At 43.8% G+C, this 72089-nt stretch overlaps 1 protein-coding gene and 1 pseudogene across 1 annotated transcript in view; both read right to left on the minus strand.

Moving 5' to 3' along the window:
• Positions 1–42107: 42107 nt before the first annotated feature.
• Positions 42108–42246, minus strand: LOC123088963 (uncharacterized; annotated as a pseudogene).
• Positions 42247–65851: 23605 nt separating this feature from the next.
• LOC123084505 (LRR receptor-like serine/threonine-protein kinase EFR) overlaps positions 65852–72089 on the minus strand; it is an 8996-nt gene continuing 2758 nt past the window's right edge. Inside the window, exon 2 of the mRNA XM_044506072.1 lies at positions 65852–67375. Coding sequence (XP_044362007.1) covers positions 65852–67375 — 1524 coding nt within the window. The remainder of the gene's footprint in view (positions 67376–72089) is intronic.

Consider the following 72089-nt stretch of genomic DNA (forward strand, 5'->3'; position numbering starts at 1 on the left):
TTACAATATGGACTGCATACGGATTAAAATGAGTGAATATACACACTAAAACGCATCTAGATGCATACGAATCTGAGATAATAGAGAAAAGCTAAAACATTTTATATTTAGGAAAGGAGGGAGTACAAGCTACTATCCGCACTTATTTGACCTTAATTTTTTGGTTTTTTTCCCTAAAGTAAATGGGGATTTCTTTTGTTATTCTTTTACGGGTACAATAGAAGATCAAGTCAATTTCAAAATATTTTCAGAATTTTTGAATTTTTATTTAATTACTATTTTTTCATCTTGGGTGTATATACACCTAGGAGCCAAATGGTTCATGCCCTTTTCTACACCCTATACTTAGAAAGGTTAACATGATACTAATTTTTTTCTAGAAATATCTATTATATACTTTTTAAATACATGCATCTTTATCCATCTAGATACATATTTGAGGATATTAAAATAGTTGTGAGCACCAAGAAATAAACTATATCATGTCTAAAGATTCATATTAATCCATAGAGTAAATATGTTTTGTCATTATTATTATTCTTTATGGGGAAGGGAGATTTGGTTTGGTCCAAAGGTTTTATGAGTACGTCAAACAAGATTTTAAGAAAAAATAGAACACAACTTTTGCTGCAAATTAACATTTTCAACTCAGCACAAGTGTATTTGCCAATACAACTATCAAAGTTATACAAACATTATATTGAAATATTTAATAGCATTGTAATGCTGCTAATTGACTTTTGACCATGAAATCATAAAGAAGCTCTAGCATGCTGCCAATTGTATTATGTAAAATATATTAATTAAAATCTTATGTTGACTAATAGATCATAAATAAGTATATAGGTTTGGCATACATAAATGAAAATTGTTGTTTAGTGCACTTATTGGAGCGCCTTCCACCTATGGACACTTGTGGTCGATTAGTGAACTCTTTTCTATATTTACCTAATAATAAGGCACAAATTGCTTCTGTCTGCTGACCGTCATGACATTTTTGTAGAACAGTCCTTGTGGTTTTTTATAATTGAACCCGCAGTTCCTATTTAAATTGATCTGGAAAAATGATTCGGTTTTGCAACAAATGCTTCTTTCCTCGATGGTTTATTCTCGCCCGCCTGGGCCTCCGCCCGCTGCCATGCGGCCCGGGCAAATCCATGCAAACCCGGGAAGTGCAAAATGATTCGACCATGAGGAATATGATCCACCAAGCTACACATGAGTATGTATAGAATAGAAAGATTTGTCTCTTTATTATAAATAGTCCCACATCGTGTATTTACATCTAATCTCATTAATCTATATATGTCTGTGATATAAATTGATAAGCCGCCTCAACAATAGAAGGAATAAATTACGCTGGGCCTAAGTAAGAAAGAAATAAAGTTTGTTGTGCCTCGTAAAGGAAAGGAATTGAAAGAGGCTCATAGAAGGAAAATAATTAACACGAATAAATTTCACTGGGCCTAAGGAAGGAAAGAAATGAAGTCTGTTGTACTTCATCAAGAGGAAAAGAAACTAAAAGAGCATCGGAGATGGCAGGAATTAATAAAAGGAATAAAGTACAACTTACCTCAGGAAGAAAAGGATTTAAGAAAGGCCAAGTCTAATGACACAGATTCAGAATTATCGACTAAAGACACGCGTATACGAAGGAAGAGGTGATAAGTATAGGTGCCATACGTCCTCATCACTTGCACTCCAAATCCTATTAGTAAGTGTTACTCACAAATAGTGTTCACACATTTTAAGTCCGTTCATGCTTCTTAAATATTTGTGCACTTTTAAGAAAAGTGTTCATGTATTAAAATAATATTTATTGAACTTAAACCATATTCAGTTTTTCAAAAAATCCTATAATTCAAAAATGTGTTCACGTGCTTCAAAAATATTGGAAATTTAAAAAATATTCATGCTCTTTAAAACGCATCGTGTGATTTAACAAGAGTTTCTGTTTTAAAAAGAATATTGGTGCATTTTGAAAAACAGACATGCAATTTTGAAGTGATTGGGCATATGAGGGATGGTGTATGGTCCAAGTGTAGGCCATAGCTCGGGAAGGACGGCCGGCTCGGGAAGGTAGGCCGTAGCTGGGGAAGCACACCATGACCATGGCTGATGAAGGCGGGAAGGAGGACAAGCAACAACATGGATGATGGACTATGTTCAAATAGATAACATGGACCTATGTGTGACGCCCGGATAATTAAGCTACAGTAATTATCCGCTAATGATGCCACGTCACCACGATTACTGTTGTTAAACTCGCGTCGATTCAAATCCCATTAAAAATCAAATTTAAAACCGGGTCAAACAATAAAAAATTTCAAACCTGAAAGCTAAGATGTTCAAAGTGTGGCAAATAATCCCTGGATATATTTCATGTTGGAACCAACCTCATTTGGATTCCAAAAATTCCCCTGAAAATTATTTAGTGGTCCCACATCATTTGAAATTGGCCTTTTCCATTTCTAAAAATGGTTAGACAACTCCTTTTTAACCCCATACTTTTGTTCCATCTCAATATATTGTGTTAGAATTATGTGCCAAGTTTCGCTCAAAACAAAACTCATTTGTTACTAAAAGAAAATGCAAAACTAAGGCTAAAATAATATCAAAAGTAATTTTAAAAACAAACAAACAAAAGAATCCCCCCCCCAGACTGGGCCAATCGGCCCAGCTGGCCACCAGAACCAGGCCAGCCCAACCCCCTGGCCTATAACCTCTCCCGATTCCCCGACTCGCTCCCCCTCCACGCCTCTCTCCCTTCTTCCCCCGCCTGGATCGGGGCAGAGGGCCCCGACCCCTCGCCGGCGCGCCCGCCTCTCCGTCTCCTTCCGCACGGCGCCATCGACACTGCACCATCTCCGGCGCCCCGCCACCTGCTCCGTCCCGCCGTCACCGCGGCCCACCGCCTCGACGCGCCGGACCCCGTCATCGGATCGCCGCCGCCTCGAGCTGCCCTCACCGGACCGCCCCGCCCCACCTCTCCATCGCCGGCCACCCCGAGCCTCCCTTGAGCTCGCTGCCACCTCCCTACGGCTCCGATGTGAGCCGCGTTCTCCACTCCTCTCCTCTCCCCTGTAGAATGAATGCACCTGCGCCGTCTCCGACCCCCTGTGGTCACTACGTCCATCTCCATTGCTGCCCGCGCGCACCGGCCTCCTCCTGCCTTCCCGTGTGTCGTGCTGCTGAGGCCGCTCTGCCCGCACACGCCTCACCTCGCTCGCTGTTGCGACACGCACGCGTTCTCCCCTGCCGCCCGCAGTTGTTGCGCGCCGCCCCGTCATCCCGCCTCCACACGCCAGCGGCCGCCCTCGTCCGGCCTCCTCGCCACGCCCGGTGCCCTCCCCTGGCCGCGCCATGGCTACAGCCTCGCCTGCGCCCTCTGTCGCCTCCGTGCGGGTGCGCGGACGCCCGCACCCGATAATGCCCGTGATACCTCTCCAACGTATCTATAATTTTTTATTGTTCCGTGCTATTATACTACATGTCTTGGATGTTTATGGGCTTTACTTTACACTTTTATATCATTTTTGGGACTAACCTACTAACCGGAGGCCCAGCCTGAATTGCTGTTTTTTTTTTGCCTATTTCAGTGTTTCGCAGAAAAGGAATATCAAACGGTGTCCAAACGGAACGAAACCTCCGGGAGCGATATTTTTAGAACAAAAGCAATCCAGGAGATTTGGAGTGGACGTCAAGAAGTAGCGGAGGCAGCCACGAGGGTGCTAGGCGTGCCCCTGCCTCGTGGGCCCCTGGCCTACCTCCTTCGCCTATATATATCTTCGTACCCTGAAACCATCCAGGAGCACCATGAAAAACTATTTTCACCGCCGCAACCTTCTGTATCCGCAAGATCCCATCTTGGAGCCTTCGTCGGCGCTCCGCCGGAGGGGGAATCGACCACAGGTTTCAGGATAGAAAAACAGTCTGCATTTGAAATTTGGAACCAAGGAAAAAGAGAGGTGCAGGCCACACAGAGTATACAACTATACAAGGACATGCGCGCCGAGAACAACACAGCGGTAGGCACCAAGTCGGCGATGCAGATCAAGATGGCGGTGGCATGCAACCCGTATGTGCGGGACGTGCACGTGCGGCAGATGAGACTGGTCAGCATGAAGCATGTGCTGGATGACCGGCTACAAGTCCCACCCGGACAACGGCTACAACAAGGCGACCGTGCCGGTGGTGGAGAACATCAGCTATTTACCTACCGGTTGGGAATCGACCGTCCAACGTTGCATTGAGATTGATGTGGCTGGAACACCCCACCATGCTTTTGGTTCTCTTTTTGAGCAATATGAATCAGGGCGACAAGACCTGTAAAACAACACTAATCTTGGATACACTTTGCCTAGTTTGAATTTTACCGTTTCACTCATTTCAAAGAATGCATTTCAGTCGGTTTCACATTTCACTAGTTTCAGAAAACCTTTCAGTCCGTTACACATTTTACTAGATGCAGAAAACACGTCACACTCATTTACAAAAGATAGATTTCACTCATTTCAGAAAAACACATTAAGCTCATTTACAAAAGATAGATTCCACTCATTTCAGAAAACATGTTACACTCATTTACAAAAGATAGATTTCACTCATATAAGAAAACACATTACACTCACTCAATTGAAACGCTATATTCCACTCATTTCAAAAAACTTTTTTCACTCATTACAAAAGATATATTTGAAAACTAATTTCATTGCACACTTGCAAAATTGATATTTCACCCATATAAAAATTGATTTCTTTTTTGCGGGTGATAAAAAATGATTTCAATCATATCAATAAACATATTTCACTCATTCCTGGAATACTATATTTCACTCAAAAACTCTATTGAAATCCTATATTGAATTACTATACTTGTGAAATACTATATTTCACTCATTACAAAACTAATCTCTTTCAAAGTTTTCACTCATTACAAAAGATATGTTTTATTCATTGCAAAAACTCTATTGAAATACTATATTTCACTCGTTTCAAAAAGCAGATTTGCAAAATTGCTTGAAAAATCGACATAACTGATTTGACTCAGTTCAATGTTTCCACTCATTCAAAAAATCCACTCTTCTGAAAAAACTAATTTCACTAAAATAAACTTCCACTCCTTTTCAAAAAACAAGCTTAGCTCATTTCAAAATAATAATTTCACTAAAAACAAAAACAGATTCCTCACACTGAATAAATAGATCGAGCGAAATAAGTGAATTGAAAAGTTGAAATTTAAACATGTTTGAAATATATCCAAGAATGATCTTGTTGTAAAGGTCTTGACCCCAGGAGTTCAAATATACAAAATGTTTCAAAAATCAAACTATAGATTAAAAGATTTGCATGACTAAAATTGAACGGCATCGCCACACGCCCGTCGTAAAGGTCTTGACCCCAACGTCACCGCCGAGATAACCAAAGAGAGGAAGGTGTCAATGGAACTGTGCCGATGTTGAGGGCTTGTCTGCCGGCATCACCTGGGCACCATGTACGCCGCTGCAGGCAGCCACACCGGCTCCTGCCCGTTCCCCACCGACACGCTCACCGTCGACCAGATCGCCGTGCAGCAGTGCTCGTGCTCCCTCGCTGCTCCTAAATCCCCTGCTTCTGCAGCGGCAGGGACGGCCAACTAGCAGCTACTCTGGCTAATCAAGCTCACTAGCGCACTCAGCTTCTTAATTATGTATCGCTGAAGATACTACTCTCAAACGAAATGAAATACAATAGTAATTAATAACAATCTTTGAGGTTAAATTACATGTCAAGCTTGGTTTTTCTACACCTGTTTACATACAAAGTTTACCTCTAGCCCTTTATTCGGACGATTGATTCTACTCCTAGATTGTACTGAAAGTTTTGGCCATTCGCATGGTTTATGTGTTCTGACATTTGGACAGAGTATCAGGAAATTTTCCCACTAAGCTTGTTTGACGAAAGATCTAGGTGGGTGAGTAATGTAAGAGCATGTCTAGTAGAACCCTCAAACCCTCAAACCCTTAAAGCAGTTTTAAGGGTTGAGAAGTGCCAGTTTTGGCACTTTTAAGGGTTGAAAAACAGGGGCAAAGATTAGAACCCTCAAACCCAACCCTTAAACTGCTTTAAGGGTTGGGTTTGAGGGTTCTAGTCTTTGCCTCAACCCCAACCTTTAAATCTATCATTTGACATCTCACAATCTATGACTACAAGAACAGAATCAACCTCAAACAAACTATCAAATGGCAATCATTGATGCATGGTTTAATAGTTTACATCACAAAATCATCATCTTCCCCCTCTCATCGGCACCATCACCAAAAAGTTGCACCTCGGCGCCATGTCCTAGACCACATGCGGGCTCCATCAAACATCTCCATAGGCGCCGGTGGAGTCGTCCACACCGCCATCGCCATAACTACTCATCGGAGTGTCACCTCGAAAAGTAGAGGACGCACCACGGAACATCCTCTTCCTCTCCGCGATGTCCTCCTTGTAGTCCTTCCACCATTGCAATTGGTCTTGATCCATGTCCTTCTTGAACATCATCATGTGCTCCTTCTCTCCCACCATGAGTTCTTTCCATACCTTTGCCTCTTTGAGCTTGATCATCCTCCCCTCCAAGTCGGCCTTGCGCTTTGCTTCAACTTGTGCAAACATTTCTTAATTTTTTTGATCATTTAAGAAATTTTTCTTTTTCTGGGAATTTTAGAGTGTTTTTTAAAAAACTCCGACATTTTCTGAAACACAATATTTTTTGGAATTTTGGAAAACTTTGGAAAAACAAACATTTTTTTAAAAACGGGGAAATTTTTGAAATTCCCAATATCTTTTGTAAACCCATTTTTTTTAATGCAAACATTTTTTGAACGCACAAACATATATGAAATTCTGGAAAAAAATAAACATTAATTTTTTGATTGTTTGTGAAGTTTTCTTGAAAACACAAACTTTCTTGGAAAACGAGAACAATTTTCAAAAAATGCGAGTCTATTAAAAACTGTAGAGCGAACAAAAGAATAAACAAAAATTGGTCAGGAACCTTCTAGAAGGTTCCCAATACCGGGTCCTGTGTAGTATGTACGTTTGCTACCTATAAATGGGCTGGCACATTTACCTTGCTCCCTTCCCTCACTTGTGCATTTCATCGACAGTTTGACGCAGCATGTATCAAATAGGAAACACCTAATGGGGGTCAGTATCAAGGCATCGAGGAGTCTTATGAATGATGCATCGTCAAGCTTATCCTTGTGACTTTGCAGTTGTAGTGATCAAAACACGGACCAAAAGGATGCAAGCCAAGAGCAACAAACCATGAAAAGCGAGAACGAACCACTTCATGATCATGTGCAAATCAAAATAGGAGTAACATTCTCAAATTCATAAAAACAGACAGCGCTACACAGAGGGAGCGGCTTACAACTGTTGGATCTTACGCATCTATGGGATGCCATTAGCAGGATCAAATTGCATCTAGATCACCTTACTACATGAAGAGAGAAGGGTTTAGGAATCCTTTACATGTCACAGCTGTGGACATGATCGCCTGCTCGGTGCAGGCTTGATGCAGGGGTGATGTAGTCGAGGTAGAAGTTCTCCTCGACGTCCTAATTCCTTCAGGACGCCACCGGCACTGGCCTGGGACAGCGGCGGCGGATGGCTTAGGTCTTGCCGTCACTGCAGCGCCCCCCTGATCAGATGGGGTGAGAATATCAGGAGGAGACTAAACCTTACGTGAGTTGTGATCTCGCAGGTGGCTAACTCTCTCCCGTTATCCTTTTAATATAGCGTTGGTAACAGGGGACCCAAAACCTGAGTTAGTTTTTGGGCGCCCCGATCAGGGCACGTTAGTTCTGATCGAGGCTCACGTACGTTGGTGCGTGGACCCCTTCACTTAACGTTATTTGTTTCCTTTTTTTTTGTTAGACTAATAGATTTAACTGGCCTGTTTTAGCCGTCGGATCAAACCAACATTCTCCCCCTTGATCGTTAGGCTTAACTTCATTTCGCCCATTCTACATAGGAATGACGTACCAAAGTGAGGTGTTACAACAGCTCGAAACGCCATAGAACCCCAACACTTATAGCACACCCGCCTATTTCGAAATGGAAAACATTTTACTAATTGGGGAGTGGTTTATTATAATGGTCCTCTTACTCCAGAATCATAAGGCTTCTAGTAGTCCCATGCCGGCAACATGCTCACGAAAAATACTGGGTGGTAAGCCTTTAGTTAGCGGATCGGCAAGCATATGCTTCGTTCTTATAAGTTTAACATCAACTATTTGATCCTGGATTCTATCTTTCACAACACGATACTTGATGCCAATATGTTTGGAAGCTGAAAGTGCGTTATATCGACTAGGGGGGGGGGGGGTTAATAGGCAACTTTTACAAATTCGGCACTGAGAAAATACTAGTTGAGGAATTTCCTGAGCGACGAACTACAAGCAGTGGAATAAGTTCTCGGGTATATGCATAATAAAGCAGTAGCATAGTCGTTATTATGAAATGAAACATACACAGAGCACAGTTAGCGTGAAAACAGGATAAACAGGCTGAAGATAAAATGACTGAAGAAATAAGATTGAGGAAATTGATAAAGTCTTTAGTCAAAGTCTTCAAATAGTAACGATCAAGTTCATCAAGACATGTATGAGGAGATGAAAGGGTTGAGGAAATAGAACCAGTAGCTTGGTGAAGATAATGATTTGGTAGACCACTTCAAACTGTTGTGACAGTTGTACATCTGGTTAGAGCGGCTAGGTATTTAAACCTGAGGACACACAGTCATCACCATATTCTCCTTGAGCTAAGGTCACACAGACCTCGCCCAATCACTCTTGGTAAGTTTTCAGGTGACTTCCAAACCTTCACAGACTATGTCACTCGGTGATCCACAATTCATCTTGGATGCCCTAGACCATGACGCCTAACCGTCTGGAGGATGCACAGTCCTCAATGATAACAACCGTCGGTTCCACACAGAAACAATCTCTTCAATGATGCTCAATCACTTTGGGTTTTAGGTGTTGGGGTTTTGGGTTTTTCCTCACGGATGATTTTCGCTCAAAGTCCTCGAAGGATGGGATGCTCTCAATGACAAGTGTAAGTTTCTATCGGAGCAGCCAACCAGCTAGTGGTTGTAGGGGTGGCTATTTAGAGCCGGGGAGCAGCCTGACATGATAAGACATAAATGGCCTTCAATGATATGACCGTTAGGTGGATAGGATATTTTGGGACAGCTGGCACGTAGCACAACAATGGTCGGAAATTTGAGCTTTCAAATTCCTCAGTGCTATCATATTCCTCACATATAGGCAATCCGCACTGGCGAATTCCTAACTCCTCAGTCAGAACAAATTCCTCATAAAACAGAAGATCTTCGTCTCTGTCGCTGAAGAAATTGACTGAACTGTATGAGATTTCCAATGGCGAAAGGATTGGGTAGGTGTAGGCTTTGAGATGAGCATCAGTTGGAAAGTGTTTTCTTAGTTTTACCTCGACCCCCTTTAATAGTATGGTGTTTCCTATGACTCAAAAAACAGAAAACGAAACTATGAAAACAAAAGTCTTCATGCTTCATAATCCTCGCATCAATATCAAAGTCTTCAAGGTCACACCAATTTCCTCATTTTCAAAGTCTTCAAGAAAACCAAAGTCTTCAACTGAAGACATTCATTTACTAAGTCTACCTAAATTAAATTTATTATACTTCCTTTTCCGGTTTTATTAAGTTATTTACCGTTTATTTTTATTTGAACAACTTTTTATGAACATCATTTTTTGAGCACCAATATAATTTGAGCACATTAATTTGAGCGTCAAGATGGTGTCACACACATTAATTTGAGCACCAATATAATAATTATGAAGATGCGGGACAAATATTAGACACTCATACACACTAATACAGCTGAAGGCAGTAAAAACATTTTGAAATCCATGTATGCTTTCGGCATTTTCATGACCCCGTATGCTTCATCAATGCTGAAAACTGAACAGCGTTTAACACTGATTGGAGCAAACCAAATCTTAGACACTCATAAAGCTCAAGGGAGTAAAAGAATTTCAAATACATAACTATATATACTAACAGCAAGCCTTGATAGCTATAAATGCACATGAAAAAGGAACAGCATATAAAACTGGGTGGAACAAATAAAATATTACACACTCATAAACACTCATAAAGCTCAAGGCAGTAAAACAACTTCAGATATATGTATGATTGCAGCCTTTTCATGAGCATTTATGCTTTATTCATCTCGAGCACACATAACATTTGTAAACCAATGTATCACACGCACTGATGGTGACAAGACATATTTGCTCAATGTTGTAATTAAACTTTACAAAATAAATTTAACATGATCCAGCTCTTCATGAAGCCAATCATTATTTCTGATTCTCATATTACACATGACACGGTACGCTGTGTGACTTGTACATTGTTAGATTACACATAACACAAAATAAATTTATTGAAATGCAGTTATTACTTGAACTGACTAGTGTATACCTCCAACAACCAAGATACCAAATGAAAATATATGTCATAGAACCAAATTACAGCAATTCTTGCCCATCGGAATAGTAAATTGCATATATAAATCCAGCAGGACTATTTAGAACAGACTTCAGCCTATAAGTACTTCCTTGTAGACGATGTTCTTCATTGAGGTCAGCAAGGACACGGTCGGTCTTTTTCGCTTCTTCCGATTGTTATGTTGCTTGTTGGACTTCTCCTTTGGCTTCTCCTTCTGAATTAGTATTTTTATGTTTATCTTTGCGGTGCCTCGAGACAAAGCAACATAGAGTTGACCATGAGAGAACACCGGATTAGGTAGACACACACCAACAATCGGGATCGTCTGCCCCTGAGCCTTGTTAATCGTCATAGCAAAGCTAAGCCTTATAGGAAATTGCTTCCTCTTAAACTTGAATGGAAACATGTCGTTGTCAGATGGGCACAGAGGTATTCGAGGAAGGAAGACCCTCCAACCAGCGTGTTGTCCAATAACGATTTCTGCATCAATGGAGTTCCTCTCAAAACCTCTAACAACAAGCCTAGTCCCGTTACACAGCCCATTAGCTGGATCAATGTTCCTTAGAAGTATCACCGGGCAGTTCAGCTTTAGTTTGAGTGCATGCGGAGGAAGACCATTGGGAGTCAATCCGTTCAGAAACTCAGGAGCGTAGTAGCCATGTGGGTCGTCCTCCACACTGTCAAAGCTATGGTAGATTACTTCAGCTCCGTGGAAACGCTCTATCATGCGGATGTTTATCTTGTCGATGTTGTCATTTGTCGTGGAAAGGATTGCATGAGATGTCATGTAACTCGAATCTGCCATGTTGTCATCTAGACTCGGAAACACGTGGTCGATCAGCTTCTCCAGGTCGTCAACCTCGCCTTTAGATGGCAGACAAATATCATCAGGGAGTAGTATGTGCCTTGATCGTCGGCTTCCTCTATGTCATTACCGACCCTGAGCAAGTAATCTGCAAACCACGTGTCATTATGAGCCCTCATGTTGGTGATGAGTCGAAGCTGCCGCATACTCTTCCATAGATGAGAACTTCGGAGGCTTGCATCAATTATCTGGCCCCATGACCCCCTTCTGACGACTGGAAGCACCTGCCTAAAGTCCCCGCCAAAAACAATAGTCTTTCCTCCAAAGGGTCGGTCGCGTATTCCCATGATGTCGTGCATGCTATTGTCTAATGCCTCAACTGCTTGTCGCTTAGTCATGCTGGCCTCATCCCATAGTATCAATGAGGCCATCCGTAGCAGCTTGGCGGTCCCACTCTGCTTGGTGAAGCTGCACGAGGCTCCATCATCGCAACTTAGTGAGATTTTGAACCTTGAGTGGGCAGTCCTGCCACCAGGCATGATAGAAGCAACGACGCCCGACGTCGCGGTAGCGATAGCAATCTTGCCCTCGCCCCTCACCTTGGTGAGCATTGCCCTATAGAGGAAGGTCTTCCCCGTACCTCCAGGGCCATCAACAAAGAATATACCACCATCACCGCGTTCAACAGCCGCTAGTATCTCGTCGTATGCAGCACTTTCCTCAAAATTCAAGGAAGATGACAATTTAGTGTCACTTTCGACAAACTCAACAGTTGATTCCTCGATGATCTCTCTGGCCTCGCCCTCGGTTGGGTCAAACGCATCATCGATCATTGGAAGAGCGAAATCAATAATATCTTTACCCATAGACTGCAACGTACCCCTAATGTCAAGCAACACCATCTGCTCCACCTCGTTCGGGGACGTGCGTGTCCGACGGTAGTCATCGGACATAGGCTCAAGGTGTCTATCCCATAAACCGCGCACGTCGCCTGGCTCGCAGTGCACCAAGATTGTTGCAAAGAGCCTCCTAAGAGCGCATGGCATAACCCAATGCTCCACCTCAGTAAGACAGTCATCGAGCGTGTTGTCTGCCTCGATGAGTCCCAACCTTTCACCGGCCTCTCTAAAGCTCCCACATACCACGCCGTCAACGGTGAGCGAGTCCTCAAATCCTGTTTTCCCCGGAACATGGTTCAACAACACACGAAGATAGTATCGCTCCACCTTGGTAGGATTGGCAGACACGATACGACCTATTTGAAAACGCTCCACCCGCCTTTTCTAGAACTTCTTTCTCTTCTCCCACGTGAAGCTTCCGGGGAAATCCTTGTACAATATATGCCTTGCCCAAGGGTGTTTTTCGTTTGCCTTGAAATACTCCGTTAACATGGATTTTGAAGCATTCTCGGAGGATACAACGTTCTTCAAGTCAGCCTGTGCATTGAATGCAACCCCGTGCATATTTGGGAGATGAAGAGGCAACTACAAGACAGGCGGGTAATTGGCACACAGTGGGAAGCCAAATATCCTCCACATAGCCTCCGGAGGGGTGACCCATCTTGCGTCAACGTATCTCTTGATCTCATCAATGTTACCATCAGCGTCTGGCTGGTTGATGCTAAAAGAAGCCTTATCATGGCCCTTATAAATGTACTTATAAATGTATTTTACAGCCTTTATGCTAGAGCAGACCTCGACGTTGATGTGACAATTAAACATCCGCAGAAGGTAAGGGTTATATGGCACAACCCATCGATTGACCAACATTTTCCCTCGATCCTTAGCGCGTCTACCATCGTCTCTACGCCGGTAAACTGGGTATGAGTCCTTGCCTTGTACCGTGTTCTCATTGAACGGCCGCGGGTATCTGCACTTGCATTCATTATCTTGCATGCAAACATTCTTCGGGTTGAGAGCACCGCATGGTCTGTGCATCATATGTTTTACCACCATTGCGTACAATTTCGGATACTTCTGCCTGTTTGGGAGCTCTGCGGAAATGAGTCGGTCATACTGCTGTGGGACAAGAAGCTTATATGTTGAATCCATGATCAACAAAAAATGTGCGTGGGGGAGGCCTCTCTTCTGGAACACGACTACATACACATAAGCAACAATAACACCCAGGACCATCTTCTTGAGCAACATATCTTTCATAGCCTCTAGTTTGCCATAGAACACGCGAGCCACAATATCAGGTCGGTCTTGCGCTGTCTGTCCAGGAAGCAACTCATTTGTTATCTCTTCCCATTTAGGGTTGCAAGTCATGGTCAAGAAGATGTCAGGCTTCCCGTATGTATGGACAATTGCCATGGCGTCCATATGTCTCTTCTTCATGTCACGGTCGCCACCAGGGTAAGTTCCAGGGAGCACTATTCTTTTACCAACAGCGCTTGCTCGCGTCTCTCCCGATGTGATCGCATCAACAACTCCTTTGTACAAATCGGCACGGATCTGCTTCTGGTTCTTCCTGTACCACCTCAACCGACAGCTCTCAATCTTGATGTACATGTCAACCGCCCATTGCTGCAGTAGGCGTGCTCCACAGAGTATTGGATTGAAGATCGCATGCCGTGTTTGCAGCATGTAATAGCAGTAGTTTCCCACAGAGATGCATAACCTGCTATTCCCCTCTGCACATGTTTGAGAACCATCACGTGATCGTTATTTCTAGAAACAAGAAATTATTTATAACAAAGTGGGAGACAAATGACACACCTCCATCATCATCATCATATCACAAACAAGGATTTTGTACAACCTCCCAGGAAACATTGCATTTGGGTAGCTTCGGATGCCATCCTAGCTCCCCCATTGGATAGAATAATGGATAAGACAACGGGTCATATGCCCCTGAGGTCACACGTATACTATGCCTCTCGTTGTTGTTACCACAAAGTGTTATCCTGCGATCAAACCTTTTTGCTAGGTCAGTGCCCTCAACCCAAATTGCAGCGACCTCAGATGACACCGGTCTATTATATCTTCTTTGGTCAAGCCACTTATCAGTGTTTAGGTCTATCCGATAATCATCGAGGTTGTCGTTGTGTGCACCCAAACTCCTAAATTGCTGGGAGTATGGGTTCTCTTTTAGTATGTCTACTAGCCTATTCATAACATCCTGGTCTAATTGATTGGTGGCCGCCTTACGATGATGTAGGTTAGGGTCGTTGTCATAGAAATACAACTGCAGATGATCTGTACGGGAGCTAGGACCGAATGAATGGACATTGTGGTAGATGGTGCCGTGTGCTCGGAATGTGTACACCCCAGATTTCATGTTTGTGTAGTTTTCATCGAGGCTGACACCAAGGGTTGTGAAGGCGAAATGCCCGTTGAAGAACCGTATGTTCTCCCGAAAATGTCTAGAATCTGCATCCATGCTGGAACATAGCCTCATAAGCTCTGGGATTGGTTCCGGGTTGCTTAAGCTGGATCTGGCCATTGGGACAGCAAAAGCCGTCAGTCTCAGACTCAAACTTCCTGGCCTTACAGTGTTTGCAATTTTCATCGAGCTTCAGGATGTGAGTGTTGTCTGGAATGTTTGAGTAGACAGTGTCAAATGGATCAATCTCACTGGGTTTAGCGCTAGACATGCTCGCTTCCTCGTCATCATCCAATATGTCATTATCGGATCCTAAGAGGTATTTGTTGGAAAATCACGTTCAAAACAGAAACTATTAATACATCACACAACAATAAAGCTCCAAAGTGTCATAGTGTAGAGTTGGCGATACCTTCGTTGCAAAACACTCATCAATCAAGTCGTGTGTTTCCTGCTCATCGCCCATGGCGGGAGGGGCGCGCCCCCCACCCTCGTGGACAGGGTGTGGGCCCCCTGGTCTTCATCTTTGGCGAGGATTTTTTATTATTTATTCTAAAATATTCCGTGGAGATTCAGGTCATTCTGAGAACTTTTGTTTTCTGCACATAAAAGAACACCATGGCAATTCTGCTGAAAACAGCGTCAGTCCGGGTTAGTTCCATTCAAATCATACAAGTTAGAGTCCAAAACAAGGGCAAAAGTGTTTGGAAAAGTAGATACGACGGAGACGTATCAACTACGGACATGATTTTAAGGTCCCCATGTTTAAGTGCAAATGGGTCAATCTGTCAGGAGGCGGGGTACAGGTAGACCCACAGTACGGAATGACAACAGTGGATCTGAAAAATCTTGGGTACATTGACGAACCGTTCGTCCTAGCCAATGATGTGGCACAGGCTATCTATGTGAAGGACATGTCTACCAGACCGAGAAAAAGAAAAGATAAGGAAGCGAATACATCATACGATGAGCCAAAGCGCCACATAGTTCTTTCAGGAAAAAGGGACATCGTGGGAGTGGAGGGCAAGACAGACATGTCTGAAGATTATGAAAAGTTTCATGAAATTCCTCCCTTCAAAGTCAAGGCTGACCCCAGCATCCTGATAAACGATGAAGATTATCCATGGTTACGGCGCAATAAGCAAATGACACAAGCGAAGAAAGAGTGAGACTTTCACCCGCAACTATTATGATGATACCATGCCAACTTTGTAACAGAAGAGTATGATACCATTGTCCGTTTTGTACATGCACATGCTATGTGGGTGAAATTATGATACCATGCCAACTTTCAACTTTTTCAGAGTTAATTTGAAATGCTTTACTGTCTTATGGTTCGGACCTCATAATACCATTAATCCCGGTTCGCTCCTTGTCAACTATGTTCTCACCAAGAACACTCTCAAGAGGGCAGCCACGTGGGCCATTGGTCCCGGTTCGTCTGGACCTTTTGGTCCCGGTTCCACGCATGAACCGGGACCAATGCGCCCCGCCCCTGGCCCATGACCGTCCCGGTTTAGTCCCACCTTGCCAACCGAAGGGCGCTCACACCGGTTTATAAGCCCGTCCCTCTCTGCCTTGTTGAGCTCCTCTCAAAGTGAAAATAGATGCCCCTATATAGGGAATTTGACCTAAATTCATAGTGAATTTCTCTAAAATTCATAGAAATTTATTATGAATTTAGGTTGAATTTTCTCTATAGGCGCATCTGTGTTCATTTTTTTAGTAAAGTTAATCACAAACTTGTGATTCACACAAATTTCAAAGAATTCAAATTTTAACTATTCAAATTTAAAAACTAATGGCACTAACAGAAAGTTTATAATTGTGCTGACCTAAAAGTAAAAGAATTAAAAATAAAGCAAAAAAAAAGAAAATAAATAATGCAGAAAACAAAACAAAAAAACTGGAAACAAAATAAAAATAGCAACAATAAGTATTTTGTTGTAAGTATAAACAAAATAAAATAAATAAAGCAACAAAGAAAACAAAAAAAACAAAAAAGAGTTTTCAAATTTGAAAACTAATGGCACAAACAAAAAGAATAAAGCATGAAAGAAAACAAAAAAACAAAAAAAGTGTTTTCAAATTTGAAAACTAATGGCACTAACAGAAAGTTTATAATTTTCCTAAAACTAAAAGCAAAAAGAATTAATAGATAAAGCAAAAAACAAAAGAAAATAAATAATGCAGAAAACAAAACAAAAAAACAGGAAAAAATAATAAAAATAGCAACAATAAGTAAAGAAAACAAAAAAAACAAAAAAGTGCCTGCTACTGGGCCCCCACGGCCTGAATACGACTAGAAACCCTACCATGGGCCAGGATTCAGGCCCGGAGAAGGCCCAGCAGGCCCACAGGCAAAGTAGTGTCAGATTAGGCCCATAGGCCTGCAGTTCAGAGGAGTTCGAGAGAGAGGAGGCAGCAGTGCTTATAAGCAGGTGGTCGACGCTCTCAACTAGCGAGGTGGGACTAAACTCCCACCATCACGCCGCTGTGCAAGGCCATTGGTCCCGGTTGGTGCCACGAACCGGGACCAAAGATTGGTCCCGCTTCGTGGCACCAACCGGGACCAATGCCCCCCCTTTAGTCCCGGTGCATGCCACCAACCGGCACCAAAAGCCGCCGCTTCCCGCCCTTTGGGCTTCTGAAAAGAGGCCTTTGGTCCCGGTTGGTGGCACCAACCGGGACTAAAGGGTACATTAGTCCCGGTTGGTGCCACCAACCGGGACTAAAGGCTTTGCTATATGAGCAGCACTTAGCAGTTTTCGACCAAATCACCCACTTCTCCCCCGACGCCCCCTGCTCTTCCTCGTCGCCATCGCCGCCCGACGCCCCTGCTCCACCTTGCCGTCGCCGCCGCCACCGACGCCGTCAGGCTGCTCGCCTTTGCCGTCGCCGCCGCCATCGACACCATCAGGCTGCTCGCCTTCGTCGTCGCCGCCGCCCCCTGTGAGCACAGCCTGCTCCCGCGCCCCTCCCGTCCCGCGCCCCTGCGCCCTGTCCTGCGCGGCCGCCGTGCCGCCGCCCCTGCTCTGCGCGGCCGCCGTGCGCCGCCCCTGTCCTGCGCGGCCGCCGCGCCGCCGCCCCTGCCCTGCACTGGCGCCGCGCGCCGCCCCGCCGCCCCTGCCCTGTTTATATGCCCTTTTTTAGATTTTTTGTTTTTTGCATTTTTATAAAAATGTATATATGTATGTATATATGTTCTGTGTTTATATATATGTTCATGCATATATGCAAAAGATAGATTTTTAGAAAAAATAGTATTTTTTCTGTTCGTAGATTTTTTTGGTGATATTAATTATTGTAAATATGCAAATGTTTGTATATTCATATGAACAATGAATTAGGCAAAACCTTTACTTTTTTTTCTAAAATTTCTATTTGAACATTATTTTAAAAAAACAAGCAATACTTCATATATTTTTAAGAAGGAAGAAGAAGAAAAAGAATGAGAGGAAAAGGAAATAAGAAGTGGAAGAAGAGGAGAAATAAATAAGAAGTAGAAAAAAGAAGAAAAGGAAGAGGAGAATAAGAAAGGAATAGAGGAGAAGAAGAAAAATAGAAATTTTTTCTATTTTTTCTTCTTCTCCTCTATTCCTTTCTTCTTCTCCTCTTTTTTTTTCTTTTTTTCTTCTTTTTTTCTCGATCTTCTCCTCTATTCCTTTCTTCTTCTCCTCTTTTTATTTCTTCTTCGTTTTCTTATGTTTTATCGGGTCTGTTGTCGTCCATATACCCCTCCCGATAACTTCAACAGGAGGGGGGGTCGATATACCCCCTCCCCGATAATATTATTTTCCCATGTATATGTATGTCGCGTCGTTGTCGATATAACCCCCTCCCGGATAACTTCGACATGAGGGGTGGTCGATATATATACCCCCTCTCGACCGTGATAACTTATACCACGACAGCACCCCCTCGGCCCTCTCGCTCGACCAAAACTCTCGATGACACCCAAACCCTAGAGAAAAAATGATGTTGGTCTCCTACCCCCTCCCGCCGCGCCCCTACCCGACAAACTCTCTCGAGGCCACCCAAATTTACCAAGTTAAAAGAGCGTTGTCGTCGAGGCCACCCCAAACCCTTGAAGTGTTGTGTCGAGGCCACCCCAAACCCTTGAAGCGTTGTCTAGGCCATCCCAAACCCTAGAAAAGCAACGTCGAGGCCACTAACATGATTCCTTATTGTGATTAGCTAGCTAGTTCTACGTTTGCCACTAATATATATCCATCTGTACCATGTTTGAATAATAATTGACATGTTGTAAATATTTGCAGAAACTATGGAGCACTCTCGAGTGAAGCAACAGAAGCGATGTTGGGGGAGATAATCGCACAAGGAAGTGATGTCATTGCGTCATTTCTCAACGACACCGATGGTCAGGAAGGACTGGGTGAAGAAGAGGGCTATGTTCATGATGGCTCCGGTCCATTAATGCCGGTACAAGAAGAGGGCTATGTTCATGATGGCTCCGGTGACCCAATGGAGGTACAAGAAGGAGACTGTGCTGACTGCTCCGGTGACCGAACCGAGTCCGGCCAGGTATATATATATTAGTTAAGCCCGTGCCGACTAGTTAATTGATGCATTCATTGTTTTGGTATATGTACACATATTAATTAACTCTCGTCTTTCTTCTTTTTTCTAGCCCACCGGATCGAGCACAACTTCGGTAAGTAGACGAGGCCTGGAGAAAAAGTTGAGCTCGGATGAAAGGTTTGAGATCACAGCAATCGCGCGCGACGGTGAACCGATTGAACCCATCCAGACAAAGAACACATTTGCTACTCAGTGCGGTGTTCTTGTTAGGGACAAGATCCCGATCAGCATCCACCAATGGTATAAGCCTAAGGAGGAAGACCCTGAGGTGTCTTATGTCAATGATATGCAGAAAGATGATCTTTGCACTGAGCTGAAGGCAAATTTCACCCTACCGCCAGAGGAGGATCCAGAGAAGCCAGTTAAAGAGCAATTAATCAGGTCTTGTGCTCTTAAGAAGATGGCAGGCCTATTCAGGAGGTGGAGGAAAGAGCTGAACAAGGTTGTTGACAAAGAAGAGACACCAGAATTCATCGGCAAATATGAGAAGATCAGAGATCACTGGCCCGCATTTGTGGCCCACAAGACATCGGAAAAGACTAAGAAGATGTCGGCGACAAACAAGCAAAATGATGCGAAGAAGAAGTTTCACCATCGCACGGGGTCAGGTGGCTACCTCAAAGCCCGGCCTAAGTGGTCCAAGGCTGAGAAAGATCTGCTTGATAAAGGGATCGAACCAGAGACAATGAACTGGCCAGACCGTTACCGGACTTGGTTCTTCGGGGCTGACGGAACCTTGGACCCTGTATCAGGGAAGTGCCGTTGGACGGACGAGCAACTGAAAATACCAGTCAACAGGCTTCAGCACTATATTGATGCAGCGCAGCAAGGGACGTTCGTTCCAGACAGGGAGAAGGACGAGCTCACAATGGCCATCGGGAATCCTGAGCTCCCTGGACGGACACGAGGCACGCCAGGCTCCATTCCGTGGAAGGTTGGTTTTCCGGACGCAGGGGGTTACAAAACCCAGGAGAGGAGGAAGAAACTGGAGCAGAGCCAACTGCAGGCGCTGCACGAAAGGGTACAAGGGCTAGAGGAACGAGAAGCAAATCGCAGCAAATGACCTGCCGAAGCTTCCCCCGAAGCTACCCCGCCATCTCAGCGGAGAAGCAGCATGGCTTCCATCGAGCTGCTTCAGTCGGAGCATGTCTTGACGGTTCTGCTAGTTACCCTGTGGATTTTATCACGGAGTCTCAAAATTGCCACCTTATGACGCAATGGCAGAACTTCAAAGTCAAGGCGGCTGTCGGCCAGGTTCGACCTTCTGAACCCGGCACAACTTTTCACTGTCGTCCGATTCCAGAAGGATATGCTAGGGTGACGGTGGACGAAATAATGGAGGTATTTGAGGACCTCCAGCTTGACCATCCTACCAGTGAAGGGGAGACTCGGCTGGGTTCTGCTCTGAAGACTCCATGCCTATGGCGGAAGGAGTTCATCAAGCTTCCGAACTGGAGCCTCCTCCTCCTCCTCCGGCGAGTCAGGGCACTCCGCCTCCTCCTCCGACGAGTGATGATCAGGGCACTCAGCCTCCTTCTCCGGCACGTGGCGGCACTCCGCCTCCTTCTTCGCCTACGCCGGCGCGCCCGAGCAGCCAGCATCCTCCTCCTTCTCCGCCTCACCAGCAAGGGCGGAAGAGACCCGCCGCCGCCCCGGCTGCTCCGGCGCGTCGTAGTCCTTCTCCTCCTCCTCGTAAGCAAGCACGAAAGAAGACAGACGCCGCAGCCGCTTCGTCTGCTCCGGTGTCTAGCAGTACAGCCAGCAGAGGCGGGAGGCAATACAGATATGGTCCTTCTCTCAAGCCTCTAGAGAAGTTACCGTACAAGAGGACCAAGGAGGAAAACGCGAAGATCATGCGGGCCGAAGTGGACGACTTCTTTGAAGGGTTGAAAGCAAATAGACATCCACCTCCAGAGGAGAAGGTAGATCCGGTGAAAGCAAAGCGCACTACCGATGCCCTGAGGAAACCACCAAAGTCTCCGCCGAGAACCAACTATGAGCGCATTACTGAACAAACATATCTCAAAGCGGAGCGGTCGGGAAGTACTGTCAGACATCAAAGGTCAACAGAACAAGCAGCTGCGAAAAAAAATTCCCAGCTCGGCGAACAAGCAAATCAATCGTGCCCCCCGCTCAATGTGTCTAGCGACGACATCATCGCTAATACTCCGGGGACGGTGGCCGGTTATGGCAATCTTGCAGATTACCTGCCTGACGATCAACTTCCTGATTTCATGGAGGTGGACGAACACATATACGAGTACGGGAAGCCTCTCGTCAAAGATGAAAAATCTCTAACAACGATGATGCGAAGATTCCATAATTGGTACATGAAAACCTGCAGAGAGTCTGGGGGGACGAATACTTTGTATCTGAACATTAAAGAGGAGCACGACCTGTTGGAACTGATATGTTGCCTGTTCCATTTGAGGAGTTCTTCGAGTTCTTCAATTAAAAGGCCCTCGATAAATTAACGGTCTTTTGCTACTGTCTGTAAGTACTATTTCTGTCATTAAGTCTCTATATATAGCTCAGCTCTTTCATTGCATGTATTTATAATTAATTATCCTCACTACATTATGCAGATTGAAGATCGTTGAGTGTAGAAAACAAGAAATATATGATATTGGGTTCATTAACAAAATATCATAGATGAAATTCAGGTTAAAAAGCACGCCGAAGAGGCCGAGGCCAACTTGCTACAATCGTTGATCAAAAGTCAAAACAAAGATACCATACTCTTTCCTTACAACTTCGAGTGAGTGTTACTGTCGTGTGCATATTCGGTTTCCCTTATTACTCGAGCGAGGTTATAGTAATGTAATTGATGAGTTATGCATGCATGCGCAACTTCCACTATGTTCTTATGGAGATTAAGCTTGAGTGGGGACTAGTAACCGTCTTAGACTCGAGACGAAAAGATCCCGAAACCTATGCGGACATGACTAAAATGCTCAACAAGTAAGTTCAATCGATCATTATCGCACCATATCAGCAACTTTTTGTTCATTTCCTGATATCTCAAGTAATAATAATTATTTTCTTTGTCTTGCAGGATTTGGAAACAGTTCACCGCAGAAGCTCCGGGACTGCCGAAGGAGCTGCGATATACATACCCGAAAGTAAGTACTACTGGCTAGCTAGTTGCGCGCATCTCCCGTTGATTCTATAGCTATACTTTCATCAATGCCATTTATAATGCTTCATTATCAGTTTGATTGACCTCTATTTCTCGTAAAGTGCTTGTGGCAGGAACAAGGGAATAATTACTGTGGATACTACGTGTGCGAGTTCATCTACAACGCGACTTTGAAAAATAAGCGGGGCTACTCTAAAAGACAATATGAAGTGCGTAAGCAATAATATTCACAATTTCATTTTATTACACCATCATTTCTGTTGAGTTTCATTCATATATATGTATTAATTAACCCCCTTCTTCAAATTAGACGTGGCAGATGCGGAATGAACTCCTAGAACAAGATCGCATGAAAGCAATTCAAGAGGAATTGGCGGGATTCTTTCTTGACCACGTCATCAATAAAGCCGAAGAATACCATGTGGAAGTTGATTTCAATTGCTAGGGGATTGTAAGAGATCTTACATATTGTATATGTATGTAGCCAGTAGCGTGGGATAGATAATACGAAAACTTGTTGTTCGACCAATCTCTCGGAGAAGGAGAGGTCGATCGATCACTTCTCTCGATATGCATGACGAACTTCTGTACTTAATGGTTCCCTTCATTTTCTTACTAGCTAGCGTGTCGAGGGCCTCTCTATGTATAGTAGGTAGCATCAACCAAGCACGAACATAAGAGAGGACACTTCTCTCTATTAATTAGCTAGCTAACACAATATATGAAAAACCTAAATTAACCCCCCAAAACCCCCACCCCCTTTAAAAAAAACAAAAACCCCAGCCACTAAAATGCTGATGTGTGGATGCCTTTTGGTCCGGGTTGGTGCCACCAACCGGGACCAAAGGCCCTCCTGCCTGGGCTCGGCGCACCGGCCATGTGGAGTCCCATCTGTCCCGGTTCGTGTTAGAACCGGGACTAAAGGTCTAGGGCATTAGTAACGACCCTTTAGTCCCTGTTCAAGAACCGGGACGAAAGGCCCTCACCAACCGGGACTAATAGGGGTTTTTCTACTAGTGCTGGTCGGCTCCGGTCCCTTGGGCGGTGGGGTTGGAGTGCGGGAGAAATCCTTGCCGGTTCTTCGGCTCCGATGCGATGACACCTGCGGGTGCCACCATTCCTTCCTGGATGGTGTCGGTGATATCCACCCCCCACCTCGCACCTTCCTCCTTGTGCCGGGGGAAACCCTAGAATAAGTCCGGGCAGCAGCGTTGTCGGCGTCGCATTCCTTCTTGGAGGTGCTGCTTGGTGCATGGCGGTTCGGAGCCTCGGGTTGTGGTGGTTTGCTGGAGGGCGTAGCAGTGGCGGGTCATCCGCGTTTTATCGAGCTGACGTTGTTGGCATTAGTTTCTTCTTCTTTTTCGGGCTTGACGTGCTATTCACCCAAGTGTTCCTTATATCGGTGTTGGTTTCTTTGAAATACAAAGCGGGGAGAAACCCTTTTTCGGTAATGAATCGGGAGTCTGGTGATGATCAGAATGAGGACCTAAAGGATGCAAGACGAGTAACCGACGAAAAGTGAGAATGAACCAGAACCAGACCATCATCCATGAAGCCATGTGCAGAAGAGGAGGAAATTTCTCAAGCAGATCAATATAGTTACACTGTGATGAGGAGCTTACAGCGAATCCTAATATGTACAGTCAGTCACATTCACTTGTAATCCAGAACTGGAAGCTGTGATGTAGTCCTGAGGAGGAGCGCCGAAGCGACGGGGTGCATCATGATGTGGGCGATCCTCAGCTTTATCTGCCCACGACGTGGCAGCGGCCGAACCCCGCTCTTCCTTTTACCCTTGTAGACTCTGATGAGATAGCCGGCACAAACTTTCTCGCCCATGGTGGTGAAGGAGATGTCTTTCTGCGAGCTTCCTTGGTTGCTTGCTTGCACTTATGGTTGATGTTTGCTCCCTGCGTGGTGGTCTATTTATATAGTTTCAGGGAGTTCTATCCGGATCCGAGACATGCCAGCTAGATTGTTGCTCCTTTGCCATCGACTGTATTTGGATGATGTTCATTTTTCAAATGCAACGCTGTGTGTCTGTCTATTGGTATGGGAAGCTTCTGTTGATGTGTTTTGTTCCGCTGATGATTTGTGGCTGTTTGTCCCTGTGTTCTCTGCAAACCTTTGACTCTTGAACTACCACTGTATCCACCTGTCAGGCCCAATGATGTGCCAATGTTAGACACCAGTACATGAATCATGTGTATGTGCAGAGCAGAGAATGGTTGCCAACTTATGATGTCCCCAGATCCAGAGTATTAATCTGTGAATGAAGAAGCATCTGTGATTAAGTTTGTTGATTGTATGATTATGCTTGTTAATTGGGGGCCGTAAGAAGGTTCCTGTCTCATGCTTGCTGCTAATCATTTGCAATTTCCTGTCTGATAAAGTGGGTGATGCAGTCTGGTGGTTGGCCTTGACTGGTCTTGACTGAACACCTGTGCTGTGCTACTGCAGCCATGTAAAGCAATTTTTTGGTCATCCTTTTGGTGAAAAATTAATGCATGCGTAGTCGTCTCCTGTGATTGGTCATAGTACCTCTGCATTTTTCTTGAGGTGTCACATTTATGCTAATCATTTGCATTCCATGAACCAGGATAGGCGAGTTTGATTAAACAAGAACATTATGATGAAGGCTGGGACAGAGTGGCCCAATTATACAGTAAGTATACAACTTCTTGCTGTACCAAGTGATGAAGCTATTGGATCTCTAAGCAAGAACTGTAACAATAAGGAGCCTTGGTAACTTTAGAAGTCATGTTGTTATGAGTAACTTGCTGTTTCATTGTGTACAGAGTTGCAAATATCACTTTGTTGTAACCACCAATGTTTAACCTTGCAAGGTAGGCCGCCAAACTGCTCGTTCGTTGCCGTATTATCGGAGCATAAGAACGTGAAGTAGAACAACCACTAATCAGACCAAGCTCCACCTTGCCACGACCGCCTTAATAGTTTGAAAAGAGATAACCGTAGTCACATTCTTTCTCAAGAGTGAAAAGAGTAGGAAAAATAAACCTCCTATCTGCAGCACAAGAAAAACGAAAAAAAAGAGTAAGCAAATCAACCTCTCAAGTGCAGCACAAAAAAAAGTTTTTTTGAGAGAACAACACAAAAAAAAGTGATGGTTCGCTGTAGTAGGCTGCGAGGCCCAAGTGGCTCAGGAGTGCAGCGGCCCGTTATCCTTCCACCGTTGGAAGCGGGCAGTTGCCGCTGCTCTGTAAAGCCAGCCTCACGCTGTGCCTGCCACATTATGGACCGTGAGGCCCAGCTTTCGCATAGGCCCCAGCCGGTCCACTACGCAACTTGGAACGGGCGGGCCAGCAGTAGCACACCCAAACCAGGCCCACAACACTACAACAGCGTCCACATCACCTTAATACCCCCACTCGGGTTACAAGCTCTCGTAACTGAGCTCGGTGAGTGAAGAGAGTGGAGACAGGTATTTAAGCTGATCGAATGCCTCCTCGGTTAGCGAGGTGGGACTAAAGAAAGAGGAGTGATGTGCTTCTAGCTGCGACAAGAGATGTTTTTAGCGTGGGCTTTGGCATTTGTCGTTGTGGGCTCATGGATGTGGCCATGTGGACAAGGTTGGGGCAGCCATACTACTAGTGAACTTGCTTCACATGGAAACAATATAAACTGCCGCATGATTAACGCTGGAACTAAGAAATATATTCTATTTATAGAAGTCCCTAACGCATATCAATGGGTAAAACAGTACAATCTCTCTATCATGCATGCATGTTGACATGTACTATATCTAAAAGTGCCAGCTAATAAAAAACCCGACATGAAAGGTCCATTAGCAATGAGAGAGATTAGTTGTGTATCTTATTGACGATACAAGTCTTGTTAGGAAAACCAAGGCGCACTAATTAACGACTCGCTCGGTCCCGTACTATATTTGAGAACTTTGTGGGAAAATTCAAAATTGATAAAATTATGCTATACCACAAAATTTTGTCTCGGAATATGACCATCTGTGATGTGTTTACGGAGAAGACGGGAGATGCGTGAATAATCAGATGCATTATTCTTTTTAATATATTTTTATTTCCCTCAAAACAATAACACAATTAGAAGTAGTGGTGGTTGACAAAAAAAGAAGACCCGATCTACGGCAATGTGAGTCACCATCAATTTTCAAGTGTCAACCTGTTTGTTGATAGATTATTACGTGGCTCATAAGAACTCTGCATTTTGCTGAGATGGCACTTTTCTGTTAATCATTTGCACTCCATGGATCTAGAAAGTAGAGTCAGATTAATCAAGTCATTTTGATGAAGGCATCATCAGCTCTAATGAGAGGTTTAAGTATAGGCCAAACAGTCTTCGCTGCATTTGGAGCCAAGGAAAATGCCAGGAAAGAACAGAGATGCAGACCACAGAGTATACATACAAGAACAATAATCCGGCTGGCTGCATCTTGCATATTTAGCTCTCAAATAAGGTTGCTGTTAACCTTCACATCAAGTACTCTCAGGACCATCTCTAGAAATGTATATTAGGAACTCTAGTGTGGTTATTTGGGTACTACTACATCATAGTAAGAGATAATTTGTTCGCAAAGAACATAACCCATACTAATCTTTCAAATATCTCAAATATGGTTGTTGTATTGTGGAAGAATTGTGGAAAACATTTCTCGGAATATGATTATTTGTGATGTGTACTAGACAACATGAGAGAGCGTGAATAATAATGCGTATTGTTCTTGTTCATTCAAATATTTTTCTGTTTCGCCTCAGTACCATAACATAATTGGAGCAAATTCACAACAATGTGAGTCACCATAATTGTGACAAGCCAGAATATTTCCTAGTCTATCCTATGTTTCCAATCTAATCACGATACTCAACACTAATGATGGAGACTACTCTCCAACGAAATGAAATACAACAATAATAACAACCTTCGAGCTCAAGTTGCATGTCAACTTGGTGCTTCAACACCTATTTGCAGAGTTCTTTTGATGACCTCTGGCACTCTGTTCAGGCGTTTCCCGTCATTGATTAAATAGTAGTATCCAACTTCTTGCTGTATCAAGTGATGAGGCTATTTGAACTAAGCGGGAATAGTAACAATAAGGAGCGTGTTGTCAGTTGGCTACGCCTTGGTAACATAGAAATCAAGTTGTTGCGAGTAACTTACTGTTTCAATGTATACAGATTCAGAATTATCACTCTGCTGTAATCGTCAGTGTTTATTCTAGGTCTTGCAAGACAGGCTACCAAGCCGCTACTATCTATGTTCCAAAATAACTGAAGTTCTCGATTTATCTCAAGTCAAACTTGTTTAAGTTTGAGCAAGTGTAGAGCAAAACTTATTAACATCTAGAACATCAAATTAGTCCCATGAGATTTCTATGAAATATAAATTCATATTATACGTATTTGGTTTTGTAGATTGTAGCATATTTTTTCTATATGGTTGGTTAAACTTAAACTAGCTTTGACTTAGGACAAACATTAAAACTTCAACTATTTTGGAACCGAGTTGTTACCGTATTGTCAGTTAAAAAAACAGAAGCACAAAAAGGTGTAACAGAAGAACCACTAACCAGACCTAACTCAACCTCACTACCACTGCCTTGATAGTACAAAAAGAGTAAGCAAATCAACCTGATATGTGTGAGGCAAAAGAAAAAGTGATGGTTCGCTGGAGAAGGATGCGAGGCCCGAGTGGCCAAGGAGTGCAGCGGCCCGTTATCCTTCCACCGTTGGAAGTGGGCAGTTGTCGCTGCTCTGTGAAGCCAGCCTCACGCTGTGCCTGCCACATTATGGACCGTGCGGGCCAGCAGTAGCACTCCTAGACCAGGCCCGCAGCACTAGAACAGCGTCCACATCACCTTAATGCCCCCACTCGGGTTACAAGCTCTCCGAACTAAGCTCGGCGAATGGAGCAGGTGGAGGCGGCTATTTAAGCCGGTCAAATGCCTCTTCGGTTGGCGAGGTGGGACTAAAGAAGGAGGAGGGTTGTGCTTTTTGCTGTGACAGAGAGATGTTTTTAGCGTGGGCTTAGGCAGCTTGGGCATTTGTTGTTTTGGGCTCATGAAAGTGGCCACGTGGACAAGGTTTAGGCAGCCCATTCGTGGAATTTACTAATTAGCATGGTGAACCTGCTTAGCAGAAATGGAAACAAATATAATTTGCTGCATGTTGAAAGCTCGGATATTTTTTCCGCCTTGTTGGAGTAGTCTTCTCCTCTTCTCCAACCCTCTCCAAAAAGCCCAAAGAAGCAAAGAGTAAAAAAAAGAGATATTTTTACCGCATGTAAAGCTGCCTCCACATATTTGACTGGGGCATGTCAAGTACACCATCCGATGCAGGTGGCTCAACAAGCAGTTCTCTTTTCGTGAGGATGTTTATGAAGGAAATATGCCCTAGAGGCAATAATAAAGTTATTATTTATTTCCTCATATCATGATAAATGTTTATTATTCATGCTAGAATTGTATTAACCGGAAACATGATACATGTGTGAATACATAGACAAATATATAGTCACTAGTATGCCTCTACTTGACTAGCTCATTAATCAAAGATGGTTATGTTTCCTAACCATAGACATGTGTTGTCATTTGATTAATGGGATCACATCATTAGAAGAATGATGTGATTACATGACCCATTCCGTTAGCCTAGCACTTGATCGTTTAGTATACTGCTATTGCTTTCTTCATGACTTATACATGTTCCTGTAACTATGAGAAATATGCAACTCCCGTTTACCGGAGGAACACTTTGGGTACTACCAAACGTCACAACGTAACTGGGGTGATTATAAAGGAGTACTACAGGTGTCTCCGAAGGTACATGTTGAGTTGGCATATTTCGAGATTAGGTTTTGTCACTCCGATTGTCGGAGAGGTATCTCTGGGCCCTCTCGGTAATGCACATCATTATAAGCCTTGCAAGCAATGTGACCAAATGAGTTGGTTACGGGATGATGCATTACGGAACGAGTAAAGAGACTTGCCGGTAACGAGATTGAACTAGTATTGGATACCGACGATCAAATCTCGGGCAAGTAACATACCGATGACAAAGGGAACAACGTATGTTGTTATGCGGTTTGACGATAAAGATCTTCGTAGAATATGTAGGAACCAATATGGGCATCCAGGTCCCGCTATTGGTTATTGACCGAGAATGGTTCTAGGTCATGTCTACATAGTTCTCGAACCCGTAGGGTCCGCACGCTTAACGTTACGATGACAGTTTTTATTATGAGTTTATAAGTTTGATGTTCCGAAGGTTGTTCGGAGTCCCGGATATGATCACGGACATGACGAGGAGTCTCGAAATGGTCGAGACATAAAGATTGATATATTGGAAGCCTATGTGTGGACATCGGAAAGGTTCCGGGTGAAATCGGGATTTTACCGGAACACAGGGGGGTTACCGGAACCCTCCCGGGGTTAATGGGCCTTAGTGGGCCGATGAGGGAGAAGAGGAGGGCCGGCCAGGGCAGGCCGCGCGCCCCCTCCCCCTAGTCCGAATAGGACAAGGAAGGGGGGGGGGCGCCCCCCTTTCCTCTTTCCCCTCCCCCTTTCCTTCTCCACCAGGCAAGAGGGGGGAGTCCTACTCCCGGTGGGAGTAGGACTCCTCCAGGCGCACCCCAAGGGGGCCGGCCGCACCTCCCCCTCCCTCCTTTATATACGGGGCAGGGGGCACCCCATAACACACAAGTTGATCTACGGATCGTTCCTTAGCCGTGTGCGGTGCCCCCCTCCACCATATTCCACCTCGGTCATATCGTCGCGGAGTTTAGGCGAAGCCCTGCACCGGTAGAACATCATCATCGTCACCACGCCATCGTGCTGAAGGAACTCATCCCCGAAGCTTTGCTGGATCGGAGCCCGGGGATCGTCATCGAGCTGAACGTGTGCTGAACTCGGAGGTGCCGTACGTTCGGTGCTTGGATCGGTCGGATCGTGAAGACGTACGACTACATCAACCGCGTTGTGCTAACGCTTCCGCTTACGGTCTACGAGGGTACATGGACAATACTCTCCCCTCTCGTTGGTATGCCATCACCATGATCTTGCGTGTGCGTAGGCAATTTTTTGAAATTACTAGGTTCCCCAACAGTGGCATCCGAGCCTGGTTTTATGCGTAGATGTCATATGCACGAGTAGAACACAAGTGAGTTGTGGGCGATACAAGTCATACTGCTTACCAGCATGTCATACTTTGGTTCGGCGGTATTGTGAGATGAAGCGGCCCGGACCGACATTACGCGTACGCTTACGCGAGACTGGTTTCACCGTTGCGAGCACTCGTGCTTAAAGGTGGCTGGCGGGTGTCTGTCTCTCTCACTTTAGCTTAATCGAGTGTGGCTACGCCCGGTCCTTGCGAAGGTTAAAACAACACTAACTTGACGAAACTATCATTGTGGTTTTTGATGCATAGGTAAGAACGGTTTCTTGCTAAGCCCGTAGCAGCCACGTAAAATTTGCAACAACAAAGTAGAGGACGGTCTAAACTTGTTTTTGCAGGGCATGTTGTGATGTGATATGGTCAAGACGTGATGCTATATTTTATTGTATGAGCATGATCATGTTTTGTAACCGAAGTTATCGGCAACTGGCAGGAGCCATATGGTTGTTGCTTTATTGTATGAAATGCAAACGCCCTGTAATTGCTTTACTTTATCACTAAGCGGTAAGCGATAGTCCGTAGAAGCAATAGATGGCGTACGACAACGATGCTTGATGGAGATCAAGGTGTCGCGCCGGTGACGGATGGTGATCACGACGGTGCTTCGAAGATGGAGATCACAAGCACAAGATGATGATGGCCATATCATATCACTTTATATTGATTGCATGTGATGTTTATCCTTTATGCATTCTTATCTTTCTTTGATTGACGGTAGCATTTTAAGATTGATCTCTCACTTAAAATCAACGAATTGTTCTCCCTGAGTATGCACCATTTGCGAAAGTTCTTCGTGCTGAAGACACCACGTGATGATCGGGTGTGATAGGCTCTACGTTCAAATACAACGGGTGCAAAACAGTTGCACAGAATACTCAGGTCATACTTGACGAGCCTAGCATATACAGATATGGCCTCGGAACACGTGAGACCGAAAGGTCGAACGTTGAATCATATAGTAGATATGATCACATAGTGATGTTCACCATTGAAACTACTCCATCTCACGTGATGATCGGACATGGTTTAGGTTGATTTGGATCACTGATCACTTGGATGACTAGAGAGATGTCTTCTAAGTGGGAGTTCTTAAGTAATATGATTAATTGAACTTAAATTTATCATGAACTTAGTACCTGATAGTATTTTGCTTATCTATGTTTGTTTGTAGATATATGGCTCGTGTTGTTGTTCCGTTGAATTTTAATGCGTTCCTTGAGAAAGCAAAGTTGAAAGATGATGGTAGAAATTACACGGACTGGGCCCGTAACCTGAGGATTATCCTCATTGCTGCACAGAAAAGTTACGTCCTGGAAGCACCGCTGGGTGCTAGGCCTGCTGCTGATGCAACTGACGACATTAAGAACGTCTGGCAGAGAAAAGCTGATGACTACTCTATAGTTAAGTGTGCCATGCTTTACGGCTTAGAACCGGGTCTTCAACGATGTTTTGAACGTCATGGAGCATATGAGATGTTCCAGGAGTTGAAGTTAATATTTCAAGTTGAAGTTAATATTTCAAGCAAATGCCCGGATTGAGAGATATGAAGTCTCCAATAAGTTCTACAGCTGCAAGATGGAGGAGAATAGTTCTGTCAGTGAGCATATACTCAAAATGTCTGGGTATAATAATCACTTGATTCAACTGGGAGTTAATCTCCCGGATGATAGCGTCATTGACAGAATTCTCCAATCACTGCCACCAAGCTACAAGAGCTTTGTGATGAACTATAATATGCAAGGGATGAACAAGACTATTCCCGAGCTCTTCGAAATGCTAAAGGCTGCGGAGGTAGAAATCAAGAAGGAGCATCAAGTGTTGATGGTTAACAAGACCACCAGTTTCAAGAAAAGGGCAAAGGGAAGAAGAAGGGGAACTTTAAAAAGAACGGCAAGCAAGTTGCTGCTCAAGAGAAGAAACCCAAGTCTGGACCTAAGCCTGAAACTGAGTGCTTCTACTGCAAGCAGACTAGACACTGGAAGTGGAACTGCCCCAAGTATTTGGCGGATAAGAAGGATGGCAAAGTGAACAAAGGTATATGTGATATACATGTTATTGATGTGTACCTTACTAATGCTCGCAGTAGCACCTGGGTATTTGATACTGGTTCTGTTGCTAATATTTGCAACTCGAAACAGGGACTACGAATTAAGCGAAGATTGGCTAAGGACGAGGTGACGATGCGCGTGGGAAATGGTTCCAAAGTCGATGTGATTGCGGTCGGCAAGCTACCTCTACATCTACCATCGGGATTAGTTTTAGACCTAAATAATTGTTATTTGGTGCCAGCGTTGAGCATGAACATTATATCTGGATCTTGTTTAATGCGAGACGGTTATTCATTTAAATCAGAGAATAATGGTTGTTCTATTTATATGAGTAATATCTTTTATGGTCATGCACCCTTGAAGAGTGGTCTATTTTTATTGAATCTCGATAGTAGTGATACACATATTCATAGTGTTGAAACCAAAAGATGCAGAGTTGATAACGATAGTGCAACTTATTTGTGGCACTGCCGTTTAGGTCATATCGGTGAAAAGCGCATGAAGAAACTCCATACTGATGGGCTTTTGGAATCACTTGATTATGAATCACTTGGTACTTGCGAACCGTGCCTCATGGGCAAGATGACTAAAACGCTGTTCTCCGGAACTATGGAGCGAGCAACTGATTTGTTGGAGATCATACATACTTATGTTTGTGTTCCAATGAATGTTGAGGCTCGCGGCGGGTATCGTTATTTTCTCACCTTCACAGATGATTTGAGCAGATATGGGTATATCTACTTAATGAAACACAAGTCTGAAACATTTGAAAAGTTCAAAGAATTTCAGAGTGAAGTGGAAAATCATCGTAACAAGAAAATAAAGTTTCTACGATCTGATCATGGAGGAGAATATTTGAGTTACGAGTTTGGTCTACACTTGAAACAATGCGGAATAGTTTCGCAACTCACGCCACCCGGAACACCACAACAAAATGGTGTTTCCGAATGTCGTAATCATACTTTACTAGATATGGTGCGATCTATGATGTCTCTTACTGATTTACCGCTATCGTTTTGGGGTTATGCTTTAGAGACGGCCGCATTCACGTTAAATAGGGCACCATCAAAATCCGTTGAGACGACACCTTATGAACTGTGATTTGGCAAGAAACCAAAGTTGTCGTTTCTTAAAGTTTGGGGCTGCGATGATTATGTGAAGAAACTTCAACCAGATAAGCTCGAACCCAAATCGGAGAAATGTGTCTTCATAGGATACCCAAAAGAGACTATTGGGTACACCTTCTATCACAGATCTGAGGGCAAGATTTTCGTTGCTAAAATCGGATCCTTTCTAGAGAAGGAGTTTCTCTCGAAAGAAGTGAGTGGGAGGAAAGTAGAACTTGATGAGATAACTGTATCTACTCCCTTGTTGGAAAGTAGTTCATCACAAGAACCGGTTCCTGTGACAACTACACCAACTAGTGAGGAAGCTGATGATATTGATCATGAAACTTCAGATCAAGTTTCTACTGAACCTCGTAGGTCTACCAGAGTAAGATCCGCACTAGAGTGGTACGGTAATCCTATTCTGGAAGTCATGTTACTTGACCATGATGAACCTACGAACTATGAGGAAGCGATGATGAGCCCAGAGTCAGCAAAATGGCTAGAGGCCATGAAATCTGAGATGGGATCCATGTACGAAAACAAAGTATGGACTTTGGTTGACTTGCACGATGATCGGCAAGCCATTGAGAATAAATTGATCTTTAAGAAGGATACTGACGCTGATGGTAATATAACTGTCTATAAAGCTCGACTTGTTGCGAAAGGTTTTCGACAAGTTCAAGGGGTTGACTACGATGAGACTTTCTCACCCGTAGCGATACTTAAGTCTGTCCGAATCATGTTAGCTATTGCTGCATTTCATGATTATGAAATTTGGCAAATGGATGTCAAAACTGCATTCTTGAATGGATTTCTGGAAGAAGAGTTGTATATGATGCAACCAGAAGGTTTTGTTGATCCAAAAGGTGCTAACAAAGTGTGCAAGCTCCAGCGATCCATTTATGGACTGGTGCAAGCATCTCAGAGTTGGAATAAACGTTTTGATAGTGTGATCAAAGCATATGGTTTTATACAGACTTTTGGAGAAGCCTGTATTTACAAGAAAGTGAGTGGGAGCTCTGTAGCATTTCTGATTTTATATGTAGATGACATATTATTAATTGGAAATGATATAGAATTTCTGGATAGCATAAAGGGATACTTGAATAAAAGTTTTTCAATGAAAGACCTCGGTGAAGCTGCTTACATATTGGGCATCAAGATCTATAGAGATAGATCAAGACGCTTAATAGGACTTTCACAAAGCACATACCTTGACAAAATTTTGAAAAAGTTCAAAATGGATCAGGCAAAGAAAGGTTTCTTGCCTGTGCTACAAGGTGTGAAGTTGAGTCAAACTCAATGCCCGACCACAGCAGAAGATAGAGAGAAAATGTAAGATGTTCCCTATGCTTCAGCCATAGGCTCTATCATGTATGCAATGCTGTGTACTAGACCTGACGTATGCTTAGCAATAAGCTTGGCAGGAAGGTACCAAAGTAATCCAGGAGTGGATCACTGGACAGCGGTCAAGAACATCCTGAAATACCTGAAAAGGACTAAGGATATGTTTCTCGTATATGGAGGTGACAAAGAGCTAGTCGTAAATGGTTACGTTGATGCAAGCTTTGACACTAATCCAGACGATTCTAAATCGCAAACCGGATAAGTGTTTTTATTAAACGGTGGAGTTGTAAGTTGGTGCAGTTCTAAACAAAGCATCATGGCGGGATCTACATGTGAAGCAGAGTACATAGCTGCTTCTGAAGCAGCAAATGAAGGAGTCTGGATGAAGGAGTTCATTACCGATCTAGGTGTCATACCTAGTGCATCGGGACCAATGAAGATCTTCTGTGACAATACTGGTGCAATTGCTTTGGCAAAGGAATCCAGATTTCACAAAAGGACCAAGCACATCAAGAGACGCTTCAATTCCATTCGGGACCAAGTCCAAGTGGGAGACATAGAGATTTGCAAAATACATACGGATCTGAATGTTGCAGACCTGTTGACTAAGCCTCTCTCACGAGCAAAACATGATCAACACCAAGACTCCATGGGTTTTAGAATCATTACTATGTAATCTAGATTATTGACTCTAGTACAAGTGGGAGACTGAAGGAAATATGCCCTAGAGGCAATAATGAAGTTATTATTTATTTCCTCATATCGTGATAAATGTTTATTATTCATGCTAGAATTGTATTAACCAGAAACATGATACATGTGTGAATACATAGACAAACATATAGTCACTAGTATGCCTCTACTTGACTAGCTCATTAATCAAAGATGGTTATGTTTCCTAACCATAGACATGTGTTGTCATTTGATTAATGGGATCACATCATTAGAAGAATGATGTGATTGACATGACCCATTCCGTTAGCCTAGCACTTGATCGTTTAGTATACTGCTATTGCTTTCTTCATGACTTATACATGTTCCTGTAACTATGAGAAATATGCAACTCCCGTTTACCGGAGGAACACTTTGGGTACTACCAAACGTCACAACATAACTGGGTGATTATAAAGGAGTACTACAGGTGTCTCCGAAGGTACATGTTGAGTTGGCGTATTTCGAGATTAGGTTTTGTCACTCTGATTGTCGGAGAGGTATCTCTGGGCCCTCTCGGTAATGCACATCATTATAAGCCTTGCAAGCAATGTGACCAAATGAGTTGGTTACGGGATGATGCATTACGGAACGAGTAAAGAGACTTGCCGGTAACAAGATTGAAATAGGTATTGGATACCGACGATCAAATCTTGGGCAAGTAACATACCGATGACAAAGGGAACAACATATGTTGTTATGCGGTTTGACCGATAAATATCTTCGTAGAATATGTAGGAACCAATATGGGCATCCAGGTCCTGCTATTGGTTATTGACCGAGAATGGTTCTAGGTCATGTCTACATAGTTCTCGAACTCGTAGGGTCCGCACGCTTAACGTTATGATGACAGTTTTATTATGAGTTTATAAGTTTTGATGTACCGAAGTTTGTTCGGAGTCCCGGATATGATCACGGACATGACGAGGAGTCTCGAAATGGTCGAGACATAAAGATTGATATATTGGAAGCCTATGTTTGGACATCGGAAAAGTTACGGGTGAAATCGGGATTTTACCGGAACACCGGGGGGTTACCGGAACCCTCCCGGGGGTTAATGGGCCTTAGTGGGCGATGAGGGAGAAGAGGAGGGCCGGCCAGGGCAGGCCGCGCGCCCCCTCCCCAGTAGTCCGAATAGGACAAGGAAGGGGGGGGGCGGCGCCCCCCTTTCCTCTTTCCCCTCCCCCCTTTCCTTCTCCACCAAGGCAAGAGGGGGGAGTCCTACTCCCGGTGGGACTAGGACTCCTCCAGGCGCACCCCAAGGGGGCCGGCCGCACCTCCCCCTCCCTCCTTTATATACGGGGGCAGGGGGGCACCCCATAACACACAAGTTGATCTACGGATCGTTCCTTAGCCGTGTGCGGTGCCCCCCTCCACCATATTCCACCTCGGTCATATCGTCGCGGAGTTTAGGCGAAGCCCTGTGCCGGTAGAACATCATCATCGTCACCACGCCAACGTGCTGACGGAACTCATCCCCGAAGCTTTGCTAGATCGGAGCCCGGGGATCGTCATCGAGCTGAACGTGTGCTGAACTCGGAGGTGCCGTACGTTCGGTGCTTGGATCGGTCGGATCGTGAAGACGTACGACTACATCAACCGCGTTGTGCTAACGCTTCCGCTTACGGTCTACGAGGGTACGTGGACAATACTCTCCCCTCTCGTTGCTATGCCATCACCATGATCTTGCGTGTGCGTGGGAATTTTTTTGAGATTACTATGTTCCCCAACAGTTTATCGGAAGCAGTTTTGGCTTCAGCATGAAGCCATCGAGGAGTCTCATGAACGACCCACTGGCAAGTTCAGGCGATGAAAGATCTGATAACGAGAGCGAATCGGGTGATAAACAATCTGGTAGTGATCAAAATGAGGACCAAAGGATGCAAAACAAGAAGAAGATCAAAGCACAAAAAGCGAGAACGAACCACATCATATCATCATCTATGAAGCCCACACCATGATGTGCAGAAAGAGGAGCAACTTTCTCAAACTGGTAAGGACAGTTGGGGAACGGGTTTACAACAAATCCTAACATGTACACAGTAACTGACGTTCACTTGTGATCCAGAACTGGAAGCTGCGACGTAGTCAGTAGTGTGAAATAAGGAAGCGTGTTTTACCTACCGTAGTAGGCCGCTGGTTTCGTGTTATACAGGATCAGCAAGCCCTGATCGAGGCGTATACAAAGTATCGTTACAAACTTGGGATACAAGAAGATAAAGAGATAACAATGAATCTAAACAACTCTAGGCAGGATTCGGTTCTGGTTTTATCTCAACCAAACTGAGTACAACAGAATATCTAGAACTCTCTAGACTATTCCTAACAGCCCCTCTCAATCATACCTTGGTCAAGGTGAGATTGCGCCTAAAGTTCTCCAAGTCTCTCTGAGGCAATGCCTTTGTAAAACCATCTGCAACTTGATCCTTAGAAGAAACAAACCTTATAACAAGTAGTTTATTAGTCACCCTTTCTCTGACAAAATGATAGTCAATTTCAATATGCTTAGTTCTAGCATGAAATACATGATTAGCTGACAAGTAGGTAGCACCAAGGTTATCACACCAAAGACAGGGAACTTCTCTTGTAGAAACTTTAAGTTCCTTAAGAAGAGATTGCAACCAGATAAGTTCTGCAGTGGCATTGGCCACAGACTTGTATTCTGCCTCTGTACTTGATCTTGATACAGTGGGTTGTTTTCTTGCACTCCAATATATAAGATTTGAACCAAAATACACTGCAAAACCACCTGTTGACCTTCTGTCATCAATATCACCTGCCCAATCTACATCTGAGAATGCACTCAATAAGGTAGAAGATGACTTCCTATATGCTAAACCTGAGTTTATTGTGTGCTTGACATATCTGAGAATTCTCTTAGCTGTAGTCCAGTGAAATGTGGTTGGTGCATGCAAGTACTGACATATTTTGTTTACTGAGAAGGAAATATCTGGCCTTGTAAGAGTTAAATATTGTAATGCACCAACAATACTTCTATACCTCGTGCCATCTTCTAGTCCAAGTGGTTCTCCATCATTAGCTGACAACTTTTCAGTACTGGATAAGGCTATAGGTGCTGCCTTACAGTCTTTCATACCAACTTTAGTTAGAAGATCCAAAGCATATTTCTCTTGTGTTAGCACAATACCATCATTGATTTTCTTTACCTCAATTCCAAGAAAGAAGTGTAAATCTCCTAAATCCTTTAATGCAAAGGCTGAACTCAAATCCTTCAACAGTGCTGACACTGCTTCCTGAGAGGAACTTGTCACAATAATATCATCAACATAAATGAGAACAAATATTGTCACTCTATATTTATTGAACATAAAGAGTGAAGTGTTAGCCTTTGAAGGGATGAAACCAAGTTGTTGAAGTTTTGAGCTCAGTCGAGAATACCATGCCCTTGGGGCTTGCTTAAGCCCGTAAAGAGCCTTGTCCAGCTTGCACACATGAAAGGGTGAGTTCTTGTCCTCATATCCTGGTGGTTGCCTCATATAGACCTCTTCTTCCAGAACACCATGAAGAAATGCGTTCTGAACATCTAGCTGTCTCGAGCTCCATCCCCTGGATAGAGCAATAGAAAGAACAAGCCTGATAGTAGCAGCTTTAACAACTGGACTAAAGGTATCCTCATAATCTATACCGTACCGTTGTCTAAATCATTTGGCTACTAACCTGGCTTTATATCTATCTATGCTACCATCAGATTTCTTTTTAATTCTATAGACCCACTTACAATCTATGATATTTTTACCACTTCTTGGAGGAACAAGATGCCATGTCTTGTTTTTTTAAGTGCTAGAAATTCCTCATCCATTGCTTTTCTCCATCTTGAATCATCCAATGCTTCTTGGACACTTTGTGGCTCACCTGTTGAACAAAATGAACCATATTTTATTTTATAATTTTTTTCATACCGAACAGTACCGTCTGAGGGAATCAGTGGCTTCATAATCCCTGACTGAAGTCGTGTACGCCCTCACACATGAGTCTGCACAATCTGGGAACAACCTCCTCCACAGAAGATCCGGGCGCTGGCACATCAGGCGCATGCACCGAATCTGCACTGTTGGACAGCGACTGCCCTGGCCCAGGTGAGCCCGCTGGACCGGACGCAGACCCAGGCTGGATCGGCTGCTCTGCGCGCGTGAGTGGCGATGCTGTGCCTGGCGACATGGCATACTGGTGTTGGATGCCTCCGCTTGAGGGCGTGCGCGCCCGCTCGGTCGGGATCCGCCGTGGACTGGAGCCAGGCGACCGCGCGGGACCCGATGTCGACGTGGAGCTGTCACGTTGGTGGGTACCGCTGCGCGTTGCCTCCTCTGCGCATGCATTAGCACCGGATCGGGCGCCGATTTCTTCATGGGATCGGGCGCTCGTATCTCCTCCGGATCGCGCGCCTAGATCAACACCGGATCTCATGCTGCTGTCCTGTAGCGTGACATGCGATATGGGCGTATTTTCTTCCATATATGCATCATTTTCCATCAATTCTGGATCATTCTGTTCCAAATTTTCACCTGTATAATCGTCCACAAATCCTGCATCATCTGGAGAGGGTGTGTGAGTAGTACAAATATCAGTCACATTACTTTGGTCATTGCCATTATTTCCCCCATGATCAAAGGAAGTGGATGAATGAAGATGTTTAGGGAGGAGCAAGATTTCCTTCCGGAGGAGGGTGCCTGCATTTGGATGAAGAGACGCAAATGGAAACACATTCACATCGAAGACGGCATCTCGGGAAATATATATGCGACCAGTAGATATATCAAGACATTTGACCCCCTTATGACGCGGACTGTAGCCTAAGAAGACACATTGTTTGGAGCGAAAGGAATGCTTATGAGAATTATATGGACGAAGATTTGGCCAACAGGCGCATCCAAACAGACGAAGAGAGTTGTAGGTAGGCTTTTTGTGAAAAAGACGTTCATAAGGGGTTTCAAAATTGATAACACTACTGGGAAATAAATTGATGAGATATGTGGCAGCAAGAAAAGCTTCATCCCAGTATTTTAATGGCATAGAGGAGTTTGCAAGAAGAGCAAGTCCGACTTCAACAATGTGGCGGTGTTTTCTCTCAGCCGATCCATTCTGCTGATGAGCATGGGGCAGGAAACATGATATGCAATGCCAATCTTTTGGAAGAATGAGTTTAGTTTCTCATATTCCCCACCCCAATCAGATTGGATGGCAAGGATTTTTGCATTAAATTGGCGTTCAACATGTGCTTGGAAATTTTGAAAAACCTCAAAAACATCACATTTTTTAATAAGGTAAATCCATGAGAATTTGGTGTAATCATCGATGAAACTCACATAATATTTATATCTACCAACAGAAAGAGGAGCATCTCCCCATACATCAAAAAAGATCAACTCAAGAGGTTTGGTAGATACACTAGTAGACACTGGATAGAGTAATTGGTGACTTTTTGCTCGTTGGCATGAGTCACATACCGACTCAACATCTAACTCCCCATGGCAAGGAAGTTTATTATTCCTAAGCACACGGTGAACTATTGAAAATGAAGGGTGACCAAGCCGAGCATGCCAACGCGATGAAGATATCTTGATGACACCGCAATGTTGTTTATTTGACGTCCTAGACGGAATCAATGGATAGAGACCTCCTCTACATCTGCCTCGATGCAGCACCCTCCCCGTGACCTGATCCTTAATAAAAAAGAAATAAGGCCAAAACTCAATGTAAACATGATTGTCAAGGGTAAGACGATGAACGGAAAGGAGATTTTGTGAGGCAGTAGGAATATGTAGAATTTTGTTTAGATGGAGATCTTGATTTTGGGTTCTGATAATGGAATTTCCAACATGACTAATATTCATACTTGTACCATCAACAGTGTGGACCTGATCACCTCCGTGGTACTTGTCACGGGTGGTTAACTTCTCGAGTTCACCCGTGATGTGATTAGTAGTGCCACTGTCGGCGTACCAATTTGTGTCTACCCCATATGATGAGGTTGCTGCAGATCCGGCCAACTTCTCTTCTAGAAGATAGTCTTCCGTGAACCGGTACCAGCAGTCCATGGCAACGTGGCCTGGCTTGCTGCATATTTGGCAGTGGGGGCGATTGTCATTGCGGAAACCCCCACCAGCCAGTCCTCCTGGTCCTGGGCGCCCCCCTGTTGTTGTTGTAGCTAGGAGAGGCACCACCAGAGCCGCGGCCATGTCCACCGCGGCCACCACCACGGCCACGGGACATGCCATGACCACGCTGCTGACCACGCCCGCGAGTGGCCGCATTGGCTGAAGATCTGAAGCCACCTTTGCCAGAGGCTTGAAGAAGCTCGACGCGCTGATCAAAGTTCGCCATCTGGGAGTACAATGCATCTAGCGTAAGTGGTTCAGTACGAGCATCAAGAGCAGATACCAGGGGGTTGTATTCCAGGTCGAGGACTGCCAGGATGTATGAGACCAGTTCATCTTCGCCAAGTGGTTTGCCGGCAACCGCCAGCTCATCAGCGAACGACCGCATCTTGGCGAAGTAGACCGCGACTGACTGGTTCCCCTTCTCGGCGTTGGAGAGGGGGATCCGGAGGTTGTTGATGCGGGAGCGGGAGTGTGACGAAAACATGTTCGTCAGAGCGGTCCATGCTGCGTGCGCCGTCTCCATGGCGACCATCTGCGTCAGTACCTCCCTCGTGATCGAGGTCAGGAGGTAGGCGAGCACTTGCTGGTCCTGGGTAACCCAGGCCGCGTGCGCCGGGTTTGGGATGCTCGTAGCCTTGCCATCTTTGTCGGTGGTGGTGATGGTTTTCTCAAGCTCGGCGATGGATCCATCTAGGTATCCAAAAAGGGAGGCTCCACGTATCTGGGGAAGGAGTTGGGTTTTCCACAGAAGGAAGTTTTCACGGGTAAGCTTCTCGGTGATTTGGTTGTTGAGGGGATTGGCCGTGGCGTGGGATGAGGAGGAAGACATGGCGGCTAGGAAGGAAAGGCTAGATGTGTTTTGCAAGGGAAGCTCTGATTACCATGTGAAATAAGGAAGCGTGTTTTACCTACCGTAGTAGGCTGCTGGTTTCGTGTTATATAGGATCAACAAGCCTGATCAAGGCGTATACAAAGTATCGTTACAAACTTGGGATACAAGAAGATAAAGAGATAACAATGAATCTAAACAACTCTAGGCGGGATTCGGTTCTGGTTTTATCTCAACCAAACCGAGTACAACAGAATATCTAGAACTCTCTAGACTATTCCTAACAAGTAGCGCCGAAGCGACGGAGTGCAACACGATGTGTGCAATCCTCAGCTTTATCTGCCCACGACGCGGCACCGGCCAAACCCGGTTCGGCCTTTCGCCCTTGTAGACACGGGCGAGATCACCGGCACAAACTTTCTCGCCCATGGTGGTGAGGAGGTGTCTGGGACTGAACTTTCTTGGTTGGTTAATTGCACTTATGCTTGACGTATGCTCCCTGCATGGTCTCGCCTATTTATAAGGCTTCAGGGAGCTATATCTTGATGCAATACATGCCAGCTAAGAGCATCTCCAGCCGCGGCCCCAACAGACCCCCCAGGCGACTTTTTCAGCGCCGGCGCCAAAAAAACGACCCAGTCGCACCCTCAGGACGATGAAAAGCGCTGGTTCGGCCCATTTTTCCGCCTGGCGGCCGCAGGCCGAACCCGGCACGCTGGGGGGGGGGCTTGGGGGCTCCGGCGCAAGGGAAAAGCGCGGCTGGCCCACGCCGTCAGGTGAAAAGTCAAGATTTTCTTCCCCGACTCGCCTCCCACCCCCCGTGCTCTCGGCCGCAACTAGGTATATCCCGGCGCCGCCCCGCCGCCCATCACCGGTAGATAGCCATTCTCCGCCGGAAAAATAACAGAGGTTCGCCGCGACAGTCCCTCCGACCCCAGCTGGGCGTTTCCGGCCGCCGTTTCCGGCCGCGGAGGGGCAGTTTAGCAGCGGGTGCACACCCACCGCGCGCAAGGCATTCAGTGATTTTCCTGCCTCGACGATGGACTCGGATGACGAGGAAGCTCTCGCCGCGCTACTGGAGGAGGAAGCGGAGGCCGACATCCAGGAAGAAGAGCATCTCATGGTGCTCGCCGCCTTCGCCCAGCTGCTGGCGAGCAATGAGAAGCCACGGCGAGGTGGCTCGGCGTCGGGACGGGTGAAAGCAAAGAACCGGCATCGTCTCGAAGGCTACTGCATGCTCTACTCCGACTACTTCGCCGATGCTCCACTTCACGGCGATAGAACATTTCGGCGCCGTAATTGGATGAGCAGAAAGCTTTTCCTCCAGATTGTGAATTCCATCCGGGAGTTCTACAACTACTCCAAATGCAAGATGGATTGCACCGGCAAACTTGGATTCACCTCCATCCAGAAATGCACGACAGCGATGAGGATGCTTGCATACGGAGCTCCCGGTGACTCACAGGACGACTATGGGCGCATGGCTAAGTCCACCAGCCTACAGTGTTTCTACAAGTTCTGTCGGGCAGTGGTGGCAGTGTTTGGACCGCAATACATGAGAACACCCAATGCGGAAGACACTGCTCGGATCCTAGCACAGAATGCAGCAAGAGGATTTTCTGGGATGCTTGGAAGCATCGAGTGCATGCATTGGAAATGGAAGAATTGCCCATTTGCTTGGCAGGGGATGTACAAAGGGGCCAAAGGCGGTTGCAGTGTGGTACTTGAGGCGGTGGCCACACAGGACCTCTGGATTTGGCACTCCTTCTTTGGTATGCCAGGAGCTCACAATGACATCAACGTGCTGCAGTGCTCTCCTGTCTTTGCCAAGCTTGTTGAAGGTCATTCTCCTCCGGTGAACTTCGAGATCAATGGGCGGCACTACAACAAGGGGTACTATCTAGCTGATGGCATCTATCCGAGATGGTCGACATTTGTGAAGACCATCAAAAACCCTGTGCCTGGAGGCAAGAAGTCCCACTTTGCCAAGATTCAGGAGGCATTTGGTGTGCTCCAATCTCGATTTGATGTTGTCCGGTACCCGCTCAGACCTGGTCGAAAGATCAAATGTGGGAGATCATGACCTGCTATGTCATCTTGCACAACATGATCATTGAGAGCGAGCAGGAAGAGCCAGTGTTTGACACTGAACCATACCACAGGCAGGGTCCTCTTGCCCAAGTTGATCACCATCTACTGGCAACCTGGACTTCCTACCTCAGTATGCGTCAGGAGATCCGAGACCCACATGTGCATCATCAACTGCAGCAAGATCTGATAGAGCACCTATGGAGGCTCAAGGGCGACACCGGGCGCGACGTGTGACGAAATATGAGTTTTTATTTGTTGAACTATATAATTTGTATTGAACTATTTGTTGTTGTACTATTTTGTTGAAGTATTTGAATTTTCTGTGATGAAATATGTGATAAAAAAATATTTATGTTGATAATTGAACGCCGAGCCACGGCGAACCATGCCGAATATGGGCCTATTCTCGCCCATATGGGCCTTTTCCCCCGAAATGGGGCTTCAAAAGTGGGCCAAAACCGGCGACTGGGGGCGACGACTGGGCGCAATACCATCCCCAGCGCCGAACGAATTGCCGGCTCGCCCCCAGGGGTGATTTTTATGCGCCCTGGGGGGCCGAACGGCTGGAGATGCTCTAAATTCTTTCTCCTTTGTCGTATCAATGGAGGGCGCCGTTGATTGAATGTATTCGGGTGACGTTCTTTTCTGAACAAATCTTTGACCCTGTGTTGGTCTGTTTTGTCTCAGGCATAATTTGGGGATGTTTATCCCTTGTGTTATCTGAACAAATCTTTGACCCTTAAACTGACATTGTGTGAACCTGTTAGATTAAATGATTTGCCAATCTTGGCCAGCTGTGGTGTCAGGTACTACATTTTTTGCGAAGAGCAAAAAATGGTTGCCAGCCTGTGGTGTCCCCAGATCTAGAGTATTAGTAATCTGTCTATGAATAAGCATATGTGATTATGCTTGTTAATGGGGGGCAATCAGAAGGTTCCTCGCAGCACTTTTTTGCTAATCATGTGCACTAATTGTCCTGTCCGATGATGCAACTGCTGCAGTCTAGTGGTTGGCCTTGACTGGTCTTGGTTTGGACACCTGTATCTGCATGTATGTGCTCCTGCCCCCGTGGAAGACATTTTTGTCAACCTTTTTGTTGATAAATTAATACATGGCTGTCTTGGCATTTTAGTGTGGTGGCACTTTCCTGCTAATCATTTGCATTCCATGAATCAAAAAAGTAGAGCCTGGTTAGACATACTAGTCAGCAACCCGTGCTGCTGCACGGGCTAGGAATTAAACTTAGAATAATAAAAATATATTGAATGATACAATATATTAACTCCAGATTACCCGTTCCCGCTTGTGATATATAGATATAAAATTCTAGTTTGGTTTGAATGGATTAGATATGCCATGCTTTGTAGGAAAAATTGTAAGCTCATTTGAGTGAGCTATCTTTTGAAATTTTACTTGTGCAAAGGCTGCTAAGTTGTGAATATCATTGCACCTTGATATATCTTTGTAAGACATGCACAAATCCGGTTACTCAAGGAAATTAGTTCATGTAGGTTTTTCTTATGAGGATTAGCCTCTGTATTATCAATTCAATGTCTTCAGAAGTGGATACTCTAGTGGACCTGCAAGAGCAGATATGGTAGTGACTAAAATCATATAAAGTTTTGAGGTTAAAGATTATAAATCCAATTCGTCATTAGCATAAAAATATTAGTTCCATGCAGAAGTTTGTCGACGGATATTTTCTAGTGTTTCTAAGACAGTGACTGAAAGATTATGAAAGAAAACACGTTTCTGTATTTTAATTAGGGGAGAGCTTTAGTTCTAAAATACTGGAACTGTGACTGAAAGATCATATATACTATTATAAGAACAGACTAAAATCCCAGCAAAAAAAAAACAGACCAAAAATAAAAGTAACTTCCTACTTACAGTGGCAAAAAAGTCTTATATGAATGTGTTGTAACAAATAATGCTAACCGTGAAATCTTTTGCCATATAACAAAGGTGCGACGAAAACAAAAAACCTGTAATTCAAGCAATACATGCGGTTAGTTAATTATTTGCATGTACAACAATTCTAACGTCTAGCTACAGATCTTCAAGTAAAGATTGTGAACTCTATTAGACATGATTATATCAATTAGACCAAACAGAAAATAATTCAATTAGAGCCTTGCAAAAATAACAGCTTATGATCTACTTATCAAAGGTTCATCAGAAAGCTTGATTATACAACGGAAAAGTGCATCCAGCTATCATAGCAACAAAAAATACTTACATGAACAGAACAGCCCATTGCCTGGATAGGTGCGGACACTGGCACTCATGATTCGTGAACTGTTTGTCACTTTCGGTAAAGTGTTATACCAATGTTTTTCACTTTTGGTAAAGTGTTATACGTAGTATAATTAAATAACCTCACAAATAACTCAACCCCAGCATGGACTGATCAACATAGCTTGAGCGATTTATCGGTAATATAACCACGTATACATGTGTGCATGCTAGATCAAGAAAAAAGAATCAACAGTTCTGATAATAGACAAATATATCCGCGGGTGCCAATCTACATATAGTTCTAGCTGAATCAACATAGATATGCATGGGACAGTGCCCTGGTGATCAATGGTGGACTCAATGGATGCATCCATGCGATAGATTGGCTTGAGAGTCTGCTACTGTTTTCAGCCGGATAACATCACGTCGAGTAGCAGGCCAGCTACCATGGAGTAATAGTTCTTGTCTCCAGGAACAGGAATAGGATGCAGGAGATTTAATGTGCCCAACTGATTCTCCACCGGGTAAAGCTGGAGAAGAGAAGAGGCGAGGCAGCAATATGAGAAATTAACAAATAGGCGGGACATGGCCATCATGGCTTGTGGCGGCAGCCTTTGTAGTTGACAGTGAGCCAAAATAAATGTCAAGCACCAAACCTTTCAAAACAACACATTTGTCTCTGCAAGATCTTCACTCACATACAACCTGCAAGCTGCTCGACCACTCAAAGTATATTCGCATGTAGAAAGTACTCTATTAGACATGATCCTGACAATGTATAAAAATATTCAATGTCTAGGCATCAGAGCTAGCTCGAAAAAACCACTCTCTTTGGCTAATGCAAGGTAGACTAAGAGTACATACCATGCAGATAACTGAAGATTTAGTGTGTATTTAGAAGAAACAATATGCAACAGGCATCAGCTAACATGCATGGGGTCACATAGAAAACATCTAAACTGAGCCTTTTATAAGAATCAAAGTGAACTGGCATAAAATTGAACTTGTTAACTGATGTTTTAATTGCAGTTGTAGAAAACAAAGCCCTACTATGGCGATTCCGTGGTGCTCCTCGAGAGCAGACATATCGTCTTCCCTACAGACAACCCTTAATGAGACTGCTCACAGATGGACATGTAAAAAAACGAATTTGGCATTACCAGATGTTAGAAATAAAGCATGCTTATTAGGGATTTAGAGATTTACCTTACATGGAAAAACATCTGAAACCCTCCTAATATAAACGTCAAACCGAACTATCTTGCAGACAATCAAAGATTTCTAGGTGTTTGATTGTGTTCAACTGTTCATGTAGGAGTCCTACTGCACAAATTACATGGTGACGCTGGAGATGTTGCTTACCATACGTTTGGCTTCTTCTCCACTTCTTTTTGTATCGAATATAGTGCTGAGTGCTGACAGATAGACATCTACCAACACCAACTCCAAACAATTTTTTCAGATGTTAGGATTCGGTCCCATTTGTTGGAGATTCGGTGATGAATTCAATGGGATTTAGGACAGAGCATGGATTCAATCTGATACAGGTTACTTGGCTGCATTGTGTGAGGTGAAGTGTGGCCCCATCTGTCTACTATTGTTCCTTCAGTTTGCAGCCTCGCCAACAATGGTGGATGCCTGATCTGAAGTTAATTGCTGCCAATGCGCCTCCTCCTCTAGTGCGTTACCGATTCAGCCACCGTGGAGTATTTCCGTGGTGACAATTTAGGCAAATATTGCAAGAACTATACCGTGAGTTCCTCAAACATCTCATTAGACAACTGAAACTACGCACATGCTGGACCAGCAGATGCTTAGTTGGCATGGCCAACGACCACACTCACCTTAGTCCCGAACGCACCTCCATCTGCTAGTTGATCTACTCCACAGATTAATTAGAATATGAGATTTTCATTGCATGCATCAGACTTTGGCCATGGTTTTTCCTCGGAAAAAGGACACGTGAGGCAACATGACTCCCTTCATATCTCCCTGCCCATCGCCCCATCTTCATCTTAAAACTTGAGATGAATCAGATGATCGCCAAGTGGAGAAGAGGAGGAGGAGGCTGCACCGTGCGACAGGGAGGATGAGGAAACGATGGTCGAGAAGATGGCGATCCTATTTTTAGGGCAAAGCAGACGTGGATTTGGAGAACATGAAGGCTTCGGGTCTAATTTTATTTTTGTTAAAACAGCATGAGATCTGAGTTGATTACGGGAGGTAGTTAGTGTTTTGTTCTCCTGAGTTGATCACGGGAGGTTGTTAGTTTTTTATTGTTGAAAGATCATGAGACCTGAGTTCATAGGGGAGGTAGTCATGGGTGACGTTGGTTACAGGAGGAAGTTACGCAGAGCGTGCACTTGATTTTCATCGTTAGTTGATCTTAACCATTAAAAATTAGATCTAGTGGCTAAATTAATTTTGATGATGTGGATTAACATGGAGTCTCTAATGATGCCTCCAATTAGTAAATATAAGATAAGATATAAGATTGGTTAACCTTTTGTAGATAGATTGATACATAGTTGTGTCTCCTGTGATTGATCATAACTTGAGAGGACCTCTGCATTTTATTTGACATGGCACCTTATTTTGCTAATCATAACTTCCTTCCATGAATGAAGAGAGTAGAGTCTGATTAATGATGTTGAAGGTATCATCAGTTCTGATGATAGGTTTCAGCATAGACCAACAGTATGCACTGCATTTGAACTTTGGAGCCAAGGAAAAAGCCATGAAAACAGACAGGTGCAGGCCACACAGAGTATACAACTATACAAGGACACTAGCCCGGCCGGCTGTATGTTTTAGCTTTCAAAAATAAGCTTTGTTATTTCCTGTCACATCAATATACTTCCAGGACCATCTCTAGACTTTGTCGAAAAAGGACCATCTCTAGAAATGTATACTACGATAGCTAGGTATTCTGGTGACTTTATTTTGGTACATGATACTCCCTCTGTTCTTATTTAATCCGTGTATTAGCTTTAGTCAAAGTCAAGCTTTACATACTTTAATAAAATTTATAAACAAAAATATTAACATATACAATAACAAATCAATACCATTAGATTTATTATTGAATGTACTTTCACACCATATATATCTATTATAGTAAATGTTTCGACTTTTTCTATAAACTTGGTCAAATTTTACAAAGTTTGACTTCAGTCAACTCTAATATGCAGAGTAAATAAAAATGGAGGGGGTACTAAGATATAATTTCTTTCTTAAATAAACACAACCCATCATCACTCGATGCAGAGGCCGGGGGTAATCCTCCTTTTCGAAGAAAAATACAACCCATATCTTTCAAGTTTTCAGTTTGTTTTTGAAGAAAAAATCATATAGACAAAGATCATGCTAGCTGTATCGCACGCATCTCGGAATTTCGACTTGTGATATGATCATTTGTGACATGTTTTTTTCTGAATCTACCTAAGTACATGGTATATTTAGTACAGAAGACAAAAATAATCATCAGATGCACCATAACAAGTCAAACCATGTCACCATCAGTTGTCCAATGTTATTTTGGCTGTTGGTTCTACTATTCACGAGTGAGAACACTTGGCCGAGCGTCGCCGTTGCCGTGCCACAACAAACAGAGGATTTGGATCGCGTGCCCGGCATGGTTCCGCTGCCCGTCTCCGCTCATCCCCTCCCCATCACCGTCCGTCCACTTTCATCGCCGTGCCGGCAGTCTCCGGCTTCTAGCACCTCGGTCACCGTGGCTGCCACTCGGCCGCCTCTCGTGTGACGGCCGCGACGGCGAGTGTCCATCTCGGCTCTGGCATGTCCGGCCACCCTGAGCCGTGCCCATCATCCCGCCCGACGACCACAGTGGAGCAACTAGGCGTTCCACCTCTTGGGCATTCCACCTCTTTGTCGCCGCCTTCGCCACCTGGTAACTGACACACAAACCACCGGCCGAGGCCTCATCTCGTGCACGCCCATCGCCGTCGTGGAGAAAGGAGGGATCCATGTATTTGTTCACCAGGGCAGAAGAGAAGACGGCGTGGGGTACGATGCTGAGCTAGGCACTAGTGAACATCCTGGCGGGGCTGGCAGTGTCGTCGGCAGGGTTGGTGGCGCGCGCCGCCCCCGCACAGGCCGCGCCACTTGTTGGTGTTCTAGAGTTTTGGCTTCGGCACAACTCCAATAGAGATTAGCACTCCCCAAAGAGCGTGAACTTTAGGATAAAATCCTCGTCCTTGACTCACTTGTGGTTAATACCTTCTTGTACCTTTATTTGCTTTGTTTGCTTGTTTGCTTGCTAATTAGATTATTGCCTACCATACTCTGCCTTGAACTTTCTTGCCATGAATATAGATTGTCCTCATCTAGTTGCATATCAAGAGGACTTATTGTGTCTGTATTAACCTAAAATTTGGTAGTTAAGATTAAAACTTGTAGTCTCCTATTCCTCCCTCTAGTCGACCTCTCAATCTTTTGACATAGTAAAATCACACAATTAAGAGAGGTTGGTATGATTGCAGAAGCTTGAGGATCATGCAAAACATCATACACAAGCCAGCCTCATTACCTTATCAAATTGACTTAAGATCTTAGTCAAATCCCACAACTGTGACACCCCCCGTCCCGACCCCTGGAATCTAGGGGCCAAGTCCTTTGAGTGCAGAGGATTCTCTCTGGATACCCCGGATCCCAGGGCCATCAGACCCTGACCGCCCATTTCACAGCCCATAGTAATCCCCTCCTATATATTTCTTGTTGATTTATTTTGTATCATCAAGTCATCATGCATTGACTCACTTAAAACTCTAAAATCAAACAAAAAACTGATTTAATTTTGATATTTTATTTTGTATCATCAAGAGCCCTGGGATCCGGGGTATCCAGAGAGAATCCTCTGCACTCAAAGGACTTGGCCCCTAAACTCATCATGCATTTCTTGTTAATTTATTTTGTATCATCAGGTCATCATGTTCCATTTTAAATTTTTTACATTGAGATATACTCAGCTTTCCACGTAGTCTTCTTATCATTTTTAAGAGCTGCACAAATTATTTCACTATTACAGCACAACTCTATTATATAGCCTTAATTCAAAACACTTTTATTTAAACACTTTAAAATTCATACGTTAATTTAAATTGCATTATTGCATTGTCTAACTTGCATAATTCTTAACTAAGTAATTTTAACTTAAACAATATAAATTTTATGTCCACAGAATTTCTTCATTATATTATAATGCATGTTTAACAACTTTTAGCCTCCTATTTAATAATAACTAAACTTTAAGTTTCAACTGCATATGCAGTTTTTGGAAATTAATTATTTTATGGCTTGCAGCTCCCTTTAAGTTGAGTAATGAAGTGATAACTTAATTAGATCACTTTAATATGGCATGCATTATATTGCTGAAGCATGCATTGAAGGTTATGTTTGTTGCTTTTGTTATGGTCATATTATTATCTGCTACATACATGTGAGATAATGTATACATTTATATTATATACAATTAATATTTATACAAAACGTTTGTACTTATTAAAAAATTGATAATCCATATTTTCTCGCATAACTTGGTTATGTTATTTAACTAAATTTTAAGATTACAATGTATTAAAAAATTGCAGCAACTATAATGTGTATATCATTACAAATGGCTTGCACCGTATTAATTTTGATTTATTTTTGTGATAAAATTATACATTACGCCTAAAGTGATATTTATATCCAATTGACATAAATATGAGAAAATAAGAAAAACATAAATTTCCTAATTGGCTGATAAATATGTAATACTTGCATGAACATAGTGCATACAACTCTATGTTTATACTTAAATATCTAGGTAGAAATCTTAATAGCATATAGTCTCGGAAATATCATGATAGCAGTTTCTAGTTCATCATTAGGTATACATTTACAACAAGTTAGGCAGTATATACAATGTTTACAAAAACATTGTCATCAAATAATTAGCATCCTCTTTTACCATTTTTTCAAATGTACCACACGTGTTACAGTGGATTTAATTCATTGATGCATGCATGTGTGACATCCTTAACAGGAATGATAGACTACTCAACAAGGAATTCATTCTTTTCCAGAAGCCCATTCACAAGGAACCACGAAGTTAACTATGGTTGGCTTGGAGTGATTTGAAGACGGGTGACCGACTGAGAAGTTGATCTAGGTGCGCATGAGTGACGACAAACTGTGCTGGAAAGACTAGTGTTGGTCCGTGGAGCCAGTCTAGAACCTGAAAGATAATCGTGCTTGGTTTGGAGTGAATTGAGGATGGGTGACTGGCTGAGAAGTTGATCCTAGGTGCGCATGAGTGAGGACAAAGTGTGCAGCAAAGACTAGCGGTGGTCTGTGGCACCAGTCTAGATCCTGCGAGGCATAACGGCTGAGAACCAGTGGTTGTGGCCAGGACTTACAATATGTGCTCTATATCTACTTATTTATTGTAGAAAATAGATTTTCCATCAAAAATAGAAGTATAACATTAGGACATTCATCGAAGATAGACTAACAACCTACCTAAATGGGCTTAGCCGGCATCGATCAACATGTAGGTCATTCTTTCCACTCTGGACATCATTCGGAACCTCCGAAGATTTTAGGTCGGACCCTCCGAGCTTACAAAAAGTAGCCACCTTTTCTTTGTTCTGTTCCTCTAAGCATAAATGATTGGAGCATCTTGAGGTGTCCAATTTTGTGTGTAATGGTCAGATTTCTCGATCCAACATATCTATACCCCCACTCCATCCCACTGTTCCAAGCCAACAGTTTCAAGTCTATGTAGGTGTGGTTTACTCAGTGCCTTCCCTTCCCCGTTCTAACAACCACCATCAATCGCCCGCACCGTCTCGTCGCCGGTACCACCTTGGTGAGCCGCTTGCTCTCTTTTTTATATAAAAAAAATCATGTTTGTGTGATTTAGATATATAGTTACTTGTGTAATTTTCTTACCCGTACGTTGTTTGTTATACATAGTGGCATGGTTTTGATATCCGTCCCCGTCGGCCCTCGTCCGGTTTATGATTCGGATCTGGTATATTTTCTCTTTTATAACTATTTGTTGCATTTCGTGTTTATGAAAAATTATGCCGATCAAGTTGACATAGATATTTTTATCTAGGAGGCATGTGAACCAGAAATTCCAACCGACCATCTTGTCGAAAGGTTAAATTTAGTTGAAAAAGAGAACGAGTATTTGAAAGAAAAATTGAAAAGAATTGAAGAAGAGAAGATGAAACTGGAGTTGTATGTTGCCGATGTCATCGATGATCACAAGATCAAGATGGAGAAAATGTGCTTGAAGAGAAAGATTAGAAAATATGCCATTAATAGTGAGGCTTGGTATCATTATGCTGTTGGATCAATTGTTACCTTAGTTGCGATCTTGATCGCATTTGTTGTTGCATTTAAATGCTTTATCTAGAGAGTTTGTATGTTGTTTTATGAGAATAAGTGTATATGAACTTTATGTATGAACTTGTATTAATTTGGTCTTTTCGGTGCTGTGTAGTGAAGATGAGCCAACAATTGATGTACGATGACCGATGCTCTCCCTAGTTAGTTAATGGCATGCGTACTTTTCTACTCGCGGCTGAGGCAAACAAGCAAGCAGATGGTTTGATGTCTTGTCCATGTGCTGGCTGTAAGAATGATCGGAATTACTCTAAGTCAAGAACCATTCACGTCCACCTGTTTGAGTCCGGTTTCATGACCCACTATAATGTTTGGACCAAGCACTGAGAAAGAGGGATTATGATGGAAGACAATGAAGAAGAAGAGGACGACGATAGCTATCCTGGCCATGGGTTCCCTGAATACGATGGTAGAACAATGGGGGAAGAAGCTGAGCCGGCAATGCAGGAAGAAGCTGAAGAAGAGGCATCAGATGAGCCTGCTGATGATCTTGGTCGGGCCATTGCCGATGCAAAGAGAAATTGCGCAAGTGAAAAGCAGAGGCTGAAACTGCAGCGCATGTTAGCGGATCACAAGAAATCGTTGTACCGAAATTGTGAAGCTGACAAGAAAAAGATGGGCACCACACTAGAATTGCTGCAATGGAAGGCAGAGAATGATGTATCTGACAAGGGATTTGGAAAGTGGCTGATAATGTTAAAGAAGATGCTTCCAATGAACAACGAATTGCCCGACAGTATGTACGAAGCAAAGAAGGTTGTCTGCCCTTTAGGATTAGAGGTGCAGGAGATACATGCATGCACTAATGACTGCATCCTCTACCACGGTGAGTACGAGGATTTGAATGCATGTCCGGTATGCGGTGCATTGCACTATAAGATCAGCCGCGATGACCCTGGTGATGTCGAGGGCGAGCACCCGAGGAAGAAGATTCCTGCCAGGTGATGTGGTATGCTCCTATAATACCATGGCTGAAACGTTTGTTCCAAAACAAAGAAGACCGTAAGAAAGACGGGAAGTTGAGAGTACCCGCTGACGTGTCGCAGTGGAGAAAAATCGAGAGAACACTACTAGGGAAAACGCTATACACAGAGGTATAGCAGTAGCGTTGGTCAAAACTCGGCGCTAGCGCTACTTAGTAGTAGCGCTTGTTGCAAAACCACGCTACAACCATTATTTTAGCAGTAGCGCGTCTTCACAGAAAAGCACTACTACTAAAATTCCCTCACTAGTGCCGATAGGCTAGGAATAGTAGCAGCGCTTCTCCCAGAAGCACGCTACTGCTAAAAACATTGTAGCAGCGCGTTTCTGCTGTAGAGCGCTACTGCTATGTAAAAGAAAATAAATAGAAAAGTAAGTAGAAAAGTAAATGAAAATAAAAGAAATAGAGAAAGGAGAAATGAAAAAAAGAAAATGTAAAGAAAACAAAAGAAAAAGAAAAAGAAAACAGAAAGGGTTAGCTCCAGCGCGTTTCTCTGGAACACGCTATAGCTATCTTAGCTATAGCGCGTTTCGGCAAAACGCGCTACTGCTAGTTTGACTCAAATCCCGGCAGCCCTGGCTCAAAATTTCGCTAAGTCCTCCCCCCCCCTCTCTACTCCCCCCTATCCCCCAACTGCTCCATCGCCGTCGTTGCCCTGTCGCCTTCGACCACACCGCCACCGCCCGAGGCCGCCTTCGACCACATCGCCGCCGCCCGCCGGCTTCGACCACACCGCCGCCGCCCGAGGCCGCCCCCTCGACCTCACAGCCGCCGCCCGAGGCCGTCGTTGACCTCACTGTCGCCTCCCTCGAGCTCGCCGTCGCCGCCCTCGACCTCACTGCCGCTGCCCGAGCCAGAGCCTGCCCTCGCCACTGACCGTAAGGCTATGCCTCTCCTGTCCCTACCCTCCTATTTCTCTCTGCTAGGGCAATTATATATATGTTGATACTGTGTTGATGTTCATATGAACCCTAGGTGTTCATATGAACCCTAGATTTTTTTAGGGCAGTAGGCATTTTATAGCATTTAGGAAAAATGATTAGCAATTTTTCTAGGAAATTAGCTAGGGCAGTTTTTATGAAAATTCCTAAACAGTAATTCCATTTAGCTTTAAACTAATAGAGGGTATATAAATAATAGTAGCATTTAGATTTAAATTAACAGAGAGTATAAACAAAAAACACTTAGCTATAAAAAATATTTTGACTACGGACCTGAATTTGTTCCAAATTTCATTCAAATGAAATTTGAATTATTTGGACTATGGACCGGAATATTTTTGAAGAAATTGGGTGTAGGTACTAAGGTCTTGCTATGGAAATTCTGGTGAGGTCAAAAGGGTTAGAGAAAATGTAGTTCCTAGACTTTTAGCTTTAGACAAAAAACAAAAGTATTTAGCTATAAATAAAAAACAGTAGCTATGCCATTTAGCTATAAACAAAAAACAGAATTGTTTTTCTTTTCAAAAACTTGGTCAAACAGAACAGTAGCTATATGTCATTGATGTTCATTTGCATATTCCATTATTGTTGATTATATCTTTTCATTGAAGTGGCCATGTTATATGCAAATTCCTCAATAGTGTTTGCTCATATTATATCTTTTCATTGAAGTTGTTCGATTGTGCCCAAGTGGCTTTGTTGTTTCCAGGGAATGATGCTGAGTGGCCTATCTTTTGCCGGAATGTTGATTCATTTCTGTTCCGGCAAATTTTAGGTTCTTGATTTGTCCACTTTTTAGCAAAGGTCATGCCGAAATTTTCCGTGAATTTCGGCATGACTTGTGCTAAAACTAGGACATATCGAGTGCCCGGGATTTGCCGCACCAGGAAGGAGTCAACATTCCTGCAAAACAATAGTCCTTTTTATGTCATTATTCATTTTATAGGTCTAGAATTAATTGACTAGATTTAATCATAGGAAACATGGCTAGCAACGATGAAGGACAGGGTTCTGGTGATTGCGACGACGTCTACCGGGTGGCAGCCGAATATTTTAGCCTTACCGACGATCAACCGATGTTGTTGCTGGGCCCACCGGTGGCATCGGGGACTGAGACCAACACGCAGACCAGTGCTGAGACTGAGACCGGCGCTGAGATTCAGACCGGCATCGAGACCGGCGCTGAGACCGGTGTTGCCTTGGGGAGCGGAGCCGGTGTAGAACCGAAAGCAAAGAGACAATGGGTTCCTAACAAACTCAGGACTACTAGATTGGTGGTCAGGGAGGTGGACGACGGCAATTTTGAGCCAAAGGCGCCCGAGGAAGCGCGCGCGTGCTACGGCAATCAAATAGGCTGCATCGTACGGACAACCGCCACCATCAACGATGAGAAACTACAGAAGACAGAAAATATGAGGAGCTCCCTCCTAAAGAAGTTTCACAAGATATTCTTGTTCCCGGGACGGAATGAGAAGGATTATGAAGATCCAGACGAGGACCCGACAATGAAGAAGATAAACAAACATGCCATGACCAAGTTTAGCGACGCTTTGGCCGCCTGGAAACATCGAGTGAAAGCAAAAATCAACGACAGGGAACCCTACTCCGAGATTGTAAAGGATAATCCGACAATCACGGAAGAGCAGTTTCAAATATTCAAGGAGGCTTGCGAGGCCGAAGCTGCCAAAAAAAGTCTAAGTACATGAAGGGGCTTCAAAAGAGGAACATTGGGAGCCACCACCTCGGAAGCCGTGGTTACGGCGGAAAGAGGTCCAAATGGGCCAAGGAGGACGCGGAAGCCGCGAGTTTGGGCATCCCAGACCCCTTGGCGGATTTCACAGTCCCGCAGGAGAGTGACGTCCTGAGGGCCCGACATTGTTGGGACCCAGTGAAGAAGGTTGACGAGCCAACACTGGTCATTATGGAGTTCATGAGACTGCTGGTAATTTTAGTTTCTGATCAATTCGACTGCACACGTTAGTCATATTTGTAAACGATCCTTGTGCCTTTTGCAGAGAGAGCAGCACCGGATTGCGGCCAAAAGTGACTCGCCGTCTGAGGCATTGGCGAGGCCCAAGTGGGACACTCCATTCAACCGGGCGTTGAACATATTGAAACGACAACCGGTGGATACTCGACCGTCGTATGGACGCATGCACGGTGTCGGAGACGGCGCCACGTGGAAGAAGTACTACCGTGAGACCACGGAGGAGAGAAAGGAAAGACGGAGGTTAACTGAAGAAAACATCGACAAGAAGGTTGAGATTGCGGTTGAGAAGAAATCATCTCAGACTGTCGCAACAGCGGTAGCTGCCGCAAAACAGGCGATTGCAGATATGTCTACTTCCTTGGTGACGGACGTTTTCACTTGGACAGGGCAAAATCCAGAAAAAAATGCAGAGGACTTTCCCCTTGCTGACTTCTTGGGAGCACCTGCTCCCGCACCTGCTCCTGTACCTGCTCCCACACCTGCTCCCGCACCGGCTCCCGCACCTGCTCCCAAACCGGCTCCCGCACCTTCTCCCGCACCTGCTCCCGCACCGGACGTGCTCGGTGGTGCCTCCTCTTTGGCTGAGCTCGACGCCCTCACGGTATCTGTCACATCGGCCCCCTTTAATATAAATGTATAATCTCTCATTTTCGTTGCCTTTCGGATGTCTCACGTCGCAGACTTTTCTTTGCAGGCCGACGAAACCCCGTGCACCATATTGTACACCATCGGCGAACAGAAGGTGGACGTGGGGAAGCGACGATAATGGAGCCGAAGGAACCATGGTTCCACAGCCGGCCGATCCCCCCGAACGTCTTCAAGGTTTCCGTGGCCAGTGTCAAACCGGGCCACGAGAATTTGCCTCCTATAATACCAGTGGGGGATGACGACGAGACCCCGCGGTGGCTTGGTGATTGTTGCAATGGGTGGGTCCTGTTGTGGCCAAAGAGTCTGCTTCGTCTGGAGGCGGCCGGGAGCACACCCACGAGCACGCAGCCTCAGCAAGGTATGAACATCAAGACCCCACCTACCCAATTAGTGTCGGGTGTCTGGTTGGGTGATAGCGGACGGGGTAAGGAGGAGGCTCCATTAGTCGCTGATTACGTCGCCTTGGATGAGGATGAGGATGACGATGGAGCTGAACAGTATGTCTATACTGGCGCCTCCTCAGGGTTTGAGCGTCATGAGTCGGTGCCTGAATTGCCGTCTCAACGTATTATTGACGACCTTCCGGTAGTAAATAAGTCTAGGAAGAGAGCGAGGAAAGGCAAAAAAGCTAATTCTATGATCCAGCCGCCTCAGCAGCCTCGGCTTCATTACCGTATAGATATCCCCGATGCGGATAAATGGCATATCCCCGGTCAACCAATCCTACCTGCAACAGCGCTACGGGCCAGATTCGGCGATCTATGGAGACTTCATGACGATGTGCTGCGGGTAGAGAAAGGCCTCATCGCCTCGAAAGATCCAGGATACCCACTCTAGGTGGTTAACGTTCCGTGTCAAATGTCGTACGTCGACAGCTTCCCTGCGGATAAGTTCTTCCTCCGATTTGATTACATATTCGACATGTTTCACGTGAAGAAGGTGGACTTTACGTTTGTCCGCCTTTATGCCTTGCACATGAACTACATCATTGGGGTTGAGCAGATACGTCATATCTGTGTCGCTGACCCGTACTACATGCATGAGAGCTTCTTGGGAGTCTGTGTAGAGCAGCGTGAATACGTGAGGGATTACATCATCAGTTTCATGCTTGCCAATAAGGACAAGGAGGCGATTCTCGTGCCTTATCATCCCGTATAAGTCATCCGCGCTGCTATCCTTCCTTCGATTTCAATAATTCATTTGCACGGTGGAGGCTAATTAATTTGAGGTGTACTTATTTTGCGCAGTGGCGGGCGCGCCGTCGTCATCACCCTCTACCCCTGATTCTCCCACGCTCTTTACTTGGACTCGTCGAAGAACATTCACAAAAAGGATTACACCCACATCAAAGATGTTCTCGACAGTGCTATGTTTTACTACCAAGCAAGGGGTGGAGAGGTTAGGGACAAGAAGAGAAGGGGCGGCAGGGCCGCCTTCAGCCATAAGACCGACTTCTGCTGCATCCAGTAACCGAATGATTCTCTTAATGATGGATTCTATGTCCTACACCACATGCTAGAGTACAGACGGGATCACCAGAACCTTCACATATCACCTAGATCTAGCGATGCCCATATTCTGCAATGGGCAAAGGACATAGGAGATATCGAGGATCATCGACTTCGAGCTGAGTTCTATAACATCCAGCGCAAACTTGCCCAAATCATCATGAAAGAGGTCGTCGGAAAAACAGGGATGTTCTATGGAGAAGGACAAATGTCGCGGGAAGACGTCCGAACATGGATAGCCTCTCAGCGTCTCGACATGAAGCCTTTCACTAAGCTCTGGGACTATCTCCCTGACCTCGATGGATGGCACGGCATGTTGGAGTGATTGTCGATATATGACAATGTGTCTGTTTAGTCCATACTTTCTGTATGACAAAACTTTGAGTTATGCACAGTGACACTTTTTTTGTGATGTAATTAAACCGTCCTCCTCCTCGACTAGCGAAGATCACTCTAGTTAGGGCATTTTGGGTACGATGAACTTTGTTATTTATGCTTATGATATGTTGTTTCTATTTTTGTCAAGTCTGTCTCTTTCTGTTGCTCAACTATATATGTTGCATATCATCGACTCATGTGACGATGCAGGTACATAGATCATCGATGGCGAAGAAGTGCTATGCCAGGAGTATATATACGATGAGTGGCCGGAGTGTCAGGCCCAGGTGTTGCCGGTTTCCGGTTTCCGAGCGACAGGCGGTAGTTAGTTTAGGTTCACGCTAATGCGAGAGAGGGATACTAACTCATGTACTCAAAGTGATAGCTCTTCTCGCGTATACCATTGTCTAGATGGATGACGATGTATTTGCAAGTAATGAAGGACTTGTATCGCTATTTTCGAGATGATGACGAGAGACCACTTTGTGTTGGATGATGATTATGATGAGACTATTTGTATGTATATTCTATGATTACATTCGTGGTCTCACAGGCATTTATATGTGTGTCATGATAACATTTCTATGTGCTAAAGATTCTTCTATAAAGCCTGTTCAAATACAAAACAAATATGCCCAAAGAAACAAAAAACTTGTTAAATTAGCAGTAGCGAGTGTATAAAAGTTAGTAGCAGCGCCGCGATAGCAGTAGCGCGTTGTTGCAAAGGGCGCTAGAGCTACTAGCAGTAGCGAGCTCCTAGTAACCGCGCTGCTGCTACACTTGTGTAGCAGTAGCGCCGGTGACCACGCGCTACTGCTATTTGTTAGCTGTAGCGCCTTATTAGTAGCGCCCCTCCCCGCGCTACGGATACACCTAAAACCCGCGCTGCTGCTAACCTTTTCCCTAGTAGTGGAAAGTGGAGGGACTTTGCAGATGACGCAAGGAACATATGGTTTGGTCTAAGCGTAGATGGCACTAATCCTTTTGGGGAGCAGAGCAGCAATCATATCACCTGGCCTATGACTCTATGTATGTATAACCTTCCTCCTTGATTGTGCATGAAGCAGAAGTACATTATGATGCCAGTGCTCATCCAAGGCCCTAAGCAACCCGGCATAGACATTGATGTGTACCTAAGGCCATTAGTTGAAGAACTCTTACAGCTATGGAATGAAAAGGGTGTACGTGCGCGGGATGAGGACAATTAGGAAGAATTTGACCTACATGCGTTGCTGTTTGTGACCATCAATGATTGGCCTGCTCTCAGTAACCCTTCAGGACAGACAAACAAGGGATACCACGCATGCACACACTGTTTATATGATACGACAGTATATATTTCGATAATTGTAAGAAAAATATGTACCTGGGACATCGTCGATTTCTTCCGAGCAGGCATCCCGTAAGAAAGAAATGCAAGCATTTGAAAGGTGAGGCACATCACCGGACAAAGCCTTGCCACTGTACTAGTGATGATGTACATGATATGTCAAGGATTTAAAGGTAATCTTTAGAAAGGGTTATGGCGGACAATCTGTTCTGAATGACGCTGACAGACGCGCATCCATGTGGAAGAAGAAATCTATATTTTGGGACCTACCCTATTGGAAAGACCTAGAGGTCCGCTCTACAATCGATGTGATGCACGTGACGATGAGTCTTTGCGTGACCCTACCGGCTTCTTGGCCGTGTATGGAAAGACAAAAGATACACCGGAGGCACGGGAGGACCAGCAACGTATGCACGGAAAAGATGGCATACATAAGGGTCATGCCAGCTACGCTCTTACCAAAGAAGAGAAGTATATCTTTTTTGAATGCTTGCTCAGCATGAAGGTCCCGTCTGGTTTCTCATCGAATATAAAGGGAATAATAAATATGGCAGAGAAAAAGTTCCAGAACCTAAAGTCTCATGACTGCCATGTGATTATGATGCAAGTTCTCCCAGTTGCATTGAGGGGGCTTCTACCGGAAAACGTTCAATTAGCCATTGTGAAGCTATGTGCATTACTCAATGCAATCTCTCAGAAGGTAATTGATCCAGAAAGCATACCAAGGTTAGAGAATGATTTGGTGCAATGTCTTGTCAGTTTCGAGTTGGTGTTCCCACTATCCTTCTTCAATATCATGACGCACGTCCTAGTTTACCTTTGCGAAGAGATTGCCGTTCTGGGTCCTGTATTTCTACATAATATGTTCCCCTTTGAGAGGTTCATGGGAGTCTTAAAGAAATATGTTCATAACCGTGCTAGGACAGAAGGAAGCATCTCCAAGGTCCATGAAAATGAGGAGGTCATTGTGTTTTGTGTTGACTTTATTCCTGACCTTAAGCCGATTGGTGTTCCTGAATTGCGGCATAAGGGCAGACTGGATGGAAATTGCACGCTAGGACCGAAAGCAATAATATGTATGGATGGGCATTCTCTCACTCAAGCACACTACACAGTTCTACAAAATTCCACCTTGATGGCTCCATATATCGAGGAACACAAGAATATTCTATGCTCCAAACACCCGGAGCAGTCTGATGACCGGATTACACGTGAATAAACAGGGACTTTCGCCGGTTGGTTGCAGAGACGAGCCATGCATGACGACGCTGTTGAAGATGACCTGTACTTGCTGTCCCAGTTACCATCTTCGAATACAATGACTTTCAAAGGGTACGAGATAAATAGGAATACATTTTACATGATCGGCCAAGATAAAAAGAGCACCAACCAAAACAGTGGTGTCCGCTTTGATGCAGCAACCAAGAGGGGAAACGACACATATTATGGTTACATAGAGGAGATATGGGAACTTGACTATGGACGTGGTTTGAAGGTCCCTTTGTTTCGGTGCAAATGGGTTAATCTGACACGAGGAAGGGTAACGGAAGACCCGCAGTACGGAATGACAACAGTGGATCTCAACAATATTGCGTACGCAGACGAACCAATCACCCTAGCCAATGATGTGGCGCAGTTTTCTATGTGAAGGACATGTCTACCAAGCCGAGAAAAAAAAAGATAAGGAAGCGAATACATCATATGATGAGACATAGCGCCACATAATTCTTTCAGGGAAAAGAAACATCGTGGGAGTGGATGACAAGACAGACATGTCAGAAGATTATCAAAAGTTTCGTGAAAGCGCTCCCTTCAAAGTGAATATTGACCCAAGCATCTAGTTAAATGATGAAAATTGTCCATGGATACAGCGCAAAGGGAAAAAATGTTATACCCAAAGATCCCACTCTGGGATGTGACCGGCTTCACTGTCATCACTTTCTTCTCTAGAGATGTATTCGAGACTTATATATCTAGAAAGTCTCACTTTGGACAAACCAGAGGGAATCTTTGTAATAGTTAGAGTGCTTATATGTTTTGGCATTTGAAACATGTACTTATGTGCTTCGGACAAACGTCATCAATTTTCAACCCTTTACTGATTTTTTAGCTAAATGACCCTGAAATTGAAATGCAGTACAAATGAACTCTGAAAAGGTTGAAAGTTGGCATGATATCATTATTTCGCCCATATAGCATGTGCTAAAAAGTTGAGAGGGTTACGACAAAAATTAGATGCACTTCGTATATAAAATGGACAATCATTTTTGAAATATCAGAGTTTCGAATGAAAACTCATATCTAGTGAGCTGGATGATGCTCGGTTTGCCGAGGCAGGGGTTTAAAAAGACACTTGCAGCAGCCTCACGTCCACACACTTGCATATATCATCTTCACCTAAATAAATAAATAAATACAAACTTGCAGCGAAGACCTGGAGTACGTCAACCCTTTACTGTTCACCTCCGGTCGACAACCATTATTGTTGTCGTTGTTTGAGCTGGACAGGAGGTACGTTGTTGCGCCGTGTACAGCCTCCAAATCACACACTCGTCCAGCCGGCTGTACACATATACTTTTCAACCGGCGTTATACTTTTCTGCGTTTTGCTAACGACTGCGGCGTCTCCCCTGATCTATCACAAGTAGATATTTCTGTGTGTTTTATCCTACATCCATTTTATATATCAGAAATGTATAAACCAAATAGATCAGAAGTTTAATATGTTAGACTTTTCTTGTATGTTGAATTTATTAATTTATTATGTGTTTAATATATTATAATTTATTTTTATTGTTGTGATATTTGATGAATAGACCAAAAGTTCCACAAATAGAGTGTGGAGGAGAGAGCGATGTTTCAACTAATAATCTGTTGCGAATTAAAATCTACTTGATGCTCTTAAGATATTCTCGCACAATATTAGAAATGGTATCTTCAGCTTCATTCGCATAATATTTGAGCTAGTAAAACAAAAACTTCTTTCTCAACTCATAACCATCATGCACAATCAATATGTGTAGTTAGCATGAATATTTAATGTAGAAGGTCCAAAAAATGCAACCGAGAATACTCACCGTGCAAACCGGACGGACCAATTTTTTACCGTTCCCCAAGAGCATTAAATGAGAAACAAAATTGCTAGACACATCCCTACAATTGAATAAATTGATATTATATTGAATACAATGATACCAACAAATAAATTATTGTATCTTGAATGTAATGAAAATGAAATATATAAATTTACCCTTCTGTGCACGTTGAAATACCAGCCGGAAATATACTTGGGATCTAGATATATCGGAATCCAACAGGGTTGTGCTATTTCAAGTGCGTCGTTGAATTCCCTCGTAAATCTTTGTAATATCACTAAATGCCTCAGAGTTTTAACCTATGGCTCCTCTGATGTATGGATAGGGTCCAGAGGACTATTTACATACAAATAGTACATACAAATTACATGTCAAGCTTGGTGTTTCTACACATGTTTACATACAAATTTACCTCTAGCTCTTTGTCGACTGATTCTACTCTTAGATTGTACTGAAAGGTTTGGCCATTTGCATGGTTTGTATGTTCTGACATTTGAACAGAGTATCAGTAAATTTTACTAGTAAGATTGTTTGACGAAAGAGCTAGTTTGTAAAGTGATGTAAGGCTACCAACCTGAATAGGTATGTTACCCTCAAGATTGTTCTGACCAAGGTCTAAAAGCGAGAGTTGTTTCAAGTTCCCTAAGGCGGGTGGTATAGGGCCTCCAAGTTTATTGTTTCCTAGATCGAGATATGTCAACTGAGTAAGCTGGCCAAGGGATGATGGCAATGTCCCAATGAAGCTGTTCGCTTGGAGGGAAAGAATTTGTAACTGTGTTAGCTTCCCAATCCATTGTGCATTCGTACCTGTTAAATTGTTATCTTCAAGTACTAGAGAAAACAAGCTTCCAAGATTCCCTATGCTTGGGGGCAACTTCCCCAAAAGATTGTTTCGACCAAGATATAATTTAGTGAGGCTACGGGAGAAGTTACCTATCGTATTCGGTATAGCTCCATGTAGCTGATTTTCATATAGCGACAGTGCTTCGAGACTAGTGCAGTTTGTTAACGCGCTAAAGAATTCCCAGATTTGGCTTTCAATAGCTTCAAGATTGTTAAACCCAAGGTATAATAAATGAAGTTTTGAAAGTTTGCCTAAAGAGCTTGTAATTTCACCAGTGAAATTGTTATTTCCTAATTCTAGCGTTTGCAGCCATGTAGCATTGCCTAGTGAAGCCGGTATTTGACCTTCAAACATGTTGCTATTCAAGTAAAGCTCTTGGAGATTTGGTAGGTCGTTGCCTATGGTAGGTGGTAGTGTATTGTTTAGCATATTTGACTCCAAGCCTAATATTTGAAGAGATTTAGAAAGATTGAAGAGAAACCAAGGGAATCCAACTAACAACCTATTTCCCCCTAGGTTCAACCTCCACACATTTGTCAGTTTCCCAAACTCATTAGGAATACGTCCAGTTAGATTATTGTACGCAAGGCCAAGTCTTTGTATGCTTGTGATGTTGCCGAGGATTGGCGGGATGATCCCGGTGAGATTATTCCAGCAAAGTCGCAAAAGTGAGAGATTGGAGAGGAGGCCTACTTTTGGAGGAATTTCGCCTACTAGGAAGTTTGTATTAAGATCGATTTCCCTTAAGCTGGAGCAGTTGATAATTGCATCTGAGATACTATCATGCAACCGGTTGACGCTCAGGTCAAGGACTTCGAGTTTTTGCAGATGGTTCATAGGAGGTAACCGGCCAGAGAAGCCATTCGTGGATTGGTTCACGGTTCTGAGGAACGTAAGGTTCCCAATGGAGGAGCTGATTTGGCCGGCCAGGTTTAGTCCAAAGTGTTCAAGCACCACCACGCGCCATAGACAGTGGTTAGCGCTAGAGTTCCAAGAGCTGAACCATCCGGAGGGATCAGAACTGATCCCATGCCTGAAAGTTGGCAGCCAGAGCACATCAGTGTTGTTATCAGGAAGCGTTGCACAATTGATTTTGCTACCACCCAAATAGAGCTGCAGCAATGCCAATAGTAGAAGGATGGCTGGGGCTCTAGGTCGCTTGTTATGTGCTGAGGCCATTGCTAACTGCAAAATATAAAATATAATCATCAGAATGAAAGGTTCTTGGTAAAGTGGTTATGACTTGATTTAGAGCATCTCTAGTCGATCCTTTAAAAACCTATAGACGAGCAAATTTGACATGCAGGCTGCAACCGTGCCGCTGTTCCTTGCTCTGGGATCCGTGTGTGCTGCCTTCCCAAGCCTCTTTCTTGACCCGCCGTTGTTCCTGTCCATGCATTGGAAGGAAGAAGGAGATGAGGAGAGACTTTCATGTGGGGTCAATCCGTTTGAGGAGTTAAATTTAAGGGTTCGGCTGAGTCCGTTCATCCTTTAACTCCTAAAATTATAAGGAGTTAAGTATAAGGGGCATATAAGAAGTTACTCCCTCCGTCCGGGTTTATTAGGCATGAAAGTACCACAAGCATGTCCGTTTTTAAGGCCTTACAATAAAAACCCACATGCATGCAGCCATTTCATTGGTTGTAGGCATAGGCGTTGTTGCTAGTCCCATGGCTAAATAAGAAATGCACTGCATGCATACTTTTCCATTGGCTGCATGTGAGAGCTATCATGTGAGAGAGTGGAATGGAAGGATTAATGTGAGCAAATTACTATGTGCCTTGGTCTAACAGAAGTGGTCTCCGAGGCCAATAAACCCGGACGAAGGGAGTAAGATATAAGGGCATCTTCAATTTTTTTGACCCCTCATTAGTTTGCGGACAATGTCTAGGTGTCTCGAGTGATGTCCGCTCCAAGCCTTTATTTGTCCGTGCATGCAGTCGTGTTCTCCAATATTTATGCTAACACATGTACATGATTAATGGTGATGGAGAAAAGGATAGTCGTCCGAGGTGGCCGGGTCCGACGTGGCGGGGTGTCTGAACGTTTGGACATCACCCATTTTCAACCCATATGTGGGCTAACTTTGGGGGGGGGGGTGTTCATGGGCAGCCCGAACATATGAACAAGCACGTGAAATTAAATTACGACAAAATCATGGCCTCGATCCACGCCGAAACGCCTGCTAACGGCTAGCCATCACGCTAATATAGTATGTACTTTGTCGAATGCTCAGAATTAACTTTGGAATAAAACTGATTTTACACCCGAAAAAACAAACATACTACTCCATGAATAATACTCACTTCATAAAAAAAAAGACTTGTCCCAAGCTTGTCCCTCAAACGGATGTATCTAGCACCAAGAGTGCTAGAGTGCTAGATACATCTATTTGAGAAACAAGATTTTTCGGACGGAGGGAGTAGTATGGAGAAGAGAGGAAAGACTAGTACCGTTGCTTCTTGCCAGAGCTCACAATACGACGACAGCCTCCCCAGTATATATGAGAGTTGTGAAGCGTGAGTGAGCTGCATGATGCTTGGCTGGCTGAGGCCCCAGGGGCTTAAAAAGACACTTACAGCAGCTTATCTTGGCTTGACCCATGCAACGACGACCTGGAGTCCGTCACCCACCATTATTGTTGTTGTTGTTTGAGCTGGACAACGTAGTTGCGGCGTGTACAGCCTCCAAATCTCACACTCGTCCGGTCGGCAATACACATGTACTTTTCTACGTTTTGCTAACGACTGCGGCAACCCGTCTCTATCCCAAGTAGTTGTTTCTCTCTGTTAGTTTTTTTTAAGGGTGTAACGACCCTTTATTCCAAAGTTAATTCTGAGCATTCATGTAAGTTATATTTTTTGGGGAATATTATTCATGTAAGTTCAACGGAATGGTTACAACGCTCGTGTGGTTGAAGAAATTTAGCTAGGCTATCAGCCTCAATGTTTCTAGTCCTACTTTCATACATAAAGTTACATTCATCAAACTCTAGTGAGCTAACCCGAATCTCTTTTATAATTGCCAGCATGAGCTTCAATGTTTCTGACCACAGGTGCGCAATCCGAAGACACTAGGACCCGAGAGATGCCCAGATCGTTCACCAAAGCCAAAGCTTCACAACAGGCAAGAGCTACTAAAGTGGGCGCGTCCGTGATGCCCATGAAGGTGATCAACGATGAGCCCAAGTAATTTTTTCCCAGGTGACCCCGGCATACCACAGCATCTGCACCTCTATCTCAGTCTCTTCCCACATCACCATCTCCAATGATCCTACTTGTACCTTGTGGTGGCCCTATTCAAGACTGACGAGCATGGCTCCCTACTGGATCGGTAATGACAGGCTGCTACTGAGAAATGATATTAATCTCAGAGATAAAATGCTTCATGAAAGAATGTGTTGACAATGGCGATTGCATCTCTCCCAATCATAACCTGGTCGAAAGCATCAAGGTTTGGCAAAAATGAGTAAACAAACAAAACAAGGCTAATGTATCAGTTCAAAGTTCATTAAGTTGCCGATGAATGGTATAGGTTAAACATCACCATAGTTCAAAATAGCATTAAATAGTTACATAATTATTTTGAAGTATATCACATAGGAACCACATAGACTAAAACCACATGCAAATTACTCTTGGGTCTCAATAACTCTAGGCCTAAAGGACAAATATCGCTGCGCAATCTCCTTGAAGGTGAGGTGTGTCTTGATTGATCAAGGTCATCTCATAAAATGATGCAAGTCTTTTGACGACATCCCCAAAACGCAAGCAATTAGAACTCCTACTACTAGTGTCACAAAGCCTTCTATTTAGGGAGACATTGATTTAGATAAACCTCCTTCTATTCCAACTGATTAAAAAGATTTTCAGTCTGCACCTGTAATTCTAAAAAGAAGGATGGGATTCATATGAAATAAGAAAATAAATATTTTTTAGGTGAAAGGCATGCTCTTGACTTTATAGATAAAGCCACTAGGAAAAGTTAAGTAGCAAACACCACATAATATCTTACAAATATTTGATATAGTAAACTAAATTGACTATACGAAGAACAAATTGATGATAGCCCACTAAATAGCATCACACTTCACATACGAATTATACATATCTTACAAAGTTTCTTCTAGTTATTTACACGCGAACTCTCTCTGATATACCGCTAAAGACGCCAGCAAAGCATGCATACAAAATAAGATCAAAGATAATGATAGACTCATATATATGCATCATTGTCTCAACTGCATAATATGGTAGTTCAAAGCACATCTTCATGGAAACTACCTTTGGTGGTTTAATCCCAACACGAAGAAACCAATCTAGACAAAGCAAATGTGTAAACTCACATTGATCTCAACAATGTCCCTTCACCACTAACGATTTAGTTTTTTCTCCCGTTACTCTGACACCATTAGAACAAACATCCTTATTTCTTGCACGGTTACACATATGTACAGTGACATTGGCATACCTAAAAGTAAAACAGTCAAGCACTAAACATGTGTTCTAAAAAACATCAGTACTTTTTAGGAACTTGGAGAACTATGGCACATTACCAGGTGGGCCTTAAGGCTCAATAGGGCAGCGCCTCCTAGGCTTGCCCCCAAGTCCTAGCTTGGTGCGGCTAGGGTTGAGGCATGGGCCCCACCACTTTGGTGGGTCGCCACAAGGGGGAGCCCCCATTCCCCTTCACCTTTAAATATCCAACAGGGTGCCCCCCCCCTAGAGACATAAGTTCACTTGTGATTCGAGGTGCCCCGTCTCTTCCTCTAGTTCTCCAGAAAAGTAAGAGACGCCATGAGGCTGCTCCTTCCTCCTCTAGTTCTTCAACACCTCCTAGCTCTGGATGGAGAAAAGCTTTGTCAGTCCATAGAGAGATTGTGCTTTCAATCTTGGTTCGAGGGATGGTTAGAATGACTTAAAAAATGACCAACACCAACTCTTCTTCGGCTGCAACTGAAACTTAGTAACAATCATATCTAACCTTGTATGCATCTCCGTACTGATCCTTCGTCGGGCGGGAATTTTTGTTTTGTTTTCTACTACGATTCCCAACATATAGCACGGGAAGAAAAGACTTCCTACACAAGAAATGCTCTTTGGTTACTGGGTGTATATACATCTGATATGTTCTTTTAATAATTTCGTAAAAAAGTAAAAAATATCATAACTTATTTTGGAATAGACTTGACTTTCTTTTGCACTAGTATATAAATTTTCACTAAGGAAAAATCCGTGTTGACTTCTGCGAAAAAATTATTGCTACATACTCCCTCCATTTCTAATTATCAGATGTTTTAAATATTACAATATGGACTGCATACGGATTAAAATGAGTGAATATACACACTAAAACGCATCTAGATGCATACGAATCTGAGATAATAGAGAAAAGCTAAAACATCTTATATTTAGGAAAGGAGGGAGTACAAGCTACTATCCACACTTATTTGACCTTAATTTTTTGTTTTTTTCCCTAAAGTCAATGGGGATTTCTTTTGTTATTCTTTTACGGGTACAATAGAAGATCAAGTCAATTTTCAGAATTTTTGAATTTTTATTTAATTACTATTTTTTCATCTTGGGTGTATATACACCTAGGAGCCAAATGGTTCATGCCCTTTTCTACACCCTATACTTAGAAAGGTTAACATGATACTAATTTTTTTCTAGAAATATCTATTATATACTTTTTTAAATACATGCATCTTTATCCATCTAGATACATATTTGAGGATATTAAAATAGTTGTGAGCACCAAGAAATAAACTATATCATGTCTAAAGATTCATATTAATCCATAGAGTAAATATGTTTTGTCATTATTATTATTCTTTATGGGGAAGGGAGATTTGGTTTGGTCCAAAGGTTTTATGAGTACGTCAAACAAGATTTTAAGA

The sequence above is a fragment of the Triticum aestivum genome, chromosome 4A (assembly GCF_018294505.1).
Source record: "Triticum aestivum cultivar Chinese Spring chromosome 4A, IWGSC CS RefSeq v2.1, whole genome shotgun sequence".
Taxonomy (NCBI): Eukaryota; Viridiplantae; Streptophyta; class Magnoliopsida; order Poales; family Poaceae; genus Triticum; species Triticum aestivum.